Source organism: Gossypium hirsutum, chromosome A08 (genome assembly GCF_007990345.1).
Source record: "Gossypium hirsutum isolate 1008001.06 chromosome A08, Gossypium_hirsutum_v2.1, whole genome shotgun sequence".
Lineage (NCBI taxonomy): Eukaryota > Viridiplantae > Streptophyta > Magnoliopsida > Malvales > Malvaceae > Gossypium > Gossypium hirsutum.
This window is the reverse complement of record NC_053431.1, coordinates 104,313,837-104,385,925: the sequence shown is the minus strand read 5'-3', so window position 1 is coordinate 104,385,925 and position 72,089 is coordinate 104,313,837. Positions and strand designations below refer to the sequence as shown.

At 33.6% G+C, this 72,089-nt stretch overlaps 1 non-coding gene across 1 annotated transcript; it reads left to right on the top strand.

Annotated features, from left to right (window-relative positions):
• The first annotated feature begins 61,100 nt into the window (after positions 1-61,100).
• On the top strand, positions 61,101-61,207 carry LOC121205532 (small nucleolar RNA R71). The gene has a single exon (XR_005900608.1). It is a non-coding gene; the product is annotated as a small nucleolar RNA R71 (small nucleolar RNA).
• Positions 61,208-72,089: the final 10,882 nt, after the last annotated feature.

Here is a 72,089-nt window from a genome sequence, read left to right as displayed (position 1 = left end):
CTAATTGGTTAGTTCAATTTAGTTATTTTCTTGTAATTTTTATATTTTTGAGATCGTAGGAGCTTGACTTAGCTAGCCTATGTACCGATTTGCAAAACTGTTAAATTTTCTAAAAGTTTCCATTGATGAATGATTGAAGAAATTGATACTAAATTGTTAGATTTTAAGCTTAAAAGTGAAAAAGGACTAGTTTGTAAAGTTTAATTGGTAGTTTTTGAACATATGGACTAAAGTCTATCAATTTCAAAATTGATGTAATTTTAGATAGTATAAGGTTATAGAAGGATGTAATTGAGATCAATTTTTAAATCGAAGCTCAAATTTGAAAATTATGGCAGTTTCAACTTTAGGAACTAAATTGAATAAAATGCAAAACTTTAGGGGACACCCGAATAATGAAATTGAATTGGTACATGCATATAATGGGGTGATATAATATGTTTATAATTGGTAAATTGAATTGAATTATTATATAGATCAGGAATTGAACGAAATCGATGATAATTGGGGAAAAGGCAAACTTGTTTATTAGTCCTTAAAGATGCTATTGGTTGCTATTTCGTTAGGTAAGTTCATATTGTATAGTTGTATTTAATTTTTTTATTTAAATTATAAATATATGTTTGTTTAATTGAAAATTGGATTGTTTGCGATTTGGTAAAAAATGTGAGACTTGGAGTAAATTGTAAAGAAATGTATATGAACTTATATGTTGAAATTGCCCTGATGAACTTAGTAAAGGTCTTGTACATATGGATATGAATTGATTACTGAGATCTAGCATTTTTTGTGAACTCGAAGATACATGTGACATAGGTTTAGCTTAGACGAATAACTTGATGTCTTTTTAAAGGTTTAGCCCATACGGGTAACTTATCATGTAAATTTAAAGTTTGGCCAAGTAGTCGAATGTGTCACTAAAGGTTTAGCCCAGATAGGTAACCTAATAGGAATATATGTTCATTTCAGATGAGCATTTGGTATACCGAAGATATTTGAGACACATGTTTAGCTCGAGCGAGTAACCTAATGTCAACTTAAAGGTTTAACTCGGACGGGTAACCTAACACAATTATATATATTTTTAGCTTGAATGAGTAATTTTTGTACCGAAGATACATGTGACATAGGTTTAGCTCGGATGAGTAACCTAATGTCAATTTAAAGGTTTAGCCTGGATGAGTAACCTAAGCTGTATATATATTCAACTCGGATGAACAACTGCGGCATCAAGATACCTAAGTATGATAGGAGTTTGAAGTATAAATGATAAAATGTTGAATTGAACTTGAATATTGATATGGAGTAATGGCATGAATATATATATATATATATATATATATATATATATGAGATTTTTATATTTCATGATTGAAGGAGATTGAAAATATGGTATTCAAAATGACATGAATTTGTTTGATATATGATTGAAGTTGCTATATGATTTAAATTCATGATAAGCTCACCTTGTTGTTGTTGTTGTGATTTGCCATGTTTAGATAACTTATGTCAAGCTAGTAGCTTATTATGTTTGAATTGAAAGTAAGGTAAGATTTTGTTTAAATATTTATGAACTTACTAAGTGTTCGATATGCTTATCCTATTGTTTTCCCTTTTCCCTGTAAATTACCAACTTGCGAAATGTGTCTAGCGGATCGGAGAGAAGCTCACACTATCTTGTTATTGATTTGGTAGTCTATTAATCATTTTGATGCTTGATTTTGTGGCATGTATATAGGTGTTATGTTTTTGATAACATAGAAGTTGGTATAGTTGAACATTTTCTAATGTTTGAATATTTGGTAAGGTTAAAGACAAATTGTACATGTTAGTTTTGGTACATTTTGATCTATTTGTGTCGCGTGTGAATATGCTAAGCAAATTGTGCAAGTGTACACGTCAGATCCAGTAATAAAGTGATAAGTGAGATCGTCTCCACAGGGATCAGCCATGTATAAATTGGTCAAGTTATTATAAAGGAGTGTGTTTAATGTTATGACAAAAACAATAATAAGAATGCAAAGTTAATTAAGGAATATTGATGTGAGGAATATGTGAATTCTAACAAATAAATGAAAATGAGATGGCAAGACAAGAGTAAGTATGCAATGGAAACTAAGAGAATGACTACGTGAATAATATGTAAACAAGTAACAAATAAGGATGTGAAAATAGAGATGCTACAACAAAGGTTAAAGGATCTACGATGTTGAATCGTAAGGTTGGATTTACTGAGAATCTACCCTTATTAACCAATAATTCCTTGGCAAAATCAATTTTACTCTACTGCTCGGAGGAGATATAAAATGGCCTGCTTCTTTCGAGAGCAAGACCTCAAGTTACCTTGCCTAAAGCGATATATGTCTATAGGCCTTTAGCACGGTATCCAGAGCTATTTTGTTTTCTTTCCGTATGGAACACTGCTTTATGTCTAGAGATTGCAACAAGTATTCGGTCGAATACTTGCTCATATCATTCAATTTCGATCTAACTAACCTAACCTTGTCAGCATTAGATTAATTTCATAAATATGTTACACATTCATCCATGTCTAGAGGTTATACGCATGCGATACATAAATATCATTGAATGAAATAGTAAATTAAAACTAATCTAGGCTTTAGCTATTAAAGGAAATAAAGGTTTCATCAAGCAATCCCAAACCTATGAGATTAACTCATGGGTTGGTAAATAACATCCAAATTCAAAATAACATTCAACATCATTTTCATCAATTAAGATCACAAAGAAACAAATACAAAAGAAAATGAAGAAGTTAGGGAAGATAGCTTTTGCCTATCCAGCCCAAAACTCTGGTGATGCAATATCTTGTGATTGCCTTCTTCTTTTTCTTCCTTTTTGAATTTGCCTTGTTCACAATCATTATCCTCTACTTTTGTCTAAGGATTTTTTCAATTTTCTCTCTAACCGTCTCTCTCTCTCTCCTTCTCTCTACCATTTTTTCCTCTTTCTTGTTGGGTTTTATACTTCTTCCTTTAGAGTAAGTCCATCATCCCATGATCTCATGATCTTTTTCCTCCTTTTTAGGCTAATTTTTTTGGTACATGTACAACAAGGTTGATAACGTTTAAGTGTTGACTAGGTCACTTCCTAACATTGCCACGACATTCGTGTTGTTAAAATGTCAAACTTTTTGCCATGACAAACGTTCACTCCTTTACTTCTTTTCCTTATTCTGTACCTGTCACTTATCAAACAAATCCTTCCCACAAACAATTATAAGTAACATGTAATAACATTTAAGCATAGTCCAAGCCTTTTAATGTAATTTTCTAAAAACACTAATAGAAAATCCTAAAATGTAACTAAACTTACCTAAGTATAGGTAATTAACCAAGTTTAAAGGCATAAAATATAACTCCTTTCAAGAGTTATCACACCCCTAAACCTGAGTTATTGCTTTTCCTCAAGCAAGATATGCATGAATGCATCTATGCAAGACTTTGCCATCGTACATAACCACCTTGAATTGTTAGTCTACTCAAAGAACAATATATACATCAGTTCTTAGCAATATTCTTTCTCCAAAAATTTGTTCAAGTGTCAGAGGTTTGCTTAATAAAGGTAGTGTAGAAAATTTCATCTTAAAAAAAATATTTCCTAAGTGCTCATGTGTGCTTTCTAGCCATAGCAAGCATCTCATAATTCACTTAGTTCATTTGTTATCTAAACTCAAGTTGCTCTAAGCTTACTCAAAATGTATATGTATTATTCATATTTGGTAAAAAATAAATATGGGGGATTTAGCATGTCACAAAATTCTTTGACTCGATAATCACAATGGAGCAAACATTGAATTACCGAGTAATCAATCATGTCAAAATTTAAATCAAAGTCACTTTTGAAGCTAAGGCTTTTAACGTAGAAGATGGATGGAGCAAACAACTACCTCCTTAGCTACTCAGCCTATTACTTTAGTGGAGTGCCCCTTTTTTTTCATTACACACTCTTACTCAAACTCACCTTTCTAGTCAACAGCATGATGGAGCAAACAAAGTAATGCTGACCTACTTGGCAATTCAATGCCTTGGAGTGCCTACTATCCTTTATTTAGGTAATGCTCTGTAAATTTGACTGAGTTTGGCTTCAAAAGTCTCTAAGTTCATAAAAAGACACTCGCTATAGTCCAAAACTAACTGAGGTTAGGACATCTCATGTTTAGGAGTTAATTTTCAAGCAACTCTTGTAAGCTAAATTCACCTAATCCACTGTCACATGTTCTAGGGGTATTGAAGAATTTACGCTCACCATCGAACATCATAAGTAAAGATTGTACTCATCGTAGGCAGAACAAACTGTGACAATTATGTGTGCTATGTCAAAATAAATGACAGGTGAACCAAAAATTAAAACATGCTCAACTAACTATTTAATGCAATACTAAATGCTTAACACACCCCTTAACCTAGGGGACGAATTTTCCTCAATGCATGTACGGATATACAATAGAAAATGTCATGGAAAAATATATGAAATGCATGATATAAGGGAAAAGAACTTCCCTATCTTAGACAAGAGTGTAGTTACTTCACTCTATCCTGCGAGTGGATTTACGTGCACTGTGTTTATAGCATATTTTCTTTTTCAATGATTGGAGTGGCACGTCTTCTTATTCATCATTATATTTGGTGATTTCATCAATAATCTGATTAATCTCATGATATTGTTCAGCCGTATGTTCAATAAAGGGAGGTGGAACAGCTGTAGTGCTGTCCACTGGTGGTATAGGCGTGGGATTTGCTTCTTCTTCTTTCTCACCATCAGTTGCAATATTGATTGATTCTATTTCTCTGTTTCTTCCTTTGGTTATTTGGTTTCTTTCTTTGTAATGGCATGGTTTGTGGAAACAGGGTCTGTTCTACTACAGCTGCCCACAATTCCTTAGGGAAGTTAGGAAAAGCAGAAATTGGCTTGATCAAATTCTTTTGTAGGAACCTTTTCAGAGCAATGTCCCTTCTCTCCACATAGGCCTAATAGATAGCCAATTTGTCCTGAACCTTTTCCAAATCTACAGTAAGCTAAAGTTGCTGAGTTTTGAAAAGATTATTCTATTTCTACAACTTCTCTAATGAATTGAGCACTTGTTGCTCGAATAAACTGTTAGAAGTGGAGGCGGTTGCAGTGGCAAATGTTGGTGTAGAGGATGTTGAGGCTTAGCCAGGAGGTTGTTCCCGTGGCAAATCTTCCCAGAAATTTTTGCAATAATCAATCTTGTAATGGCCGTTTTGTTTGGGATGACATCTTTATTGGCTTGGACTGAGACATGAATACGCTAAAAAAGCGTAGTGATTAAAAAAGGAAATTTCAGACTCTCGGCATTCTGTTGTGCACATCGATCAAATTTTTGGAATATAATCTTACCCATATTAATCTTCCTACCTTGCATGATGGAACGGAGGAACAACATCCGCTCCTTATAAACTGTTAAGTTATAGGTAGAAGGCAGTAGGCGTGTCTTAAGGAAGTGAGACTAAACCCTGTACTTGTGCTTCAAAGATGCCCTTTCCACGGTGTAACAATCTTTCCTCGACATCGGCCATTTAGTTCCTGCCACACAAAGGTCTTGAAGAACCTGGTTCAATCCATCAGTAGTGATGGCTGCAGCAAATTGGGTTTGCTTGTCTTGGATATCAGAAAGACCATATTGAGCATTAACAGTGTGCTCATCAAATAAGACCGATACCCCTTGCACATATATAAAATCAACATTTGGGGAAGTAAGGTGAGGATAGAACAGACGAACAATCTTGGTCAAAACATCCTCTGGATGTAAACAAAAAATTTTCCATCCATGTTGTTCAACGATAGTAGAAAAGGAAGCGTCGTGTCCCATGAAAGGCTCGTCTTTAAAAAGAAAAACATTTTCCAAGAAAAAGGATGACTTGAAGATGTTATTCTAGTACCACTCTTTTGCCGCAACCTTAAAGGAAGTGCGAGGTGGCATAACAGATGATTGAGGGGTAGATCATCTAGCCATTGTGGAAAGTTTAAGGTAAAAGTCTGTGTAGAAAAGGAAAAAGAAAAATTGCAGTGTCTGAAGAAAGCACAAATAGTATGGAAAGAAAGAAAATTTAAGGTAACTGTAAAAGAATTAAAGGGGTTAGGATAAAAGAAAAAGACGACAAAGTAATGAGTAAATGGGTATGACGTGAGTGATGGGAGGTTGATAATTATGGCCTAACTTTGGTGTGATGGAAATTTGGAGGGAAAGTGAAAAGGTTATAGGCCCAAATATTTGGGACACAAATTCCTAATGGGCCAATACGTATCATACGGCCTAACCTCAAAATTGCCGTTATGAGATAGTGTTGATGGTTTAGAAAAATTAGATGTGCAAAATAAGTTTTGCAGCATGGAGGAGGGAAAAACAAATGGATTTTTGGGGGAAACTATGAAGTGACCTAGTCATAAAACAAGATTTTGGCTTTTCTACCATAGGCTACCCAAGTAACGTAATGGGCCCAACTGTCCAGAAATCTCTCCCTTGGACTTTTCTGTCTGGTCAACCCATATTACCTCGTACGTCAACATTCATTTCCCAGTTTTTCATGGCATAACTCTTTTTCGCAATGCTGTGGCAAACTCCTCTTCGTAGGACAACTGATAAGTTCGCACTTTTTATTCTGTCTCTAGAATCCATGAAAAAAAACTACTCAAATATAAAAACATAAATGGAAACAACATTAAATAATTAAAGATAACTAATAATAAAAATGAAATTAAAGTAAATCAATTAAATAAAAGAAAGATAGAAAGAATTGTTAGCTTAAACATCTCGAAGGTCAATGGATTATTTGTCTCGATCCGCATAAGCATTCCAGTAGTGCTTTAAATGTTGTAATTAAATTTAAATGTGACCCCCATTTTCATATCTTTAACATCAATAGCTTCATGAAGGTATACTCGAGCTACTTCAAAAAGACCTGACCAGTAAGATTTTAATTTACCAAGGAACAATTTTAGCCTAGAGTTGAACAACAACACCTGTTGTCTTGATTCAAATTGCCTTGATATAATGCTCTTATCATGCCACCGTTTGGTCTTCTCTTTGTACAGTTTAGCGTTCTCATATGCTTGTGCCCGAAATTCTTCCATTTGATTCAGTTTTAACAACCTGTTATGGCCAACAACTTTGTAGTCCATATTCAGCTTTTTAATATCCCAAAATGCTTTATGCTCTAACTCAACAAGTAAGTGACATGGCTTTCCGAAAACAAGCTTAAAAGGTGACATCCTTAACGGTGTTTTGAATGTCATATGATAAGCCCACAAAGCTTCATTGTCACACCCTAAAATAGGACCTAGAATTTTTAGGGGTATTTTAAGAATTTTGGCCTTTATGAGCTTGGAATTTTGTAAGGTTGGTACTCGAAAATGTTTTCAACAAAGGTTTTCATAAAGTTAAGTCAATTTTTGGAAACGAGTTTTGAATGTCTTTAATTTTAGAAAAGGGACTGATTTGTAAAAATATCAAAGTTGTGAGTCTTTATGAAACAATTAAACCAACTTTTCGAAATCAACCTAATAAACCCCCATTCCCAATTATTTTCACGAATTCTTCTTCCCATCTCTTTAGTGTTGTTGTCCCTCGCTCTTTTTCACTCTCTCAATTGAGTTTTGACTCCCAAACTATAATACTTTGAATTTCTATCTCCAAGCATTAGACCTCTCTAAATCCTCAAGAAATTACCCAAAAATCTCACCAATTTGATCATCTTCTTCACTTGTGGGTTTTTTCGGGTTTGCATCAAAAACTCATTATTCTTCTCATTAAAGGTAACCATTCGCATTCTCATTAGTTTTTAATATTATTGGGTCTTTGAAACTGAATTCTTAGTCATTAAATAGCATGTGTTGATTAAAAGTCGAAAATCAGGTCTTTAATGGTGAATTCTGAGTTTGTGGATAAAAACTTGGTTTTAAAGTGTTTTTCAATTAGTTTTAACCTAATTAGAAGCTTTCTACAGTAGTTTCATCGAGGATTTCTTGGGTTTTAATGAATTTTCATCGTTATAGCAAAAAAACTTGTTAAAATTTTTTGATACCTTAAAAACACATAGTTTTGTGTAGTTTAAAGTTTGAGAATTAGTCGTGCGGAAAGATTAAGTGTAGACCAAGTTATTTGAATTTTAAGGTTGTCATGCTAAAGGGTTTGTTATATGAGAATGTAATTTAGGCTTGTACTTTGACAGGTTTAAGTGAGTCATTGGTTGTTACTTGACTGTGTATATCGTGTGATTGTTGTGTGTGAAGCCTCAAATTCATTAGAGCCTACTACGAGTTGAAGGAAGAGCTAGTTCAAGCTCTTGATTTACGACGAAAGTTGATAATCAGTGAGTGTTTTAAAATCGTTGCTCATATTTGGGAATTTAGAGGTAGCCTAAACCCATACTCTAAATTCTGAGTGTAAGTGTTCTTCTACTTATGCTGAATATGAGATAAATATGTTTGTGAATTGTGATAAAAAGAATTATGATGTGATAAAATAGGAACATGTTGTGATGACTGTTGTGACGATAAATATAAGGGTATGTTATCCTTGCCATGTGACAGTGTGTATAATGTGCTAATGATATGATTATGCGGTGAATATGTGCGGATAATTGATAAGTAATATTTGATGACATTATGGATATTTTGGCCTTGTGACTTAATGAGAAAATTGAATATAGTTGGCATGCCATAGGATTGTGAGTACTCATATATATATGTGTTGTGATATATAGGGCATTGAGGCGTAGGGACAGTTTGGAAAGATAAGGGAATGTGAGCCAAGCTTATAACAACTTGGTTTAGACCCTGGTCAGAATAGTGGTTTCAGGACCACAAATTCGAGTCAGAAAAATATTTTAATATTATTTTCTGTGCTTATTATATGTGAATTAGTATGTATAAAAATTTCGTATGAAAATTTGATTGTTTGTGTGCTTAATTTGATAAAAGGACCTAATCGCGTAAAATGTAAAAGTGGCCTTCTATTTGTTAAAGTACTTAATTTCTATGTCTTATTAAAGGAGAGATCCTTGTGATGCAATTATACCATGGTTTTAATGAATGGACATATATAGATATGTGATAGTGGATTTTAAATGAATTTAACAAGGCTAAATAGGTCATTTGTGTAATAAAGATTAATTAAATCAAAACAAAAGCAAAAATTCATTCATTTTTCACATTGCTTTGTCGAAAATTAAAAAGAAAAAGAAAGAACAAGAGCTTTTGTAACGCCCCAATTTTCGGGAATTCTGTGAATGTTGGCATAGGTTTAATTATGTTAGTGGGCCTCTAGAAGGCCCAAGCTTAAGATAGAACCTGGCAATTTTAGTTAATTTTTGTTCCATAAGAAAAAGGGGGTGAAATTATGAAATAGAACCTATATGAAAATGTTTGAAAATGCTATAGGCTAAATTGAAGTGGCCAAATAAATAGGAGTGCAAAATAGGAGGATTTGCATGACAAACCTCCCATTTTACATGAAGTGGCCAGCCATCATGTTGTTGTAGACAATATAAGCACTTGATATCCATAATTCATGGTATAAATTGATAATGGGTTAGGTAAATGTTCCATGATAATGGATTAGGTAAATATTCCATGATAATGGGTTAGGTAAATGTTCCATGATAATGGTTTAGGTAAATGTTCCATGATGGGCATTTCATGTCTTTTGTATTAAAGAATTAAATGGATGAAATATGAAATTTTATTAAAAGAAAAAGGGGTGAAAAGAACAAAGTTTTGTCCATCTTTGTTCATCATAGCCGAAAGTTAGAGAAGAGAAAGGAGAGGAGAAAGCTCTTGAATGTTCGGTCACTTGGGGAAGAAAATTGAATGTAAGTTCATGGTAGTTTGCTTCTATCTTGATGTTCATGAGTTCTTCTTGATCCTACCTTAACTCTTGAAGCATATTTTGGTATTTAGTTGTGTTGTGAGCATTTAGTCATGAATTAAAATGAAGGAAATGGTTGTTGTTTCATGTTCTTTTGATGAAAAATGGAAGATAGGTGAAGTTGAGCCAAACAAATGAGCATGCATGTGCCTTAGATGCTAAGGGGAAAAATCGGCTAACATGTTGTGCTTTAAAATGATGAAATGGAGATTATACTTAAGTAAAATCATAGATATGTGATGATTGATTGGTGATATACATGTTTAAATAACAAGCATGCAAGTTAGGTGTGAAAGAGTGATTTGGTAATAAATCTGCTTGGGACAGCAGCAGTAACGTGACTTTGGAAAATCACCATAAATTGTGGGAGATGATTTAGAAGCTGCATAAATTATGTAATTAAAGATTAATGAGTCTAGTTTCAAATTTAATAAACGAAAACATATTTTGAATTCTGTACAATGAGGAATTTGATTCGTAATGAAGAGTGGTTAGATTAGTCAAACAGTGAAACATGGGAAACTTTAAGAAAAATCTGGTATTGATTGGCCATACCAAAAATTCTGAAAATTTTATGGATAGAAGATATATGAGTCTATTTTCAGGAAAAATTAACGACACTTGATTTGGAGTTTCGTAGCTCCAGTTATAAATAATTTAGTGATTGTTGCTCAGGAAGACAGCTTGCAGTGAAATTATGATTATGTGGTAAACATTGACAAAAATTTGTTAGTGAGTTGCTTATTGTTTTCTTATAAGCTTACTATGATCTGTAGGTGTGGTTGGCCGAATATTGTAAGGGGTTAATACGTAGTTTGTATTTGAATAGTTAGATTAACGTGTTAGTAATCCAATTGTAGGCGGTTCGTGTGTGGATCTCGTCAGCATATCGTCGCAAACAGGTGTGTAACTGACACCCTCTCATAGACTAGATTGGCAAAAGCCGAAAAGCCGAAATGCTGAAAAGTCGGTATTTTGGGAATTTACGAGTGTGCGAATGCTCGTAAGATAGTTGGCTTTGTATATTTGGTAATCTAAAGTAATAAACTGTAGTACGCGCGATTTCCTACATTTTTATAATTTGGGCTTAATGGGCCAAAGATCGGGTTCATGGGCCAACGGGCCCAATTCGGTAAGTATGCGCGGTAAGTGTTCTAATAGTACGTAAATAGTTAGGATATGCATGAAAACCCTAAAAGCAGCTAAATTACTATAATACCCCTATGTATGGAAAATTACTGTTATACCCCTAGGGTTAATTTTGACTGAAAAGCATGACAATCTGATTCTGTATGATGTATGCCATGATTATATATCTGTTGCATGGGGACATGGGTTATATTATGGAGGAAGCGTCCTGGTGGCTATGCCACAATTATCTGATCTGGTGGCTCTGCCACATATATCTGTCCTAGTGGCTATGCCACAATTATCTGATCTGGTGGCTCTGCCACATATATCTGTTCTGGTGGCTCTGCCACAATATCTGTATCTGGTGACTCCGTCACAATATCTGGCAACCTCGCTACGATTTCTGCGGTGTGTAGCGGTTGGGTGGGTCGAGTTGTTTCCCCACACGGTGTAAGGTTGGTACGGGGGTGTATACGGTTGGATATGGTTGGGTTTCTGCATAAACATGTAATATCTATTCTGTTCTATTCCGGGCCTATGGGCTTTATTCTGAATTCTGTTCTGGGCTAAGGCCAACTTATTCTATTTCTGTGGTTTGAGCTGATATAGGCTATGGTTGGGTTAATTTACACACTGAGCTTCCCCAAACTCACCCCTTTTATTTTCATCCACGCAGGTAATCCCCAACCATAGTGGGCTTGGAGCTGTGAGGGAATTCGGAGTGGCCACCCGTTCTGAAAGTTTGATTTTCTTTTGGTGAACTGGACATCCTTTTAATTACGTTTGAGGTTTTGGGCTTTTAAATGTAATAAGGCCGCTTATTTATTTTTGATGGTTTTTATATGTTTTATTAAGATAGGTAATATTTATATTTAATTGTTGAAATTGGATAGCTTTAGGGCGCATTTTCAAAAACAGTAATTGATTTCAAAATAACACGAAAACAAGCAAAGCTTCCGCAATGAAGATATTTTCCAAAATTAATCACTTTTCCTAAAAATGACTTAATCAAATCGGTTTCCTAGAAATATACATGACGTTAAGGTATGGCAATGGCGGTTTGCATGTCTAGGATTGGATCCGAAGGGAGTTTGGTACTTAAGCAGTCCGATGGACTCACCTCCTCTTTTCCGGTTTCTTACCTGGTGCACAGCTTCCATTCACTTTAACCTATAATGAAATCATCTTTTAAAACACTCAGTAAGTTTTCTTTCTGGATCGGAAATGTTTTGAATGCTTCGATGTGGCATGTCAGATCCGGCCATAACATCTGGGCTAGGTAAGGGGTGTTTCAGCTTTAGGGTTCGACTATTAATTTTGATGATTAAGGTATGTGTTTTGATCCATTTTTTTATAATTTCTACATTTTTGTGATCGTTGCTTTGTGTTTTACTAAGCCTATGTCTCAATTTCTGATTTTATTGATGATTTTGAGCTGAGCCATTGATGAAATTATGAGATTTATGAAGCTTGATGTTCGTAAATGAAAGATATGTATTTGGTTAATATATTTTGTCTTTGAATTTTTGATGAAATTGAGTAATTTGGGCTAAATTGTGAAAATGAAAAATTTATGAACTAAAATGTGAAATAAATGAAATATGTGGACTTATATGAATATTAGGAATATTCAGCTAAGCACATGCCTAAATAAATTTTGTGTATTTTGTGATTTTTGTGATTAGCGACTAAATTGTTAAAATATGAAAATGTGAGGGTTAATTTGTAAAATGCCCTAAATATGTATATATGGACTGATTTGAACCAATGTGAGTTTGAATAAATTAAATTTGAATTGATATAAATCAAGAACCAAAGAAAACGAAATTAGACCGAGGAAAGTCGAAAGTCGTTGAGTAGTCGACTCCGTCTGTTCGAATCCGTACGAGGTAAGTCGATATACAAATAAACGTGTTTTGAATTGAATTACTATTGTTTATATACTCTTGAACAATGATGAATGATTATGGAGTTGAGTATGAGATATCTAAGGAAGTATCGACAAAGTTTCGACATCAGAAAAGCCCCGTACGAACCATAGGAATAGTTAGGATACATATGTCATGAAATAGGATCCGATATGTGATTTCGTGTAAGACCACGTCTGGGACGTTGGCATCAACTTATGAGTGGAAGACCATGTCTGGACATCAGAATCGTATTTTATTTCGTGTAAGACCCTGTCTGGGACAATGACATCGATATTTGATTACATGTAAGACCACGTCTGAGACGTTGGCATTGTACGAGTTTTTCGAGCTATTCGAGTATCCTTATTGATTCCAAATGGTTCAACGGGAATTTTGAGAAAATGGATGATTATGTGAATTTATATTCAATCCAGGTACGTTTGAATTGTATACCATTTTTGAGAATGAAAAGTAAGTATATGTTCTTTGGTGAACATATGATATAAGTATGAGTTGCTATGAGAATGAGTTATGATATGTATATGTGAATCATGTTCAGATGAAATATAAGAGATATATGTTATGTGAATGTATTTTGCATTGAATTATATGAATGAATTGATCTAGATTGATGTTATTTGTTAAGTTTATTTGTATATGAATTACTAAGCTTTTGAAAGCTTACTTTGTGTGTGTTTCAATTATTTTATAGATATCTTAGCTATTGGGAGCTCGAAGATTGTTGAGGATCATCACCACACTATCGAACTCTATTTTGGTACATATTGAAGGTGTAAATATTGGAGTGTTTTTTTGAATATGTTCAGTGAAGTGTATATTTAGCCATGTGATATGGCTTAATTATGGTTGAATTTATGGTTTGATTTTGGTATATGATATGTGATGCAAATTATGCCTATGTGATGTGTTCATCAATGGCTAAGTGAATTGGTCAATTTGGTAGGTTTTGATGTGTGCTTATTTAAGGATTTGGTAAGATTTTGGTATAAGAATGAATGAATTTAAATGAGGTTATGAAACAAATGTTTAGATATGATTTTGTCTTATGATTTGGCATAATTTGGTATGGTTATTAAGCATGATATTGGTTGATTATGATATGGTATGACTGATGTGTGTTTTGATTCTGAATTGGTTGAGAATTTGGAATAAAATGCTTGGTTTTGGTGCTAGTAGGTTTGACCCTAAAAGGGTGGAAAAATTGGCCTTGTAAATGGTCTATTTTTGCCCACACGGGCAGGGACACGGGCATGTGTCTCAGCCATGTTGCTCAATGGCCATTTCGAAGTGAGTCTGGGCAGACCACAAGGTTGCACACACGGGTGTGTGCTAGTTCGTGTGGCCAAGTCAGTTTCGAGCATGGGCTAGACACACGGGTGTGTGACTGGCCGTGTGACCCAAGTCAGTGACCTCCCTAACTTTCACACGACCTGGCATATGGGCGTGTCATGTAGCCGTGTGGATAAGTCAGTATGTATGCCCTGTTTTGCCAAGGCCTAGACACACAAGCGTGTCTAATGCCGTGTGAGGCATACGGCCTGCTCACACGGACATGTGACCTTTATAACTTTGAAAAATGTTTAAGTTTCAAAAAATTCTCGTATGAGCTCGGTTTAGTCCCGACCCCTTTCTAAAGTATGTTTAAGGTCTCATAGACCTATATAAGGGACAATTGTGAATGATTATTATATGTTTTGATTATGTTATGCTTAAGTATATGTGAATGTTCCGATATGTCTGGTAATGCCTCGTAACCCTATTCCAACGACGGATACGAGTTAGGGGTGTTACAAAGCTCCATTCACTGGGATATGTATGTGTGGTGTGCTAGAGAGCGTTAGCTATATGCTTCTCTTATTGGATATGTCTATGATTCTATGTGTGGTATGTTGGAGATCCGTGTATCCGATGAGTGGTGTTAGAGTCCACTTTATGTTTTATAAACTCAAAAGCCAAATTATCAAGCCAAATTATCATACACTATGACTAAATGTGGTTGTATGTAATTATATGTGCTTATATGTGATTGATATGTATCAGAATATATATGTATGCCTAAACGTTCATATAATAAAGTGTAAAATGTGTGGAATATGACTAAATATGTGAATTGTGACATTTAGTTAATGACATTTTGAGAATATGTTGTATGTTGTTTGGTTGATGTATGACAACTTGTTTGCGTAGTGGTTGTCCTAGGCATTCACTGAGCTTGTTAAGCTCACCCACTCCATTTTATCCTTTGCAGAGTAGTTGCGTTCCTGGTGTAAGCGGTATGGCCGTCGAGAGATTGATCCAAGTTATTCTTTATTCAATATGGCCGTTGAGACATTTATATCGATTTTGCTAAGACGTATTTTGGATTTTTTGCATATTGTGTATGTTTGGAAGCTTTTGAACTTGGACATGGTGCTTATATTATTGTTTGGACATTTTGGTGCTCTTGTGACTAGGTGAATGAAGCTTGATGTGTAAGGACTAAGTTTGAATGATTTAAGTGCTCTTATGTGCTGAATTTTTTTAACCTGAAGCAGAGGTATTGATATTAAGGCTTTTAAAACGATACATTTGTATTTTCAAAAGTGCAGGGAGTCAGAATACCAATGTGGTATCGATACCTTGGCCCGAGTACCGATACTCAGGGTGTAATTATCAATACTGTGGAAAAGGTATCGATATTTTTTAGCTGTTTTAAAATTTGGCGAGAAACATAATTCTAGTTTTGTATCGATTTTCCAGGTGGAATCGATACCACTTAAAGGAAATATCGATACCATAGAGGCGGTATCGATACCTATGTAACTTTTTTTTTTGGAAAATTTGATAAATGGTCCTAATGCATGATTAATACCTATGTTATGTTATTTTAGGAATTCTTGGTGTGGTCTATCAACAAAAAGTGAACGTATGGTTTATAATTCATGATAATGTTATGTTATTATTGATTGAAAAAAAAGATGCAAGAGAAATAACATGTCGTGTTAGATGAACAAGTAGCAAGACGGTGGTGTGGCATCTCGATATTTAGCTTGGCATCCAGGTTGGGTATGGGGAGTTACATTCATCCAATCTGGGGGACCAATCTTTTCAAGTTGGGTTCACCACTTTTCTAGAGTTTATTTAATTTCTCTATTAGAAATCTCCGCTTGTCTATTTGTTTGGAGATGATATGCCATGGCAATCTTATCTTTCACCCCATACCTGTACAAAATATTAGCAACTAATTTGCAATCAAAATGAGAACCTTCATTACTGATAATTGCCCAAGGTGTACCAAATCTTGTGAAAACGTTCTTATGTAAAAACTTCCGCACTGACTTGGCATCATTCTTAGGGAGGGTACTACTTCAACCCACTTAGAGACATAGTCCACTATAAAGAGTATGTAGAGATTGCCAAATGATGGTGGAAATGGACCCACAAAGTCTATTCCCTAAACATCAAAAACTCAATCTCTAAAATATTTTACAGCGGCATTTCATGTCTCTTAGATAAATTACCTATCCTCTAACAATGATCGCATGACTTATAATATTCCTGGGCATTCTTGAACAAACTCGACCAATAAAAGCCATATTTTTGTACCTTGACAGCAGTTCTCGTTCCTCCAAAGTGTTCTCCATAAGGCGCTGAATGATAATGTTGCAGGAGTACTTCATCATTAGGGACACATTTCCTAATTATCTGATCATCACATTATTTGAATAAGAAGGGTTCATCCTAATAATAATGTTTGGCATACAGAGATTTTCATCTTTTTTGGCTATTGAGATCAGGTGGCATCAAACCACTTATTAAGAAGTTCACTATATTGGCATACCAAGGTAATGCCATGGCAAATAATAGTTCATCATCTGGAAAATCTTCTTTAATAAGTTGAATTTTTTCATCTTCATTTCCAGCTTCTAACCTTGACAGGTGATCAAGCACTTGATTTTTAGTCCCCTTTCGATCTTTAATTTCCAAGTCAAACTCCTACAATAAGAGGATCCACCTAATCAATCTTGGCTTGGCATCTTTCTTGCTCGCCAAATAATTAATAGAAAAATGATCCATGTAGACTGTGACTTTGGTGCCAATTAATTAATATCAAAATTTATCTAATGCGAACACTACAGCCAAAATCTCTTTTTTCGTGGTGGTGTAGTTCAATTATACATCCGTTAGGGTCCTACTCGTATAATAAATTGTATGAAATACCTTGTCTTTTCGCTGTCCCAACACTGCTCCCACAACATAATCGCTAACATCACACATGAGTTTGGAAGGCAGTATCCATTCTGGTACAATTAAAATCAGTGTCGCTACCAAAATTTTCTTCAATTCCTCGAAAGCAATCAAACAAGGTTCATCAAAATTGAAAGGTCTATTTGGTTCCAGGACAGTGCACAAAGGTTTAGATATCTTTGAGAAATCCTTAATGAATCTTCTATAAAATCCCGCATGACCTAGAAATCTCATAATACCCTTGACACTAGTCAGAGGTGGAAATTTTTCTATCACCCCAATTTTTGCTTTGTCAACTTCAATCCTTTGCTACGATATCTTATGCCCTAGCACAATACCTTCACAAACCATGTAGTGGCATTTCTTTGAATTTAAAACAAGATTTGTTTCTTTACAATGGCACAAAATCAATTCCAGATTTTTCAAGCAATCCTCAAAATCATTTCCAAACATAGAGAAATCATCCATGAATACTTCAAGAAACTTTTCCACCATGTCCAAGAATATGACCATCATACAACGCTGAAAGGTTGCTGGGGCATTGCATAACCCGAATGACATTTGTCTAATCGCAAAAGTACCATATGGACACACGAAAGTTGTCTTCTCTTGGTCATTTGGAGCTATGTCAATTTGATTATATCCTGAATAACCATCCAAAAAATAGTATAAATCTTTCCTAACTAATCTATCCAACATTTGGTCAATAAATGGCAAGGGAAAATGGTCCTTCTGAGTTGCCTTATGGAGCATTCGGTAATCCATGCATACTCTCCATCCCGTGACAGTATGATTTGGAATAAGCTTATTATTATCATTACTGCTTATTTTGAGACCTCTTTTCTTAGCCACACATTGTACAGGACTCACCCATGAGTTGTCAGAGATCGGGTACATAATTGCAGCATAGAGCCACATGATGATCTCTTTCCTAACAACTTCTTTCATGATTGGATACGACTTCTTTTTTTGTTAAATAGAGCTGCTATGGCAATCCTCCAGTAAAATTTTATGAATACAGATAGCAAGGCTAATTCCCTTGATGTCGGAAATTGTCTATCCCAATTCCTTCTTAGATCATCGGAGTACTTCCAACAACCTCACCTCTTGATTGGGTGTCAAATTGGCAGAAATAACTACAGGCAAAGTGTTGTTTTCTCCCAAATAAACATATTTTAAATGTTGAGGCAAAGGTTTCAGCTCCAGTGTAGTAGGTTCCTTTAAAGAAGGTTTAGGAGGCTTGAAAGAGCAATCTGATAAATCCAAGGATTCAAACTTCTTCCCTGATCTATCCACAAGTTGCCTGGTTTCCACAAGTTCACCAAGGTCCTAAAAAATTATTGCTTCACTCCGCTTAAGTGAGTCTTCATCACTATCAATTGTTATGGCAAAATCTTGTGAACTCTTCGTCTATTATTGTTTCTATCAGACCAATGGCATGAAATTCTTGATTCTTATTAGCATATTTCAAGGCATCGAATACATTGAATGTGATCTGCTGTTCATTTACCCTCATGGTTAGTTTACATTTTTGCACATCAATTAAAGTCCTGCTTGTAGTAAAAAAGGTCTTCCAAGAATAATTAGCACATCATGGTCAGCTTAACATTCTAAAATAAGAAAATCTATCGAAAAAATAAATTTATCTACTCTTACCAGCACGTCCTCAATTTTAGCTTCAAGATGTATGTAGGATCGATAAGCCAGTTGCAACGTAATCGTAGTAGGTCTTGCTATCCTAATTCCAGCTTCCTGAAAATAGACATAGGCATTAGATTTATACTTGCTCTTAAATCACATAATGGCTTGCCAACATACTGATTTCCAATTGAACATGGGATAGTGAAACTCCCTAGGTCCTTCAACTTTGGAGGTAATTTATTAGTCAACATCACTATGCACCCTTCAATGACAAAAACGGTCTCAAATTCTCTTAATCTACACTTCTTTGACAGTTTGTCATTCATAAACTTCACATAATTGGGCTTCTACTCCAAAGCTTCTACTAGCAGTATGTTGATGTGGAGTTGTTTAAGGACATCCAGAAATCTTTTGAACTGGGCCTCTTGTTTACAATTGTGAAATCATTGAGGAAATGGTGGAGGTGGCCGTCTTTCAGGTTGCTAACGTTGTTTTGCTATAGCATTTCCATTAGAAAGATGATTTGATTCTTTTGCAACATTATTTTGTTTAGCCTTTCCAGACAGAGTGTGATTTTCAAACGTTTCTGAAATCTCTCCATTGTTCCAATCTGATTTGGCCTCTTCTACCATGACATCTTTAATGATTTCATTCAGCTGAGTCCCACTTCTGAGAGTAATTTCCTTACAATGCTCCTTCTCTTGTGCTCTAAAATTCTTAGTATCACTTGGTAGAGCTCCTTGTGGTTTAAACTCAAAGCATTTACTATCTGCCCCATTTGATTCTTAAGAGCTCGAAGGGATGCAGCTTGACTCTGAATTACAACATCATTCTTGGCTATATACTCTTTCAAAAAGGCTTCAATAGATGATAATGATGAAGCTGATGTCTAATCTTGTTGGACATTTTGCCTCAGCATAGGTTGAGTATAACCAGTCGGTGCACTGATGTCATTCTATATTGCAGTATTGTTAAAATTCCCTGCACCTTGATTATTCCAACTAAAGTTTGGATGTTGCTTCCACCCTGGATAATGCATGTTGGAATAAGGGTTATTGTTCTGGTTAAAATTACCCATGTAGTAAATGGATGATGAATTTGATGGGCATTCGTTAAACACATGGTCTTGACCACAATAAACACACGCTGGTTCGACTACTTTCATCTCTTGAACTATAGTTGGTCTCTTTATTATTTTGATCATATTAGTTAAAGATGACACCTAGACAGTCAATGAAGTGATTGCATCAAGCTTCATGGCACCAGCAGCTCTCTTGCCAGTCCCAAATCGCGTGGTAGGATATTGATAATCATTATTGGAAATCCTTTCCAAAGTCTCTTATGCTTCATTGTAATATTTATCCAACAAGGTACCATTGGAAGAAGTATCAACAACCATTCTCGTATGTGTATTCAACCCATTATAAAACATCTCCATTTGTGTCCAATGCTAAAACTCATGCATTAGACATTTCCGAAGTAGTTCTTTAAATCTTTCCCATGATTCATACAGCATTTCATCCTCTGATTGCCAGAAAAACATAATGTCATTTCTAAGCTTAGCATTCATGCTTGGCAGATTACACCATAGCAAAAACTTTCGGAAAAGATCATTCCATGATGCCACTGTCCCCGATGGTAAAGCATTCAACCATGCTCTTGCTTGGTCTCTCAAGGAATATGGAAACAATTTAAGTTTCAGAGCGTCTTCAGGAATACACTGTTGTCTAAATGAGTCACAGACTTCTAGAAAAGGTCTTAAATACAATCGTTGATCTTCAGTAGGCAACCCATTGAATTGTCCCACCATTTGTAATATCTAAAACATCACCGGTTTCAATTCAAAATGCTGAGCTTAAATGTGTGGTCTAACTATCCTTGGATTCAGATCATCTAAAATTGGCACAACATGTTCATGAATTGGTTTGCCTCAGTCATCTATCACACGATGAATAGGAAGATCAATATCTTGACCATTTGGATTTAATAGATCATTCAGACCAAGATCATTCCTATCCCTAACCATGTTACGCACTTCTCTTCTCCTTCTTCACAAAGTTCTCTTGATCTCAGGGTCAAAAAGATACTCTTCTTTAATAGGGATGCCTCTACTCATGCATTGATAATAAACCTATAGAAATTAAAAACAACTAAGTTAAAAAAAACTAATGGAATTAGATAAGAAAACAACAAAACCAAATTTCACCAAATTGTCGATCCCTGGCAACGGCACCAAAAACTTGTCGCATGTGAATATGCTAAGCGAATTGTGCAAATGTACACATCAGATCAAGTAATAAAGTGATAAGCAAGATCATCTTCATAGGTATCAATTAGGTATAAATTGGTTAAGTTATCATAAAGGAGTGTGTTTAATGCTATGACAAAAACAATAATAAGAATGCAGAGTTAATTAAGGAATACTATTGTATGTAATATGTGAATTATAACAAATAAATGAAAATGCGATGGCAAGACAATAGTATATATGCAATGGAAAATACAAGAATGACTATGTGAAAAATATGTAAACAAGTAACAACTAAGGATGTGAAAATAGAGATGCTACAGCAAAGGTTAAATGATCTATGATGTTTAATCGTAAGGTTGAGATTACTGAGAATCTACCCTTATTAACCAATAATTCCTTGGCAAAATCAACCTTACTCTACTACTCATAAGAGATCTAAAATGGCTTGCTTCTTTCGAGAGCAAGACCTCAAGTTACCTTGCCTAAAGCAATATATGCCTATAGGCCTTTAGCATGGTACCCAGCACTGTTTTATTTTCTTTCTGTATAGAACATTGATCTATGTCTAGAGACTGTTATAGGTATTCGGTCGAATACTTGCTCATATCATTTAATTTCAATCTAACTAACCTAACCTTGTCAGTATTAGATTAATTTCATAAACATGTTGCACATTCATCTATGTCTAGAGATTATACACATGTGATACATAAATATCATTGAATGAAACAGAAAATTAAAACTAATCTAGGCTTTAGCTATTTAAAGAAATAACAGTTTCATCAAGCAATCTCAACCCTATGAGATTAACTCATGGGTTGGTAAATAACATCCAAATTCAAAATAACATTCAATATCATTTTCATCATTTAAGATCACAAAGAAACAAATAAAGAAGAAAATGAAGAGCTTAGGGAAGATAGCTTTTGCCTTTCTAGTCCATAACTCCGATAACGGAATATCTTTTGATTGCATAAAGCGATTGCCTTCTTTTTCTCCCTTTTTGAGTATACTTTGTTCTCAACTGTTATCATCTTTTCATCCAAGAATTTTTCCAATTGTCTCTCTAATCGTCTCTCTCTATTTTTTCCCTTTTTTCTTCTTTCTTGTTGGGTTTTATACTTCTTCCTTTAGAGTAGGTCCATCATCCTATGATCCCATGATCTTTTTCCTCTTTTCTAGGTTGATTTTTTGGTACATGTACAGTAAGGCTGATAACGGTTAAGTGTTGACTGGATCGCTTCTTGGCATTGCCACGACATTCGTGTTGGCAAACTATCCAACCTTTTACCACGACAAACCTTCACTTATTTACTTATTTTTCTTATTCTACACCTACCACTTAACAAACAAATCCTTCCCACAAACAATTAGAAGTAACATGTAATAAAATTTAAGCATAGTCTAAGCCTTTTAATGCAATTTCCTAAAAACACTAATGGAAAATCCTAAAATGCAACAAAACTTACCTAAGTGCAGGCAATTAATCAAGTCTAAAGGCATAAAATATAATTCTTTTCAAGAGTTATCAATATGTGTGGCACTTGATATGGCATATTTGAGTATGAATTACATGGCTAAATGATGGTATTTAATGGTTACAAGTATGTTTGAATAGGTTGAATATGTATAAGTTGACTCGATATGTTTGATTCCAAATTGTGAAAATGTCGGAATGGATGATTGCAATTTGTTATATGCTATATTTTGGCATGTTTTTGATATGTTTTTGTGTAGGAAAAAGTTGTGCAATATACACCAAATGGTAAGTTTTAAAGGTTGACATGAAATAGGTGCCAAATGACCTAATATGTGCTTAAAACAGAGTCCTTAACCCGACGACCATATTTCCTCGTTGCAACGTTGACTGACAGCAAGTCACATCGAAACGTCGTTTGGCCTGAGGTCACAATGTGACAATCTGTTTGGCAGCGTCACGACGTGGAGGAGGTGACATCACGACGTGAAGGAGGTGATGTCACAACGTCGACCCTAAAATTTTAAAACTTCACAATTTGGTCCTATTTCATACTTGAGACAACAAAAAAGCTTTCGTAAGCTTGATTAAGACTTGAGAAGGATTGAATATCTTGATATGAATGTATTTGTGATATGTTTGAATGTTTAAATGATTTATTCGCTAAATATTTGATGGTAGTTGTTCTGGCACGATTGTAGCATCTTGTAGCTCGGGCCTAGCCGTAAATCGAGTGAGGGGTGTTACAAATCTAATTATAAATGAGCAAACTAATTGAAAGATTAATATGTTGTCTGTCAAATCCAATTGGGGAGATGTTTTGTCTTAGGCATCGGTGCGGATGACTCATAAAAGATAGAGACATAAGTATGGTTGATTGGATTTCCAGTACATCAGACATGACCCAAGTAGAATAGATCTTAGATCTTTTTATGGATTAAACTTGTGACATTCATAGTGTGACATACCTTAATCCTAAGTGGATGATGGATTATGTATGTGTGACTCGTATACTTTGATATAAATAAAAGCCTGAGTTCAAATAGATATGGAATTGAAAGCTGGTATGTTGGATATATGACTTTTACAGTATGTAGCGTCATTCATAATAGTGGAATTCATAGCCCAACTAATGGGTAAATGATATCCTTTCATTAAAATTACATAATAGAAGAAAAGTAAACGTGACCACGGGTCATTTGTCTTTGTGATAAACGACTTGATTACTATTTAATAGTAATTGACTTTTTATGAAGGAAGATGTAATGGTTACCATGAGATAAAATAGGATCATATTAGCATAACAGATTTCCAAAATAGATTAAGGATATCCTTTGAGGGTAACACACTGATGACAAGTTCATTGGATGAACTGGTTAAGTAGCTTTCATAATAGTATGTAATTAGGGAGAGCTAAATCACGATACTATATAGAAATGACTTCGTGACTAAATAAGTTTATAATTAATAGGCAAAAAGCTAAAACTTAATTAAAAATTATTTGAGCCCTAATTACATATGTCCAATCAGTCCTTTTGCTAGCTCATTGAACCCATAAATGAATTTCATGTGGAACCAAATGAACAAAAATTGATGGAAATGATGAAATTAGAGAAATGGGTCACATTCACAAATGAATATGTTTTCTCATTGAGTGTAAAAATGACTTGAAAATTAATTTAAGTTTTTCAAATTTTTATTCAATTATTTAAATAATTTAAGTTTGAAAATAGAATTAAATTAATTAGTGAAAATAGAATTAAATTAATTAGTCATTGTGAATCCGTTGAATATGAAAATAAAATATGTTTCCCTAAAGATTTTTTTACGCTAAAGTTGTCATGAATTTAACAGAATTAGAATTGAGTTAAGAAAATTATTTAATTAAAAAATTAATTTATCTAATTAAATTAATTAATTAATATTTATTTTGAAAAATAGAAAACATGTATTGGGTTAGATTAAATTATAAAGTGCTAGGTTAAAAGTTCAAAAAGCACATATAATTGGACCCAATACAGGAGAGACCCAAATCCCCTCATCATAAGAAAGAAGGGCAACATCCCTAGTATTATTGGCAAGGGTGTGCCGCCCACCCTATTCTACTTAGAGTACAATATTGTTATCTATTAAATAAATATTTTTTGTGTTTTACTAATTTAACCAGGATTCTCTTATCTCTCCTTATAAATAGGTAGCATTGGTAGAGTTATATACAAGATTCATATAAGTTTCAAATATTGTTATTCTGCAAGAATGTAGTAAAAAATTATTTTCTCAGAATAAATTCTATTTTCTTGGAATTACAATTTTACCGGTTTCTATTGAGAGATGATAATTTCCTATGAAAAGTAATAAATTATTTTTGGTTTATGATTGTTCGAGCTTACATTTGAAGCAATTCGTGGTATAAGAAAAATGAAAAAGTTCGTTCAATTGAAAGTCGGGAATGTCAAGTATCTGTCTCGCACAAAACACAAGTACTTTTCAGGAAAAAAGTTTATTACTATAAATATCATAAACTGGCTTGGTTTTCAAAAATTTTAATTTTTCGCTATGAAAGAAAGCCATTTTCTAAATCAAAATTTTCCAACATTATGTTCTAGTCAGTCTAAAATAAATTATTATTTTTTAAAAGGATATTTGTTGTAACAGATATCGTTTTGAGACTATGATTAAGGGAAGATTAATTTTTATTTATTAAATCTATTAAATTTTGGTAAGAATTTTGTAGTGAAAAATTACGTCCTTTTCCTCTAGTCTGTACTATCAATATATTAGTATGGTTAAATCACATGCGATTGTAAACCAGAAGTTTACATTAGTAATGTTAAATCACGTGCATAGTAAACTAAAAGTTTACTAGTTCAAATATACTAATTAGCTGGCATCACTGGTTAGACCATCTCGATCAATAATGATGCGACAATATAAGAATTTAAAAGTATATTTATTAAAGAACCTGAAGAATTCTTCATTTATTAAATGTTGCTTGTTCTTAAAGAAAATTTATTATACCACATTAACAAAAGTTGAGATTGAATCTCTTACATTTTTTAAAGAAATATGGGCTCATTTATTCAAAAAGTGAAATATTTTGATTCGCAAGATAATCACATGTAACTTATCAAATCGTAACCTGTCGTTTGCAAGATTACTTGCTTAATGATTTGTTTAAGAACAAAAATTTCAGATTATGCAATCGAGACAATTTTTGTTAATGTTGGTGCATGAGTTTATTTCTTAAGCTTTCAATGATTATTATAAATTAGATTTTCTATACGAGTAACTATCACAATAGTACGGATAAATGGTTTGGCAAAATTAATCATTAAATGCCTCTAATTAATAGCTAAACCATATCTTTTGAGAATAAACCTTTTCTATATGTATAAGGATATGATATTTTTCATAAATCAACATTTGTATGCATCATGCCATATGTTATGATAAATTCTCTCCATTACAATTAGTTTTGGTTAAGAGCCACATACAACCCATTTAAGAATTTTTGAATGTGTAGTATATGTTGAAGTTGCTTCACCACAATGCACAAGATAAGTATTCAAAGAAAGTTGGGAAAATATATTAATTATGAATCTCCTTGTATTATTAGATGTTTTGAACAAATTGAAGATTTAATGATTATATGAGTTTAAAACTATTTTGATGTGACAATTTTCCCAACATTAGGAAAAGAAAAATGATAGTTGTATGAAATAATTACTTAGAATGAATTATCATTATCTAGATTCTCATAGAAAGGAATTTGAGCTAGAAGTTCAAAAAAGATAATTCACTTTATTGCAAGTTAGCTACCAAATGTATTTTCTGACCTAATGCAAATAACCAAGTATTATATACCAATTGATGTTTTAAAGTCCAGTAGGATAACTTGTTAGACCAAATGAAAGTAATGCTTTCCTGAAGCATGGTAGTTTGATTGGTTCCGAAGATAAAAATTACCATAAAAGAAAATAATTAATCAAGATCGTCATATAGTGGAAGTGGGTGCTCCTGAAGAGACCCAAGAAATAACTAATTATGAAAACTCTAGAAGAGATTCAAGTACCTAAATATGAAAATGATGAAAAATCTAGAAGGGATTCAAGTTGTTGACATTGATTTTTCATGCAATAGTGTTATAGAGATAATGAAAAAAGAGGATCTTAAATAAATTTTTTAAGAAAAATAGTCATGAAAAATATTTGCCAAAATGAAAAGACACAATTCTAGTAGAAATAAATTCGAGAAATTTTAAGGACTAGTCGTCAAAATATCTAAAGGTATAAAGCCAAAGAAGATACAAATGAAGTAGTTTTGGAAAACCAAATAAGAAATACGAAGTTTTTCACCAAGTTTTGGCATTGATTATGAAAGATATTCTTTTGTGGTGGATAAAATAAGGTTGAGATATATTATTTGTTTGGCAGTTCATGAAAGATTTGATATGCATCTAATGGTTGTTACAAAATTTTATATGAATTACTATATAGTGGAAGTTTATATTAAAATCTTTGAAGGATTTAGAACGCTAAAAGCATATAGAAATTTCTGGGGAATTGTTCAATACTTTTGCGTAAATGTTTATTGATTTGATTTGAACATATATCTTATTTTAGAAGGATCATGATCAAAATTTGCAATGATTATTATTGAAACTCATGAAGAAATCAAAATATATTTCCCAAAATTCTTCTTCACTCATAACATTCAGAAGAATGATGGTATAAATGTTTAACAAACTCATTTAAGTGATCATTTGAAAAGCTAGTATTCAATATTGAAATACATAGAATTTGAGATATCATGTGATGTTATCACGAGGGGGAGTAAATACATGTTGTACTCTTTTTCCCTTAACCGAGGTTATCCCATTGGGTTTTCCTGGTAAGGTTTTTAATGAGACAACATCTAACGCGTATTATAGATATGTGTACTGATAAGTGATAAAAGTAACATATTTTAATCCCATTATTAATGCGTTTTTGGATGATTAATTATGCAAATTGGGAATTTGATGCTCCTAATCCTTTGAATTTATGTTTCTATACTTAGGAGAGTATTTGGGAGGGAAATGAGCGAAAAAAGAGCCAAAATTGGGCAAATAGAGTTGTTTTCAAGAGCCTTTCCACATGGGCTGGACACACGCCCATGTGCTAGCCTGTGTCGATTTTGCAACTTGAATCCCAAATGCGCGGAAAAATGCAATTTTTAGGCTTTCTGAGCATTCTAAAGTCTATAAATACTAATTAGTAGAAGGGAAGAGTATCCATCAGAGGATATCAAGAAAACAACTCGAAGAATACCATTGGAGCCAACTCCGAAGTGGATTTCCATCAAGGTTGAAGATGTACTTTTAATTTTTGTTGAAGTTTTTATGAGTTTTTTTTATGTCTTATGGTTATTCTAACTTTGAGATGTTTTTATTCAGAATTATGAACTAATTCCCTATATACCTAGGGAGGATGAAACCTATGATGAATTCTATTATTTAATTTCTATTTCACATGATAAATACTTTATTCTTGTTCTCAATTTTATGTGCTTATTTCTTGTTTTAATATTTACGAGATATTAATTCATATTTAATGTGTTTAATTAGAGTCAAATATAATAAGGGAGTCCATAGATCAAGTTAATGCGACAATAGAAGTTTTAATTTGAAAGATATTTCAATTAATCAACCTAGAGTCAGTTGCTCTTACTCTCAAAAGAGATATTAGCATAATTTAGGGATTTCTACAGATCAAGATATCAAGTGAATAAATCGTTTAATTAGATTAATAATAATAAATGAAGTCTAGGTGAATTCTTTCCTAGGTATTGTTCTCTCATTGGTTATTATTCGTTTATTTTCCTGATACATTTTATGTTGACTTCTTAGTTAAAATTGGTTTAGTAAATCTTAGTTTAAAACAATCACTCCAATTTGTCGGCTTGATAATAGGAAAACGGTAATTACTAAGACTTTTAGTCCTTGTGGATACGATATCTCTACTTATCGTAGCTATACTATTATTCAATAGGTGCGCTTGCTTTAGTCGTGTTTTTAGTTAGTTCACGAAACACACATCATGTACTCTTTTTCCTCATTTAGGAATTTTTTTCCGAAGGGTTTTTATCTTTGTAGTGTTTTAGTTAGGCACATTGTCTACCAATAGACATATAAAGGGGAGTATTATGAATATTTTATTGTTAAGTGGATGTTCATCAAGACCATATTTTATTATTAAATGGATGTTCATCAAGACCAAGATAAATTTGATATACATTAGGACTCTAATATTCATCAAAAATAGAGTTTTATATTATTTTTACTTTTATGTCTATAAATATAAAGCTTGGAGAAACATTGTAAACATCTCTATTGATAAAAAAAATACGTAACTTTCTTTCTCTCTCCCACTATCTTTGTTGTTTACTCTTTTTTATATTTATTTCATAACAAAAAAATAAATATTTTTTTATAGAGACTAATTTTTCATCTTCCCTCAATTTTTAATTAGTGAAATTTTTAAATATTTCAATAATCTCACATAGAATTTTAAGCAGTTTATGCTTCTAATTTCAACTATAAATAGAGACAAGCCCACACCAATTATCTCAAACTTTTAAGAGTTGTTTCCATTGGAGAAACACTATGAAAGGACTTGTTTTATTATAAAAAAAAGTTTATTTATATATATTTAGGATAATTATTTCATACACTAGTAGAGTAGTTTTTAAATTTAGATATAGGACAAAAAAATATGATCGCTTTAATTTATATTTTAAAAATTTAAATTGTAAATATAAAAAATTAAAATTGAATAAATAAGATGCATGGAAATTCTTAAATCCTATATACAAGAAAAAAATAAGAAAAATAAAAAAATTATCGAAGCTTAACACCTATGTGAATCGAGATTTGAAGATGTATAAGTTAAACTTCTCTTTTCTTTTCCCTTTTATAATCTTGAGAGAGCTAAAAATAATTGAATTTGAATTTTACATAGACCTCGATACCCCTTTCCCAAAAAAACTTATTAGGAAAAATAAATTTTACTTCTATATTATGAGAAATATTACTTTTCTACATTTTTGTAATAAAAAGTACTGAAATGACTTAATTTGAACATAATTGTGAACCTAATATGAACAAGTCATAAGTTGTAGCATTAACAATGAACCTGCACAAATGAGTCAATCCATTATAATACAAAAAACTTGAATTTACATCCACATAGGAATTTCATTATGTGGACATTTTTGCATAAGATCTTTAAAATTTTTTCAAGCTTCATATAAACTCTCATTATCATATTCAACAAAAACCAATAATTTCATTTGTCATCCTAATAGTTTAGCCGGGTGAAAATATTTGGACAAAAACTTTTTCACTAGTTAGTCCCATGTTTCAGTCAACCTTGTTGGTAAAGATTTAAACCAAGACTTAGTTTTGTCCCTAAGTGAAAAAGGAAATGTGGTTAACCAAATGGTTTCATCAAACACTTAAGGTGACTTAAAGTTATTACAAACTTTCAAAAAGTTTGACAAATGTTAATTTGGGTCCTTAGTGGGTAAACCATTATACTAAACATTGGTTAAGATCACAAGTTTAATCTTAAACTATCGTTTTCGTTTATCATATCCTAATCATATTTTGGTTAACATTAACCCTTAGCATCATATAGTCTCTAAGACTCTTATAAATTGGGTGTTGTAGTGGATTAAGTAACTCTAAAGCCACATTGTTTTGTCAATTAACTACATTGCAAACGAGTTGTGATGGGTTCTCTATATCATGCAAATAGTCAAAACCAATAAAACCAGATATTGAACTAGATCACTCTCAATTTTGATCAGTTCTTTCAATCTCCAGATTAAAAGGAATTTGATATTTATTTTTCCTATGTATGCAAAATAAAAAATTAAATTAGTCGAGCAATAAGACATTAGATATATAACGACTCAACTTTTTTCGGTGATGAAAAATGTGGTTTCAGAACCCCATTTCTGTAAATTGAACCCTTAAATATTGTAATACCCCACCTGGCGTAGTCTTGTTGATGATTTGTTTGGGTTGAAAGCTAAGTTAAGATTTAAGTCAAGATAAGACTGATTTATGTTCTATTTGCCAGTGAGATATTTTTATTGATTGTGCGTCATATGTTTGTGGCAGACTGATTGATTTATAGGTAAGTAAGTTACGATTCACTTTTTGAACGACGTATAAGTGTAGTCTTTATGTTTTGGCATGGTAGTCTCGAGGAGCCCACCAATCAGTGTTTCTTTCAGTATATTTGTATGTTAAGTCCTTTCGTTTTTATACGCCAGTAAAGGATTATGGGATTTTGGATCTGAATGTTATTTGTTTGTGCACATATGATTTTAGTTTAGTTTTACTTGTGTTTTTATTGGGATCCAGTTAGAAATTTACTAAATTTTTATGATTATTTTTAATATATAATGAACTATAATGATTATGTTGGCCATGTTAGAAATTGAGTTAGCTTTTCATGTTAGCCATGTGTTAACTTTGAGTGAGAAAGCTAGAAGATGTATATTTCAGTGAAAACCCTTTGTAGTAGGGGTTCCTCTTCTCTTTTCTTTTGCTCTATTCTACTTTAAATCCTGCCAAGAGGAGTTCATTGCTAGAGAAGAAGCAACAAGTGATCGATTAGAAAGAAAAAATTGTGTATACAGTAGGGTTAGAATAGAAAACTTTATTGAGATCATCTGTGAGTATCTAGGCTTTGTGATTCTCCTATGTGTTGTGTTATGTTTTGTGTATAACATTATAGTGTGGTTGTCATAGTTAGAGTCCAGGTGAGAATAGGAACTTGGAACTTTGGAAGTCTATTATATGTAATTGTCTATGTGTGTGTCTGCATGATCGTGGTATGAAATAGATATGACTTCCTTAGGGGCATGAACTTGGTATCCAGATACATTGGGACACCGGTAGGATATTATAGTTGTTAACCAATTTGGCAACCACTGGTAGGGTATGTTAGTTACTAACCAGTTGGCGTGAGTGTTAGGTATGGTAGGGCATTTGCTAACCAGCCTAACGATATGGGTGCTACCTGCGGTAGGACATGTTAGTTGTTAACCATAGAAAAGAGTCATGAAATCACTGGAACATGTAGATGTTTGAAATGATATGATACGTAGGATCTGTTTTGATACGTGGAATCTGAATTTCAACCCAATGAAGGTTCTGAAAAGAGTAAGTTAATATGACTCTGTATGTGTTATATGATATTTAATGTATCAAAAGGAATAAGCTAATATGATGATGTAGGTATTGTGTGATACGTTTATCAGTAGATTGAAAAGAAAGACTAATTATTATGAAGTATTTTCTTATCTTGTTGATACGTTGAAAAGGTAATGTATTGTATTTGTTAAGAATTGAGGATTGGTACATTGAATTCACCCTAGTAAGTTTTGAAAGATGTATGAATTCTCCTGAAGAGAGGTTTGTGATACAAAGGTACTTAAGAGGAAAGATTGTGTTTAATGAAGAAGCATCAGTTCTGTTAAGGCTACAGTTATCTTTAGAGGAAAGGATTATGTGTACGTCCAATGTTATGAAAAATGGTATGCGCTAGATATGTGAGTTCGCCTGAAAAGTTATTCGTCGTGGTTAGGTGTTCACCAATGAGATAAGAGTATTCACTGTGTATTTTGACATGTGGAGTTCAATATGTTAGTCTGTATTATGAAATTATAATGTAATTTTTTCTTACTTAAGTGTGGAGTTTTCGATGATGCACTATATGTGTCAGTATAATTATTTCAGCTTGTCCGATGATGCACTTTGTGTACCAGTATATTTTTTTCGGTTTATTCCAATGATGCACTAAGCGTGCTAGTACAATTGTTTCGGCTTGTCCGATGATGAATTGTGTATGCCATTATATTTCCTTCAATTTATTTGATGATGCATTACAGTGCTAGATTGGGATACAAGTTGGTTAATTCGTATATCCATCTTGAAATTTGAGTAAAGTCAATAGGATTATATAAACATGATTTGGCTTGGTTATATAGTAGATTGAAATGAAATATGAATTGATTTAGTCATGAGGTAAGTATATGTTGTTTGTATATGAATTGATACAATGTTACACTGGGATGCAGGTTGGTTAATTAGTATATCCATCTTGAAATTCGAGTAAAGTCAATAGGATTATATAAACATGATTTGGCTAGGTTATATAGTAGATTGAAATGAAATATGAATTGATTTAGTATAATTGCTCATATATGATTGTGATATTTGATAGCATGTGAAAGACCATGGAATTGGCTAGAAACGAGGCCTGGGGTCTCACTGAGTATTTATGAGCCAACAGACACGAAAATGATTGAATCAATGAAATGTAATTGAAAATATGAATTGATGAATGTGTACACATATGAGTATATTTTATAAATGGTGATATGAAATCATCAAGTATTTTTAAGTGTAATATATGGAAAGTGGTTAGATAGGTGTTGGAAAGTAAGATATTGAAATAACCAAATGAATTGATCACTAAGTCTATGTTAAAATTTGGTGTATGAATTAGTTGAAAAATATATTTGAATTGATTATTTGTGTAACAGCCCGTTTTTAGTCAAATCAGAACAGTGGTTTTGGGACCACAAATTCTAGGTCAAAATATTTATTTTATTATTTTTATAAGGTTTATAGCATGATAGATTAATTACGTGAAAGTTTCATCAAGAAATTTTACTGTTGAATGCTTAATTCGAGAAAAAGGACTAAATCTCGTAAAGCGTAAAACTTGAGTTCTAATAGCTCAAGGTGTTTAATAGCTATAGAACCTTAAAGTTTAGGTCCTTATGTGATAAATAGCCCAATAGTGAGTTAGTGGATGATATTTGGTTTGGCATTATTGAAATATTGAATTAATAGTAAGGTTAATTTTGTAAATTAGTAAACAAAGATTAATTAAGTAAAAATAAAATGAATTTGTTTGTCCATCTTCATCATTTTAGCCGAATTTTGCTAGAAGAGAAGCCAAAGTTTTAGGTTTTTATTCGGCTAAGCAATTTTGGTCAATTAAGATCAAGAAAAGTGGAATACAGACTTGGATTGGGGAAAAGATAAAGTTATCGACTGATCGACTCAATTCGCTATTTTAGCATTCGAGGTAAGTTCGTATGTATTAAGCATTGTAATAATTATGTTTAGTGCTTTGATATTGCATAAATTGTAAATACGGGACTACATATATGTTCGACGACAAATCGGTTATTTGTAGCACTTAGTGTGCGATACGACATAGCTTCAGCTATACATGACACTTAGTGTGCGATACGACATAGCTTTGCTATATATGGGACTTAGTGTGCGATTTGAGATAGCTTCGGATATGTATGGCACTTAGTGTCATATCAAATATAACACTTAGTGTGCAAAGGATTGAGTATTCAATAGCATTCTGTGTATGTATGAACTTGTTATAGATGGTACAAGTACGTACATTAATGAATTGAGTATTGAAATTATGGAATAGAAGAGTTCCTTGGTAAGATATGTGAATGAACATTTGATATCTTTGAGATTTAATAGAATTGTTGTATATCATTTTCTATTATTTGAATGATGAATGAATGGTGATAGTTGTTTAATGTTCACATACGAGCTTACTAAGCTTTAAAGCTTACTTTGTTTAATTTTTGATGTTTTATAGTTTTACGAAGCTAGCTTAGATATGTGGATCGTCAAAGACTTTATCTCACTATCAAACATCTATTTTAGTACTTTTGAAGTGTGTATATATGGTATATGGCATGTATAGGCTTGTGTCATTTTGGTATGCTTGATAGATATGTATTTTGGCCATTTGAGTTGGCATATGATGATGAACTTGATGATGTATATATAAATGTGCAAATGGTTTTAATTTGAGTTTGGTAATTGACTTATAATGAGTAATTGAGGTTGAATGAGTAATGCATGTTTGGAATGGTTTAGTTAATTAAATGGTATATGTGAATTAGGTATGAAATTATATGGCAAATTGTGGTATATTCGTGAGTTGTATTGTTGGTAAAGAAATGTTATGAATTGAACATTAGTTGATGGTATTTTGATGCATATTAGTGTCTTGAAATGGTACCAATTGTTCTTGTATAGGTATGTGCAAAATGGGTGGCAAAATTTCTTGGTAAATGGCCTATTTTTGTCCATATGGGCAGAGACACGGGCGTGTGTCTCAACCTTTGTGACACACGGCCATGTTACATGGCCGTATGTCCCCTGGTGATGAAATTGAATTGAAGTTAGTATGCTCCACACAGTCTCACACACGGGCATGTGACTGCCCGTGTGGTACAAGTCAGTCTACCCCTAATTGGCACATGGCTTAGCAAACGGGCATGTCACTTGGCCGTGTGACTTGAGTCAATATACCCTACAGTTTTGGCACGACCTAGACACATGGGCGTGTGGTCGGCCATGTGACCCAAGTCAGTATGTATGCCTGATTTCCACACGACCTGTGACATGGGCGTGTCTGGAGCCGTGTAAGGCACACAACCTGTTCACACGGGCGTGTGCCCTTGTATGATTGAAATTTTTCTAAGTTTCCAAAATTTTCATATGTCATCGGTTTAGTCTCGAACCACTTCTAAAACATGTTTAAGGCCTCGTAGGCCCTTATAAGGGACAATGTGATTGTGTTGAATGATTTATGAGAATGAATGCTATCTATTTTGAATTAAACAGTAATACCTTGTAACCCTACTCCGACTTCGGATACGGGTTAGGGGTGTTACAATTTGCATTTGAATAACATTTACATTATATTGAATTATAGAAATACCACTGAGTTTTATCACTCAGTGTGCGTTTGTTTTTTCGTGCGTAGGTTAGGTCCCAAATGAGATCCCAAACATTGATTTCAGCATCCAATCAAGATCCTAGACTCGATAATGTTTGAAAGCATGTACCTAGGTTCAGTCAAATTTGGTATATAAAGTTAAGTGTTTATGCACTTATGGTATAATGGTTAATGTTAGAATTTAGTTAAATTTATATAGTTTGTAATGGAGTTAAAGGTAGTTTGAAATGGTATGAAATGTTGCAAATATATATACATATGAACTTGGTGAAATAGGTAAGTATGTAAATGATTTAAATGGCTTGCATTGAGTAAATGGCTCATAGGTGATAGGGTATTTTCCTAATGTTAGAAAAGGCATTGGTTTGGATAATTTGATGTTAATATGTTGCAAATGTAAGATGATTATAATGGTTATATGTTTAGGAATTGGTTTGGAAAATTAAAGGTTGTTAAACAAAGAGAAATTGCAGAGACAATATGTAATGCCATGACGTCGAACGTATATCGTCGTAATGAGAAATTATCTATAATGTCAAGGTGCTACGAGAGACTTCTTTGTCTCAACAAGGCTAAAATAGTATGTCACGTTGTCACGAGGAACTCCTTCACATTGCGGCATCAACCTTGTAATTTGAATTCTTTACAATTGAATCCTAAATGGATCTCGGGTTACTATTAAAGCTTTCGTAAGCTCATATAAGACCCGAGAATGATTATTTATCTTATCACTTGCTTATATTACTTGTATTTGCATTTCTAATGATATGAATTGTATTTAATTTGATCGTAGTTGCTCTAGCAACGAATGTGGCACATCGTAGCTCGGACCTGACGACTGGGTCGGGTACAAGGTGTTACAACTCGTTGAAATTCCACACCTAAGAAAAGGGTAACCCTCAAAGTCTTTTCCTTTTTGACAATGGGAAAAAAAGATAAGTATTAGCGCTAGCTCCATCCGAGGGTTTTATTGTAATACATCACTTGACTTAGTAAATCAACTTACACTCTCTACAAAATAATACCAATGTTACAAGGTCCAACTAACAACTCACAAGTCAAAACTAGAAACAGAACAAACTAACATTTCACAGCTTTATGGCCTCACTTGTTAGCAATTTCACTTTCATCGATCCTAGTGGGTAAAGCCTTTATTATAGATGTTGGCACATGTAACGATAAGTAAAATCCATAATTTCCTCTTTTCTACCCAACATTAGAATCACCAAGTAATCATCACTCTAGTACAACTATTAAAAGTGTGCCAATGATGAAACAACTAAGCTAACTTTGTTTACCATCTCATTCACCTAATCTGGAGAGAGAGCAACCCCATTTGGGGTTCGACGTCTAAAACCCTATCAACAAAATCTCCTCTTGACTAAAGTGATGATACTACAAGTACATAGAAGATTCCACCAATAGAGGAGCAACAAGTTTGGTAGGAGTTAGAATAGTCCAACGTAGAGAAAAAAAGTTCCTAACTTATTGCTTATCATAACGTACTTTTAGGGCAAAAAAAATATCTTGAAGAATTTATAAACACCCAAAATCTCCTCATGATGTCTTATTATTGTTACACCAAAAGACAAGGCAAATGAACCTAAAACTTTCTACAAAATAATATTAAGGTTGCAAGGGTTAACTAACAACTCATAAGTTAAAATCAGTGTCAAACACCCTCTATGAAAAGAAGCAACAAGGATCCAAAGGTTGTGACTGCAACCAATGCCTTACATGGAGGAAGCATAAAGGAATTAAGCCTAACTTAAAGGCATTTAGCCACCGGTGTGTAGAAGTTCCATATTGGAATGTTGATCCTTGAACAGTTATACTTCTCTAATGAAGCCTTTAGTCTTTACAACCACAAGAAAGCTAAAAGATGAGAGTAAAAAAATAATGTGACAAAAGAACTCATTTCACATGAAATTTTATGTTTTTTCACAAAGAAAATCAAAATCAATTTGAATTAAATTAAATTTCATATTTAACATTTAAGTTTGGTAAGAGATAAAAGTTAAATTGTTTGGATTTATTCAATTAAGTTTTATTTTCATGCTCAATCAAATTTATTTTTCTTCAATTCTTATAAATTTTAATATAAATTAGAAATAAAAAATGGATTATGTTTATAAAGTATCAAAATCAATGATTATAATGCATATATTTAACTAGTTTGATTGACATGTTGATCTATCGTATTTATATACGTAAAATTAAGCTATTTAAACCCTTAACGAGTTTATTCTTGAGTATTTTATACCTTATTTTATTAATTTTTTATGATTATTAGATTTTATGTTTAATTTTAGTTTTCATTGTGTTTTTATGCTTTTTGGAATAAAATGACAAGTTTATGCCATTTGGAACTTAATCTTTGAGTTAAGTGTGTTTCAAGCACTTGGTTTATATGAAAAATGAGGAGAAGAGCCTGAATTAGAGCTAAAGATGCGACACCAATGCCTTTGCCATCAATTGAGGAGTTGGACTTCACCAAATTGCATATATGAGTGGACTGTCTTAGAAGTCTCAACACCAAGGTGTTAGTGTTGCGACACCAGCTCCTAAGGTTATAAGACCAACCATAGCCCTTAAGGTAGCAGATGAAGAAGTCAATCTACTACTGATGACATGACACCAATATATGGGTGTCCCAACACTGACTTTAACAAGGCCAAAATTCTTAAGGGCATTTTGTAGTCCAACAAGGCTTAAGTTACATTTTATGTGAGGGCATAACTGTTTTTCTTAAGTTAAATATTATTAGACTATAAATACTACTTTATAAGCTATTAGGAGTAGATTTTTTTATGGTTGAACATTTCTCTTTACTTTCCATATTTTTTAGATTAGGTTTCTTTTCTTTTTCTTTTTTTTCTCTTATCATTTTTAGATTAGGTTTTCTCTTCTCTTATTCTTTCTAGAATAGACTTTAATTTTTGTTGTTTCCTGTTTTTTCTTCTTCTTTTTTTGTTGAAGACTATGCAAAAGAAAAAATGATTAAACTCATGGACTTCATTGGATTTCCATAAATTAAATGAGCATTTTCTTAAACCCTTTACTTTTATTTTATGTCTACCATGTGTTTGATAAAATGCTTGTTTGAAATTTAACCTTGATTATGTGCTAAATTAGTTGATGGTTGGTTGATTAGTTATTTCTTAGTTTAATTTAATGTTATTTATTGATTAATTGATTGTTAAATTATATTAAAATGCTTAATATGCTATAATTGATGTCTCTAGTGGAAAATCTAGATAAACGAGATCGAGAGCAGAGTTTATCCTTGATAGTTCATTATACTTGTATCGGGTAGTAAGACCAAGAGGAGAACTTAGTAATTCCAAATTAGGATGAAACTGAGAGGAGATTCCTAGTTAAGAGTGGAAAGTAATATAATCAAGATAGGTTATTAGTTTAACTAACAATCGGCTAATCAATTAACTGTCGTTATATCATTTGCATTGTCTAAAACAATTGGAAGAAAGTTTGGCTTAGTTTGTTTAATTTATAGTTTAAATTTAGTTTATAAACAATTTATATTTAAATTTGCACTAATAATTTTCAACTTGATTAGATTAGTAATTGTTAGCTTATAATTAATTTGACAAACACATTTACCAATTTGACAATCCCTTGGGTTCGATCCTTGAAATACTCGAAGTGTTTCATTGTAACACATAAATATTACAACTAACTTGTACAATTCTAGATAAGGCGCTTTAATTCTAAAAATTTTGTGTTGATTCTTTACCTCGATGCACACGTACCAAGACGTGGTCACATATTAATAAGGGCTTGATAGTGTTAGTAAATATTGAGGTTTAGTATTTTGAGGATTTAGCTTCAAGTTTCACATGCGTAAATTTCATTTGTGGGTTCTCTCCAAATTATTTTGGGTTTAAATCCTAAAATGTGCAAACTTTGTCTAGATTTTTCTAGTTTATATTCGAATACATTCCAATTTTAAGTCCATTTATTACTTATAATTTTGTTGTATTTGTAAACTAATTTCAAAAAAATAAAAGAGGCTTTCAATTAGGCTAGGAAAAAAAAACGAAAAATGAATTCAAATTGAGTTGTTTGAATAATTTATGAAATACAAGTTAAAGATTCTCGGTTAACTGAATCAAATTGAATCAAATTCCTTTTTATTTAATTTATAATTAATTTTAATTTTTATTATTTAAAAACAAACATTTTATTTTTTAAAAGGAAAACTAAAAAATAATTGTCACTTATGTATGATTTAAATTATGTTTTAGTCAGTGAACTTTAATTTTTTGCGAAATGATCACTAACGTTATCAATTTGTAAAATTTTGGCTTCTATTGGTACCTAACGTTAATGGTTTTACGAAAATCTCATGTGGATGGTATTGATTCGTTAAATGTTGATATGGCTTCCTTGTCATCGCCATATAATTTAAACACATTTGCTTTTAATTTTTAATCATTTTTCTCTTTCTTTGTTTTTCCTTCCTTTATTCCCCCTTATTTTTTCCCTTTTTTTATTTTATCACTTCTCTTTCTTTTTATTTTTCTTCACTCTCTTGTCCCTTAGCAAACCTTAGTTGCCGTCCATTCTGCTGCCATCACTAGGGACAAATTGGGCAAAAAATTTCCTCACTTTTCACTTTTTGTTTATAGTCATTTTCTTCTAAAAGAAATAGTAACCTTACCAATTCATGTAAATGTTTCATACCATACTTGCTAATACATACATAATCATTTCCATTTATTTCCAATCCTACTTATTCATTTCATCATATAGATACATAAATACATATATATATGTGTGTGTGTATATAGACATATACCAATTTGATGCTTGATTTCATTCTACTATCCTATTCACTCTCGAGCCTATTGGCTCGTTCTTATTCAAATCAGCCCTAGGTCTCGTTTTTAACATGTTCGCATGATCTTTCACACGTTATCACATATCGCATTTCATAAGTATACATAATGTACCATTTTCGTCATCATTTCATAACACCCATCATTTAGCAAATTCAAGTTTTATATCCCCTATTAACTAGACACAGACTCAGGAGGGATACATGGATCTATTACTTTGTCATCTCGAGTTGCCCAACAACGATGACTACTAGAACATGTAGATACTATCACCCTGGGTTGCTCGACAATGATGACTACTAGGATATGTACATTCTACCCCCCTGGGTTGTCTGATAACAATGGTTTCTAATCATTATAACTGACCCTATAGCATGCCAACTCTATTCGACTTTGCCTGGTTAGCTAATAGGTAACTAATGTTCAATGACATATCAGTAACCGATTTATATGTCATTTCATCAGCAATTCATATCACATATCACATGTCATTAGTAATTCATATCATACTCGTTTCTACAATGCTCAATCCAGTTCACAATCTCAGCATTTAATATCGTCACATAATTCAATTCAAGACAAATAATAATCTTACCTTAATAGTTAATATGCAAAAAAAACATGTATATGTATGTATATAAATGAAATGATCTAGAATTATAAAAGTACAAACCGAAATGTTTGTCACTCATCTATGACTCTTGTTTTTCTCTTCTCTCGCAATGACCCGACATCTTTTTTAGCTATGTTCAACAATTCAATAATAAAAACAACATCAATTTACATCCAATTAACATTCAAATACATAGCCAAACATATTTTGCATTTTATTTAATTTAGTTATTGTATCCGGGATACTCATATTTTTCAATATCTAACATCATATTAAAATTCAAGTTCACATTCTTTCATTAGGGACCTTATACTTCCTAACTATAACATAATTTCATAATAGTTTTAATTTATTCAATTTAGTCTGTAATGTTACAAAGTTATCTAGCAAGCTTAATTAGCTTTACAATTTAGTCTTTATCATGATCTAAGCATATTAACTATCAAATTCAAGTCTAATTCATCAATTTCTCTATAATGGTATCTTGATAAAAACTTAACAATTCAATAAATTGATACATGAGCTCGCTTGTAAAAGCCCATTTTTCAGTGAAATTAGAATTGTGGTTTCGGGACCACAAAACCAGTCTGGAAATAAGGTTTATTTTTATTTCATTATATGGTCCATATTATAATAGGCATGTCGTGTGAAAATGTTGATACGAAAATTTTATCAATTAAGTGTTTAATTACGAGAAGGACTAAATCGCGTAAAATGTGAAAGTTGAATTCTAATAGCTATAAGGATCAAATAGCTATGGAATTCAAAACTAGAAGTCCTTATATAGTAATTAGACCATTAAATAAGTATGTAGATTTTTTTTGATGACTCATCCATGGAAATATAGAAAAAGGGTAAGGACTAAATTGGATATTGAAAAATACTTAATTAATTAAAAGATGAAAAGAAAATATCATCTTATTTTTGTCATCTTCAACCTAAAATTCTATGAAAATCCTAAGAGAGAGAGGGGAAACTTTCAAGGCTTAATTGGGTAAGTTTTCTTGTCTTGTTTTTAGTTAAATATTTTTGAAATCAGAATAGCTTAATCTCTCTATTTGAGGGATTAATTTGAAAAGTTATCAAAGTATGGAAAATGGGTCATGGATGTATATGCTAAAAATTAGAAATTTATGGTAGAAAATGGAAGGTTGTTGATAGATAAACAACTTTTACAAAGTGATTTTTGATGAAAACATTATTTAGGGACAAAAATGTAAACTTATGAAATGTGAAGAAAAATTCTGAACTTTTATGAATACATGTGCTGTAAAGCTTGTAATGGGATTTTGGTTAGGCTTGGAATAAGGAGTAAATTGCACAAGTTTCCTTTTCCGAGCCTAGGGATGAAATAAAAATTTATGGAAAAGTTAGGATCAAAATGGTAATTTTTCCTAGGATGTAAATTGAGTCCATTTAAATATGAAATGTGTGAAATTGATGATTAAATTTATTTATATAGATCCAGACAACACTAATTCGAGGCTAGATCGAGGAAAAGAAAAGGTTTCAGATTAGTAGATTTCTAACGCGAACAAGTGTCGAGGTAAGTTCGTGTAACTTAATCCGGCATGTAAATATGCTTAATTCAATGTTTTGTTGTATGGAATGTGATTTATATTGATGTACACTACTTGAATGCTTTCATGAGAAATTCAATACATGCTTGAAATGGTGAAAAGGGGTTAAGTCTCGATTGAATATTGGATTCTGATGATTATATGTGCTTTCCCAAAACGAATAAGGTCCTGTATTTTTTACGGATGAGATTTAGCTCAGACGAGTAATCTTGTTGACCTTGTTATAGAAAGGATTTAGCCCGGACGGGTAATCCTGATATAATACCTCTCGAGTATACGTTACAATTAGGGTTTAGCGTGGACTGGTAATCCTAATTGAGCTTTTTTGAGCATACATTATATAAAGGATTTAGCCTGGACTGGTAATCCTGTTATACGATATGTGGCTTGAGAGTGTGTTCCTTGATTAAGTACCTTAAAGGGTATCATCGAATAAGAATTGGAAGATTATGGAATCGTACACCTCGAGTGTACTGCTTGAGCATCCATCGGAATTTCAATGATTCAACGGACATAAAAATCTTGACATGGCATGAGAATTATGGGATGAAATGATAATGTCTTGAAAGAGTAATGCATGATGAGCTCATCTATTCTTACTTGATTTATATGTAAACTTTGTGACTAACATGTTTGATTGGATGCATGTGTTTAGGCAATTTAGCCAAATGGATGGAAAACTTATTATTGTATGCTTAGATTTAATAAATGGGATTGGTATGTTTAGTTTCCGTTATATGAACTTACTAAGCATGGAATGCTTACTCCATTTATTTTTCCCCTGTTTTATAGTGCTCGAAAGCTCGCGAAGGTTGGAGATCACTGGAGCATCGTCACACTATCAACTAGTCATTTTGGGTATAATTAGTAAAATCATTTTGGTATAATGGCATGAATAGGAAAACTTGACCAATAGTGGCTTGAAAATGATGTTTTGTAACATAGCCATTGGAATGGTTAGTAATGGCTTATATTGGGTATGATTAAGTAGGTTATGATGATATATTCATATGTTATATGTTATGTATATGTGATCAAATGATGCTAATGCCTAAGTTAATCCAAGGTAAGTTTATAAACACACATACATGTAATGATATGCCTTGTTGAATGATGAAGTTTGTTTAATTTGAATGCTTGGAATGGTTGGTTTGGTTGTGTGTTTCAAGTGCAGGTCTTGGGTGAATTTTTGGGTGAGAATGAAGCTAGAAATGGCTTCATTCTGTCCACACAGAACCGTGTGTGACACACGACCTGGTAACATGGGTAGGTGGTTAGGTTGTGTGTCCTCTGCACCTTATTTTGAGGAATAGAATGCTAAGAATTGGGCACACTGGCAGAGACACGGGTGACACGGCCTTGGACACAAGCGTGTTACACGTGTAACAGCCCAATTTTAGCTAAATCAGAATAGTGGTTTCAGAATCACAAATCCGATATCAAAAAATTATTTTAATATTATTTTTGGGGTTCATAGCATGATAGCATGTATGTGTGAAAATTTTGTTAACTAATTTTATCGTTTAATTGCTCATTTTGAAGAAAAAGACTAAATCGCGTAAAGTGCAAAAGTAGTGTTCTTTTAGCTAAAGGTATTAAATAGCGATAGAACCTTAAATTTAAGGTCCTTATGTTGAAATTATACCATTAACATGATAGTGGATGTTAGTGGCTTGGTAAATTTGAAATTATTAATGTTCATTAAGGTTATTTTTGTAAATTGGTTAATAAAGGTTTAATAAATAAAAACAAATGTAATTTGTGTCCATCTTTCTTGATATCAACTTAAATTGGGGAAGAAGAAAGCCAAGAAATTAGGTTTTCCATTCGGCACAGTCCTAGCTTGATTAAGTTACGGTTTTAGCTCAGTTTTTGATGATTTCTACGTTTTGTAATTGTTGCTTCGTATTTTACCTAGCCCGTGCCTTAATTTTTGAATTTCTTATGATTTCATGAAGTTTTATTTTTTAATTCTTGAGCTTTTAAATCTTTGATAATGGAAAATGATTAATTGTTAATAGATTTAAATGTTTTGTAAAGTATTTTAGGTAAAAATGTAATTTAGGGATTAATTTGTGAAAGGTGTAAAATGTGTGGTTAAATGTGTGAAATAAATGAAAGTTTTGGGCTGATAGGGACTCATGTATAAATCGACAAAGCATGGTTTAAATTGAATTGTGTGAATTTTGTGTAATTGTAAAATAGGGACTAAATTGAATAAATGTGAAAGTTTAGGGGTTAATGTGTAAAAATGTCTAAATATGTGTTTGTGGACTGAATTGAATGAATTGATGAATAAATGAGTTAATTTTGAATGTATATAAATCAAGAAAGAAAGAAATTGAATTTAGATCAAGGAAAATCAAAGGTTATCGAATAGTCAATCCGGTCCGTCTATCCCAAATATGAGGTAAGTTCATATGCAAATAAATGTCTTTAAATTGAATTATTTATGTTTATTTGTCATTGAACTGCATTGAATATCGAATGATCAAATACGAGCAAGAATCAACAAGGTTATAATATCTGAAAGTCCCGTACGAACATCAGGAATAGTATAGGATACAAATGTCATGACATTAGGATTATAGTTAAAGGATTGCGTGTAAGACCATGTCTGGGACATTGGAATCGTTAATTGATTTCGTGTAAGACCATAGCTAGGCTATTGGCATCAATATGTGATAGCATGTAAGACCATATTCGGGATATGGCATTGTATGAGCTATATGTGATTTTCGAATATCCTTAACGATTCCAAAAGGTTCAACGGGCAATGTCAAGACGAGAAAGAATGTGTGATTGAATTAAGTGATACAAGTACGCATGAGATTCATACAAGTATTGAAAATAGAAGTATTTGTTGAATTTACATGTGTTTCTTGAATAGATATACAATGAGAAAGGTTTGTGAATTTATATATGCTTATTCATAATTTGTCTATATGATGGGAATGATGTTGTTTCACAAGTTAATTTATTTGTTTATGGCTGACTAAGCTTTTTAAGTTTACTTTCTGTGTTATTTCCCTATTTTATAGATAATCAAAGCTAGCTTAGACTCAGGGGTTATCAGGAAACATCATCACACTATCGATCAACTTGTTGGTACTTTTGATGCTTTGTAAATATGGTATATGGCATGTATAGGCTAGTGTTATGATGATATGTTTTGAGTTATGATATTAGCCATGAGAGTTGGCCTGTAAATGTTGGTGTGTATTTGGCCAATTAGGTTGGCTTAATTTATGAGTTTGGTAAGTTTTTGGTTATGAATTGGTTATTGAATGGATGGATTTTAAATGGCATGGAATGTATATGAAATAGCATATTTTGGATACCTATAAATGTATTGAAATGGTACAAAATGATGTGGTTTAGTATGCTTGAGAAAGGGTGAGAAATGTGGCTTAAACCAAGCCTAATTTAGCCAAACATTGTTGAGCACATGGGCATGTGACTTGATCGTGTGCCTGCTGTAACTTAGTTAAAACAAGTCAGTGAGTTACACGGATTAGACACACGGGCGTGTCTACTAGCCGTGTGTGGCACACGGGCTGGCACATGGGCGTGTGGCCAGTCGTGTAACCTAAATAAGTAATCCCTCATGATTTCACATGACCATGGCACACGGGCGTGTCTCCAACCATGTGATACAAGTCAGTATGTATGGCCTATGACACGAGGGTGTCCGTGGCCGTGTGAGGCCCACAGACTGTTCACATGGGCGTGTGATCCCCGTATGCATGAAAATTTTCTATGTTTTTCCAAAGTTTACAAATGTTATCACTTTAGTCCTAAACCTCTTCCAAGCATGTTTTAAGGTCTCGTAAAGCCTTATAAGGGACAATGTAATTATGTTTGAACGATGTTTATGTGATAATGGATTCATGTAAGAGAAATGTGTGTTGTGTGCTGTAAGTTGTTCAGTAATGCCTCATAACCTTATTCCAGTGATGGATACGGGTTAGGGGTGTTACAAAACGGTCGTGTGAAAACTGCACCTAAATTTTGAAAATTAAATTCGCCACACGGCCTAGCACATGGGCGTGTGACTTGGCCATGTGACAGCCCAAAATTGACCCTAATCGGGAAGTGGTTTCGGGACCGCTAAACCGAGTCACCGAAAGGTTTGAATGTGATGTTTATTGTCTAGAATATGTAATCATGAATGTGTGAAAATTTCAAGCTTCGATTTAGTCGATTGCATGTGAATTTAGTCAATAGGACTTATATGAGAAAATTTTAAAATGTGATAGGTCAATGCATGAGGACCTATTAGTGCATGTGGAAGAAAAAGGGGACTTGCATGTCAAATTCCCCCTCCCTAAATAGTAGTGGCCGGCCATGACAAAGTGGATAGGCAAATGGTGATGGGTAAAACATATTATAAAAAAGTTTATGACAACATGTTGTGTTAAGAACAATAAAATATGAGGGGAGTGGGAGGAGAAACCAAAGTTGTTTCATCCTTGCTCCCCCATTTTGCCGAAACTAGAAGAAAAAAAAAAGGCTTCATCCTCTTTGCTCTTCTTGACCGAAAAATCAAAGGAAGAAGAAAGAGTTCTCTTGCTTATGTTCGGTTTGGATGAGGATTAAGAAGAGGTAAGTACCTTGAAACCCTTGGAAAATTTTGTATAAAGAAGATGGTTAGTTCAAGTTCTAATCATTCCATGGCTTAAGTTTTGATTGTTAGGAGGTTTGATGTTTGGCCAAGTAGGTTGATTTGAGCTTTCGGTTGTGGTTGTCAAGGGAGGAAATGAGATTTTGTTTGTCTTCAACAATTGGTTGGTAAATAAGTGTTAAATGTGAGAAAATTTCGTTTGGGTAATTGAAATAAATAATTAGAGGCTTAATTATCAAAAGGTTTCGGTTTGATATCATTTTTATAAGCATAATTAGTTCAATTTGATAATAAGGTATGAGGTGATAAGTAAAATTTTCATGGTGGTTTAGGTTTAATGACATTCGGCTATGGATTAAAAGTGTTAGCTAATTCGGCATAAGGGTATAAATGTTAATCACTTTATATTTGAAGCCTTGAAGAATAGGTTGAGGAATATTAAAGTGTTGAAGGTTAAATCTTTAAGCTTGGTTAATTTGGACATTCGGCTATTCTTATGACATTAGATACAAGGGTATGAAAGGTTATATATATATATAAGTTTAATTTATTCATGGTAACTTGGCATGTGGATTGGATATATGTTAGTTAATACATGCATTTGGAGGTGATGTGTTTAATAATTAGGTATACGGTTTGGTTTCATTATTGAGTATAAGGGTTATGTGTTTTAAATTGCCTTTGATGTATACATGTTTATATTGAAATATTAAGGCTATGATAGCCAATTGAGGGTTTCGGCCAAAATATTCAAATAGATTGGTGTGAATGTTTGAGTGATGAATTTGACTCTTGTGTCGAGTTGGGATGATATGTGTATTTTTATAAATAACTAGCAAGGTAATTAAACTAGTTGATTTATTTATTTAAGCTCAAGAACCTAAAGGAGAGGCGTCCAACAAGGGGAAATCGAAGGTCATCGAGTAGCCGACTCGGAATTATTTTACCCAACATAAAGTAAGTCATTAAGCATGTAGTTGGTATTATTTCAAATGGTCATAATGTTTATGTATTGATGCTGAATGGAATGAATAAATATACATATATATATATGCATGTACGTATGTGATGATGAAATTGTTGAATGAAAAGAAAAGAGGTAAGATGTACTGAGTTGTTGATCTCGGCACTAAACGTGCGGGTATAACCATTTATGACCATGAGATTGGCGCTAAGTGCGCGGGATTAAATTGTACAGCACTAAGTGTGCGATTTGACTATGTTGCACTAAGTGTGCGAAATGAATATGATGCACTAAGTGTGCGAATTGACCATGCGGCACTAAGTGTGCGAGTTTGACTATGTAGCACTAAGTGTGCGATTTGATTACGTAGCACTAAGTGTGCGAGTTGATTATATAGCACTGAGTGTGCGGACTCAATATACATTCGTGAATCATTATGGACACTATGTGTGCGACACTATTGAGTCCATCGCGGACAGCGGATCGGGTAAGTGTCTTGAGTACATGGCTAATAGGTGCTATGCTTATACTTGGTGTTGAGCTCGGTAAGCTTGAACCTATGTGACAAATATACTTGAAGTCACGTACATAAAATTTATCGTAGGATGGGTGAAAGGCCGTTTAGTCGTTTGATTGTAACGAAAATAAATTGATTTATGAAAATGCTTCAATGTCCTATTGATGAGTATATGGAATGTGAATGCATGAATTGATATGAAACTGAATCGATAGGTTGGAGGAACTATGGTATGGTTCGGTATGGATGGAGTAAATTGTCTCGTTCCATTTTGTTTCCTCTTGTGATAATGTTATTGATGGATGGTAGTGCATTGCTTATGACTTACTGAGTTATAAACTCACTCGGTGTTTCCTTGTCACCCATTATAGGTTGCTTGGACTCATCTATTTTTGCGGGGTCAGGCCGTCATCGAAGTCATCACACCGGATAGCAAGTTTTGGTACTTTCTTCTTAGTTGGCTTAGAAGAACATTTTGGCATGTATAAGCTATTACGTTGTGTTTGAACTTTGGCATGTAAACTTTAAGCCATGCGAAAATGGCACGAATGTTCGATTGAGTTGGATCAAGGGTAGGCATGAAATGGACCTAGTTACTTTCGTAACAGATGCTGGCAGCAGCAGTGTCATGAGATTGAAAAATCACTAAAAATAGTAGGAGTGGAATTAATTGATGAATAAATTATGTAATCGAAGCTCGATGACTCTGTTTTCATGAGGAAGTAACGAAAAGATCATATGGGCAGTATATTAAGAGATAATCAGATTTTTGTGGGACAGGGCCAGAACGGTTTCTGGATTCCCTGCTCCGACTTTGGAAATTCATTATAAATTAACCAGAGATAATTAGGGGTCGTACCATATATGTACAGATTCCTCTCTGAGTCTAGTTTTCATAGAAACAAACGGTATCAGTATTGAAGCCCCGTGCAGGGAGATATCTAAGTCGTAATGGGCAAAGGTCAGTGTAGTCGACCCCTGCAACATGGGAGACTTTGACTAATAAACTGTACTAATTGGCCCGACCAAAAATTCTAGAAAAAAATACATAGATGGGCACATGAGTCTAGTTTCTGGGAAAAATCACGAAACTGATTTTCGAGTTACGAAACTCAAGATATGATTTTTAAAACGACTAGTACACAGATTGGGCAGTGTCTGGAAAATAAATTTTATAAGGGGTTAAAGTCAGTTAACACCTCGTGTTCGACTCCGGTGTCGGTTTCGGGTTCGGGGTGTTACAGGCCATGTGACTTCAATTTCTTCACGCCTTAAAAGTCAGAGATTTACATGGGTTAGGGACACGAGCATGTGTAGTACACGACCTGACCACACGGGCGTGTCCCTAGACCACACGGGCGTGTGAGCCCTGCAACTTTGGAAAATTTTTGAAATGTCGCGAAAAATTTTATGAGTTTTCGATTAAGTCCTGACTCGATTCTAATGCTCGTTTTGGGCCTCAAGGGTCCAATTAAGGGACATTTTGAATGATCTTGGTAAATAAATAGTAAATTTATAAGAATTATTTGTAAAATGTTCTGAATGTTTCGGTAATACTCTTAAAACCTGTTTCGATGACGGGTACGAGTTAGGGGTGTGATGATTGTTTTATGGTTCACTAAACTAGACTACGCTCATGACAAAGGCAAGTGCACCTATCGAATGGTAGTATGGCTATGATAAGTCCAGAATATCGTATCCACAAGGACTAAAAGTACTAGTATTAACTATATTTCTATTATTTAGCCTAGAATAAAAGGGATTTGTTTTAAATTTAAATTTAACTAAACTAATTAAATAATGAACGCAACAGAGAGTGAAGAAAATAATCGAATAAACCAATGAAAAAGACAATACCCAATGAAGAATCCACCTAAACTTCACTTATTATTCTCACTCTAAATCAAACGATTTATTCACTTGTCTTGATCCATAGAAATCCCTAAATTATGTTAATATCTCTTTGGAGACTAAGAACAACTGACTCTAGGTTGATTAATTGAAATCTCTTTCTAATTAAAAGCCCTATCGTCACATTAACTCAATCTATGAATTCACCTATTAGATTTGACTCTAATCCGACAAACTTATGTCGTCCTATTTCTAGGATTGCATGCAACTCCGCTTAATTATGCTAGATCTACTCTTAAACAGGGGCTTTTGCTCCATTGAATAAGCACATCAAACTTGGAATAATATCCTGAAAAATATTAAAAAAATGATTAAGAACACATAATTAAGAACAAGAGCAAGTATTTATCGTGTAATTCAGATAATTAAATAATAAAATCCATGTAGATTCCATCCTCCCTAGGTATTTAGGTAGTTTAGTTCATAATGTAAAAGGAAGACATCTCAAATTTAGAAAAACAACAAGACATAAAAGCCCCAAATAAACTTCGAGAGAAATTTGAATGGAGATCTTCAATCTTGAAGTGGATCTACTTCTGAGAAGATTCCAACAGCTTCCTTCAAGTAATTTCTGCTTTCTACTCTGTGTGGCTCACACGGGCGTGTGCTCAGCCCGTGAGGAATTAGTCTTGGCCGTGTGGATCTTTAAATTAGCTCGTTTCGTCCGTTTTTGGCCTGTTTTCTGCTCCTTTTGTTCCCCTATGCTCTCCTAAGTATAAAACATAAAATTAAAGGATTAGAAGCATCTAATTCACTAAATTATATGATAAATCATCCAAAAATATCCTATAATGGGATTAAAATGTGTTACTTTCATGGTTTATCAGGGTGTTACATTTAGTGGTATCAGAGCTACGGTTTAGCTGATCTCGGATTTGACGTAGCAAACACGAGTTTAGCTATACATGTCATTATATAAATTGTGATAGTGTGATAACTCCTGATCATTTTAAATGTGTTTTTCATATAGTCATGTCATCCAACTGAGCTAGAGCTGAATCTGAGGAAGCTGAGAGCAATGCTTCAGCTTCAGTTCAAAGAGTTCCGTCTGCGTCTAGTAGTGAAAGGCCCGTGTCTGAGGGCTGAAGTGAAGAGGCAAAACAAGCCTTCTTTCAAATGATAAATGAATGGTTTACCCAGTATTTGATAACAAACCCTACTGTACAACTGGTACCACAGGGTGCTTAACCTGTTACAACTGGTAAGCCTCCGATAGATAAAATCCGCAAACATAGGGCAGAGGAATTTAGAGCTACCAAAGACGATGATCCAAAAAGGGCTGAGTTTTGGCTAGAAAATACTATCTGGGTTTTTGATGAATTATCCTGTACGCCTGCCGAATGTCTGAAATATGTAGTATCCCTACTGATAGATACAACTTATAATTGGTGAAATACCATAACTGGCTGTACCGAGAAAGAACGTTACACGGGAATTCTTCCAAGCTGAATTCAGGAAGAAGTATGTGAGTCAGAGATTTATGGATCAGAAAAAGAAAGAATTTAGAACTCAAACAAGGAAACATGACTGTGTTTGAATATGAACGAGAATTTGTTCGACTGAGTAAGTATGCCAGAGAATGGGTTCTAACCGAGGTTGAGATGTGTAAAAGCTTTGAAGAGGGTTTAAATGAGGATATCAAGTTATTGATTGGAATTCTTGACATAAGGGAATTTGTGGTGTTAGCCGATCGAGCCCACAAAGCTAAGGAACTGAGTAAAGAAAAGAGACAAGATGAAAGACAGGCTCGGGTTTCTGGAAAAAGAACTGAGTAAGTCACAATCATTTGCTTCTAAGAAATTAAAGAAGTATTATGATCGTGTCACAACCTTTACGGGATATTCTAGAAAAGAGCAGGGCTCTCAGCATTCTAACTCGAGGTTTTCATCTCCTTCTGTGACCATTGTGGGTAGTGTTGGTAATCCCAAACCGAAATGTAAACATTCTAACAAATTTCATCATGGAGAATGTTGGTGTAGAAGTGGAGCTTGTTTTGGATGTGGTTCACTTGAGAATTTTCTCAGAGATTGTCCAGAAAATATTGAAAAGGAGTTAGAACCAGCTCCAAAGCCGAGTAATCTTGTCTCGAGGGGTGTAACACTGGGGTTTGTGCAAGTGTACACAGTAGTTATCAAGTAATAAGTAAGTATTGAGTTATCGTCTCTACAGGGATTGCATTTGTGCTAAGTCACTTAATTTGTAAAATTATATTAATAATTTGGCAAATAAAAACACAATTTAATTGAGAAGTGATTGTTAAAATATATTAGACTAAATGCAATGATCCCTAATGCAAATTAACCTAAGTATGAAAACTATATGAATGAAATAGATTTTAGCAAAATTAAACATAATTTGCAACAATTATAACATAAATAAACTAGGAAAATTACTTTAATTAAACTCAACTTATTATCAACATGCTTAATAACATTCGAAAAAACATTCCATGGCAACTCGATCTTTCATGAGTTTGGAAACCACATTAGGTCTTTTCGAAATCCTTTACTTAGTAAATACGCATTTTACTGATCCTTATTTACTAAGGGTTTCTTAGTATTCGTGTGAGGTAACAGGGACGTGTTAGGTTTGAAATAGTTTAATCACGCCAATCTAAAAACTATGCAGATAACAGAGCTTGGTTAGAGTTGTTATGCAACCTCCAATTTAATCGGGTTAGAATCTAAATTGAGCATACACATTTCAATTATGCGTCCACTAGCCGTCGTCTAGTTAGGATCGCTCAATTAATTCAGGTGCATTTCAATCACGTATGAACGAAATACATACTTGATTTTAATTGAAAACATGATCGTTTGAGGCACAAACATCATAAGCATTAATCAAATAAATATTATTTAATCAAAATAATCATCCTAGCTTAAATAAAATTAAGCTAACATTGTTGTAAACAAGAACAAAGAACACATAGCAAACATTTTCAGATTAAATTAAAGAAAGGAAAGATTAAACCTAGATCAAAGTGGCTGTCACCCAAGACTCTGACCGACAAGGCTCCTTTGCTTCCTTCACTTTGCTCCTTTGCTGATGGCTCTCCAAGGTGGCCGACCAATGGCTCTTTAAGAGGCTTAATAGCTAAAATCTCTATGAAGAGATGATGCTAGGCGTGGGGAATGGAAAAATCTAAGAGAATTTGGAGAGAAGAGAGAATGATGAATGACGAGGGATGAGGGATAAGGGATAAGGGATGAGTAGAAATTTGAGAATGAGGTCTTATTTATAGGTGAGGAGAGGGGGATAGTTTACTAAAAATAGGAGTTTTCATCTTTTAAAGTATCTTCCATGGGTGGCCGACCATAAATTGAGGAAGTTGAGCTGATTTTTGCTTGATTTTTGATCAATTTGAGTGCCACAACAACTCAGGACTGAGACTCAGTCAAGTGCAAATCTTCAGGTAAATCTCTAATTTATTCAACTCTTCAAGGACCTTGTGCAATTAAACAAAAAAATGGTTTATGGACAGCCATGTGCAGCCAAAGTTTAGGTTGACTTGGTCCCCAATTTGGACAGTTTTGTAATCCAGCAAAGCTATCAGACCTGTCTAGAATAAATCAACAAGTTAGAGGACCAAAGAATAAAATTTATCCAATTTAATTAATTAATTTAAAACCCAAATTATTAATGAAATATTTTAAATGAATTATTAAATATAATTTTATATTTTATTGTTAAATTTAATCATGCATGGGCCACTTTATGTCTTAAAAAATATAATATATTCAAATTAATATAAAATAAGCCATTTATTGCATGAAAACTATATAATAAAGCATAAAATCACATTTTAATAATTTCTATGTCCTAATTTCATATTTTTCACATATTTCATTAATTTATTGAACAATTACTTAATTTTAACAACAATTTTAAGTAAAAAGGTGATAAATTACATAGGAAAAATCCTATATATTTTTTAGTTTACACACCCCCAAACTTAAATCATTGCTCGTCCCGAGAAATGTTCATGCACAGCAAAAGGTCTTGCTAAGGCAAAATTGCTAATTGTGTAAGTAGTACCAATCTTTGTCTCATAATCATGCATTAATAACTTCATGCTCATCAATCGTCTTTATTAACAAGTAATTCATATGCAAACATTCCTTAAGATTATACTAAGCTTCAAAATATGCCAACATGAATCATTGTTTGCGTGTATGTCACAGTCATAGATAATAGTCTTCGTTCAACATAATTTCCTATCAATCAAGCAAACAATCACAAGGCTTATTTATGATCTTCATATGTTGAACTTAAGACTTCCTCTCCACTAATGTAGGTGACATAATCATCAAATCAATAGGTCTTTTATAAGGTTGTAATGGGGCTCGATTAAAGGTAGGGGTTTTAAGGGATGGGATATTTTGATTTTAAAAATCTTAACCTTTAACTTTGTCTTGGTTTTCTCGTCATACAACCTTTCTTTAAGTGAACTTTTGGAACACCCCTAAACTTATTTTGAACTCAAGCTCATAAATTTTCCTTTTTGGAGACTGAGCAAACTTCTTTTCGCTCTTTTTTTTAAAGCATGAGCACATACATCTTTGTGAAAACTTCCTCAAATGTTGCTTACCAAGACAACTTTAGTTAAGATAGGTGCACAAAATTAAGATAACTTTAAAAGATGGTAATGTGGCTTATAATGTAGGTTCATTGCAATAAACAGGCTTTTAAGCTCAAAATATCAGTTTTCTAGGTCAAATATCATAAGGTTGGCTTGAAAAGGCTCAAACGATCCAAAGAAATAGTGCCTATATCATTTTAGATTTTTATGTCCCTAGGATTTCACCTCAAGAAAGTTACTAAGTCAATTCTAAAGATATAAGCCTTTATGCATGTCTAATCTCAAAAGAAACTAAGTTTCCATGGCAGACATTACTAAGGCTAAGATCATACAACATTCCATTCTTCATGATAACATACTTTCACTCAGATAAAATCATCATTCATACTTGTATACAAACTATCTTATTAAAAAAAATATCTCCAAACATTCATTTATTAAAACATACTTATGAAAGAAATGATTGAAACATACTTGAAAAAATTTAAAAGTTTGAGCAATTTATTTGCCTTACCCCCCTTTAAAAAGAAGCAATGTTCTCATTGCAAGAACAAAGTAATGAATGAAAACTGAACACCTTGTAGGGTTGTAAAGAAAGAGAGGTGAGTCATTAAAACTACTTAAATACCAAGTCTTTCCTATAACCCAATCCTAGACATGTTCATTCTCATTACCACATCACTTAGTCTTTTTCTTTCTAAAGAAGTGTTAAGTTTATTAATGCTTGCTATGTTTTATTCTGCAGAAATTAAATCCTAATTACGAAAGAAATAAATTCCTAAGGACCTAAAAATAAATAAATAATAAGATAAGAGCCCTCCCTATTATTTTCTTGACTCATTCCCCGAAACTTAGTAGAATGGAGAGCGATTTATATAGGGAAAAATTAGGGCAACATGTAGCAAAAATTAGCTACATTAGGGTTACTTGGGTGGCAAGTATTGGGAATGGTGGCAAGGTATGGATTTTTCCCCCTTTTTTTTTGCTGTCTTGGGCCTCAAACTCAAACTGTCTTGTCTCAAGAAAAAAACTGATTAGTACTTGGGCCAAATTTAACCCCCTTTTAAAATTTAAACAAAACAAATGAAACTTAAAAATTTTAAATCTTAATTAGAAAATTTCTTCTTAACAAATTATATTAAATTAATTCCCAAGAAAGGTTGGAGGGGTCACAGCGATCCTGCTTAAGTTACAATCTCCTTAGACAGAATTAATTAACTGTAATAAGCTAAGAAAATAAGTTCTAATTATTTATTTATTTACAAAACGAGTTCATGAAAAATCAAGGGTCTGTTAATTTGAACGAGGATTCAACTCGCTCAACTTCACCACCCCAGTAATGTTTGAGACGTTGACCATTAACTTTAAACGTTCCTTCATGATTGTCATATAATTCAACAGCTCCATAAGGATACACTCGGTATATGGTATGGGGTCCTTTCCATCGGGATTTAAGCTTCCCAGGAAATAACTTCATCCTTGAATTAAACAACAAAACCTTCTGACCTTCTTTAAACTCGCAAGGTTGTAAATGACTATCATGCCATCTTTTTATCTTTCTTTACACATTTTGGCATTCTCATAGGAAAACAACCTCAACTCTTCAAACTCATCAAGTTGTAACATCCTTCTCTCACTGGCTTGCTTAAGATTAAAGTTCAACTGCTTCAAAGCCCAGTGAGCTCTATTCTCCAACTCTAATGGAAAATGACATGTCTTCCTAAAAACTAACCAATAAGGAGTCATCCCTAACGGTGTCTTAAATGTTGTTCGATAAGCCCATAATGCATTATCAAGCCTTCGAGACCAATCTTTACTGCTAAGGCATACTACCTATTCAAGGATACCTTTGATTTCACGGTTCACTCTCTCAACTTGCCCATTGGATTGGGGGTGATAGGCAGTAGCAATCTTGTGCTTCACATCATATTTTTCAAGCAACCACTTAAGCTAATTTTGTTCACAAAGTGAGAACCTTCATCACTAATAATAGCTCTTGGTGTTCCAAATCGTGTAAACACATGCTTATGTAGGAATCGCATGACTACCTTAGCATCATTTGTAGGGTATGCTTTAGCTTCAACCCACTTGGATACATAGTCCACAGCAATTAAAATGTATTTGTTCCCATATGAAGAAGGAACGGGCCTAATAAGTCAATACCCCATACGTCGAATAATTTAGTCTCCAAAATGTTTGTCAAGGGCATCTCATTCCTCCTTGATATATTTTCGGTCCTTTGGCATTTATCATAGTTCTTCACATAAGCATAAGCATCTTTAAATAGCGTAGGCCAAAAGAAACCTGCTTGCAAAATCTTTGCTGCAATATGTGAACTACCAGAGTGTCCCCCACTTAGAGATGAATGGCAATGATACAAGATCTCATCAATCTCACTTTCAACTATACACTTTTGGATTATATTACCTGCACATTGTTTAAACAAAAACGGATCCTCCCAAAAAATAATACCCACTATCATGAAGGAATTTTTTCCTTTTTTGGTCTGTCATTTCTTAAGGAATTATTCCACATGCAAGATAATTGGAAAAATTAGCAAACCAAGGTGTTTCATGAATTCGATTTACCTCAAATAAGTGCTTATCTGGGAAATTCTCGTTGATAGGCACACATGATCTAGTTAACTCATCTTGTTCCAACCTCGATAGATGATCAGCTATTTGATTTTCGACACCTTTTCTATCTTGGATCTCAATGTCAAATTCTTGAAGTAATAGTATCCAACGAATTAGCCTCAGTTTTGCATCTTTGGTACCTATAAGATATGAGTGAAATTTGTAAAAAGCAAAAACTATAGCAAAGAGCTCCTTTTCGGTTACCGTATAATTGAGTTGGGTTCCCGTTAAAGTTCTACTTGTATAGTAAATAAGGTGAAACACTTCGTTTCTTCTTTGACCCATCATAGCTCTAACAGCATAATCACTTCCATCATACAATAACTCAAAAGGTGAGTTCCAATCAGGTGTAACGATTATTGGAGCTGAGGTTAACAGTTTTTTCATATCTTCAAAAGCTTGCAAACATGCTTTGTTGAATTCAAACACTGTATCTTTCTCTAACAACAAACACAACGATTTAGAAATTTTCGAGAAATCTTTTATAAACCTTCAGTAAAATTGGCATGGACTAATAAACTTCTGACTCCTTTCACATTCATTGGGGTCGGTAATCTTTCAATTACATCCACATTTGCTTTATCAACTTCAATTCCTCTCTTTGAGATTTTATGTCCTAAGACAATCCCTTCCTTGACCATAAAATGGCATTTTTCCCAGTTAAGGACAAGATTCGTCTCTTCACATCTCTTCAGTACCTTTGCCAAATTACTCAAACAAATATCATAAGTGTTACCAAAAATAGAATAATCATCCATGAAAACCTCAACAAAATTTTCAACCATATCAGTGAATATTGTCATCATGTATCGTTGAAAGGTTGCAGGTGCATTGCATAAACCAAAAGGCATTCGCCTAAAAGAAAACGTATCGTATGGACGAGTAAAGGTTGTTTTATGTTGGTCTTCCGGGGCTACAACTATTTGGTTATATCCCGAATAGCCATCTAAAAAATAATAGAATTCATTACCTTCCAGTCGATCTAACATCTTATCCATAAAAGGCAACGGAAAATGGTTCTTCCGAGTGGCTTTGTTTAATTTTTTCTAATCAATACAGATTCTCCAACCAATAACAGTTCTCGTTGGAATTAACTCGTTACGCTCATTTTTTATAATAGTGATTCCACCTTTCTTCGGCACACACTGTACCGGACTTACCTACGAACTATCTGAAATAGGATAAATGATTCCTGCATCTAACCATTTGATCACTTCCTTTCTCACAACTTCTTTCATAATAGGATTGAGCCTCCTTTGCCTATCAATTCAAGCTCTTTCACCTTCTTCCAAAATGAATTTATGCATGCAAAAAGAAGAGCTTATACCTCGAATATCAGCTATGGTCCAACCAATTGCTTTCTTAAATTTCCTTGTAACAACAATTAATTGCTCCTCTTGATATTTCATCAGTTCGGCTAAAATAATCACTGGCAAAGTAGAACAGTCACCTAAATAAACTTATTTCAAATGGGAAGGAAGTACTTTTAGTTCGAGTTTAGGTGATTCTTCGATTGACAACTTGGGTTGCACAAATTCTCTGACTTTCAACTCCAACGGTTCAACCCGTGTGGATTGAAAAAAAATTCTCGAATTAGCTTTTATCAAAACCATGTTTTCTTCACCTTCTTCATCCTCCAAAAGGTCAAGATCTAAAGCTTTCTCCAATGGATCTCCTTCAAAATTGCTTGCCATAAAAGCCAAGGTTTCTATCTCTTCCATAACTGAACACTCTTCTGCCGGATCAGAAAATTTTATTGCTTTAATAATGTTAAAGGTTACCTAATCGTCTTAAACTCGCATGGTGAGTTCACCTTTCTGCACATTAATTAACGTTATTCCTGTGGCTAAGAAAGGTCTCCCAAGGATGATCAGCACTTCCTTATTTGCTTCAAAATCTAAGACAATGAAATCAGTAGGAAAAATAAATTTATCGACTCTTACCAAAACAACCTCGATCTTTCCCTCGGGATATGCTAAAGATCGACCCGCTAGCTGAAGCGTTACAGTTGTAGGTCTTACTTCACCTATCCCTAACATCTTAAAAATAAACTTAGGTATCAAGTTGATACTTGTTCCTAAATCACACAAACTTTACCACAGTAAGATTCACCAATGTTACAGGGTATAGTAAAGCTTCCTGGGTCTTTCAATTTCAATGGCAGTTTTTTCTGTAGGAATGAACTGCACTCCTTTGTCAAGGAAACAGTCTCATACTCACTCATTCGTTTCTTCTTGGATAGTATATCCTTCATAAACTTCACATAATTTGGCATTTGTTCTAAAGCCTCCACCAACGGAATATTGATGTGTAACTACTTCATAACATCCAGAAACTTCTTGAATTGCACTTTTTATTTCTGCTTGTGTTGTTGCAATATTTGCGGATATGGAGGTGATGGAACTTTCGGTTGAACAAGACAACTTTTCTGAGTAGGTAAATCTGCATCCAACGAAGATGTTAAAGTATCTAAATTCACTAAGTTAGGATTTACCTTGTCAGTCTTTACAGATTTTGATTCCTTTGGTATAGGAATTTCAACAGCTAGTTGATTCTTCTCAACGGGCTTATCTTCGACATCAATCAATCAGGTTTCCAGAATTTTACAACTTCACAATTCCACTACCTTGATATGTTCTTTACCCAAATTTCTTGGATTTTCAATACTACTCGGCAAGGTTCCTTACAGTCTATTATGAAGCTCTGTAGCTAACTGACCCATTTGGTTTTCCAAATTTTTCAATGTGGCTGCTTGGCTTTGGATCAATGCATCATTCTTTTCCAAGTACGCTTTGAACAAGTTCTCCAAACTATTTGATGCCTCAGCTTGAGGTGGTTTTAGAACTTGCTGATTAAACCCTTGAGATTGGTTAGGTCTATACTGTAATAAGTTGTGGTTCGGTCCATTTCCTTTGTTGCTCCAAGAAAAGTTAAGATGATTATGCTATGAAGGATTATAGAAGTTGGACTAGGGTCCTTGTCCACTCCTATTTTGATATTGGTTCCCCACATAGTACACTGACTGAGGATTTGATGGACAATTCTCAAAAGAATAACCTTCCCCACCATACACACAAGAAACTACTTCGTACGAACTTGGTGGCTGAGCTGCAAAATTATTAGTACTATTAGCGGTAAATTGTTTTAACATAGAGAAAATAGACGATACTAGAGCTAACAATGAAGTGAGGGCATCAACTTTATGAACTTAGGCTACACGTCTTCCTGGAGTTGTTCGATTTGTTGGCCATTGATAGTTATTACTCGCAATCCTCTCAATTATCTCATAAGCCTTATTATAAGACTTAGAAAAAATTTCACCATTCGTAGAAGCATCTACCATCAATCTTGTTTGTGCATTGAGACCATTATAGAATGTCTCCAACTGGATACAATAAGGAATCCTATGATGAGGACACTTAGGCAGTAACCCCTTGAATCGCTCCCAAGCCTCATAAAAAGACTCTTCATCCAATTGTTGGAAGGTTGTGATCTCGTTCCTCAACTTAGCATTTTTGCTAGGCAGGAAATACTTAACCAAAAATCTCTCTGCTAATTATTGCCATGTAGATATGAAACTTGGTGGCAATGAATTGAGCCATGCTCGTGCTCGATCTCGTAACGAGTATGGAAACAACTTCAACCTCAGTATGTCTTCAGTCACACCAGCTATCTTGAATGAATCACTCGCCTCCATAAGCAATCGAAGATGGAGATGTGGATCTTCTATGGGCATACCACTGAATTGGCCCATCATTTGGAGCATTTGAAACATCACTGGTTTCAATTCAAATTGGGTTGCCTCAATATCTGGCCTTCTAATTCCTAGTTGTAACTCACTGAAAAGTGGCACAGCATATTGTCTGATGCATCGATCCCTATCATCGACAATAAGGATGGGATTTCATACATGATCGGCTTCATTACCTTGGTCTTGATTCTGATTTCCAAGGTCCATCTCGACTTTTCTTTGAGCTGTTCATTCACATATTCTTTGTTTGAAAGTTTGCTCAATTTTAGGGCCTACAGGGAATAAATCGAGAATCGATCTATGCTTATAAGCACCTGAAAAGAAAATTAAAAAATTAAAAAGAATAAGTTAGTAATGTTAGAAATAAGTCAAATTGAAAATAAATAATTTCACGAAAGAAATGACTATGGCAACAGTTGACAATCCCAGACAACGGTGCCAAAAACTTGTAACGCTGGGGTTTGTGCAAGTGTACATAGTCGTTATCAAGTAATAAGTATTGAGTTATCGTCTCCATAGGGATTATATTTGTGCTAAGTCACTTAATTTGTAAAATTATATTAACAATTTGGCAAATAAAAACACAATTTAATTGGGAAGTGATGATTAAAATATATTAGACTAAATGCAATCATCCCTAATGCAAATTAACCAAAGTATGAAAACTATATGAATGAAATAGATTTTAGCAAAATTAAACACAATTTGTAACAATTATAACATAAATAAACTAGGACAATTACTTTAATTAAACTCAACTTATTATCAACATGCTTAATAACATTCGAAAAAACATTCCATGGCAACTCGATCTTTCATGAGTTTGGAAACCACATTAAATTTGAAATCCTTTACTTAGTAAATACGCATTTTACTGATCCTTATTTACTAAGGGTTTCTTAGTATTTGTGTGAGGTAACAAGGACGTGTTAGGTTTGAAACAGTTTAATCACACAAATCTAAAAACTATGCAGATAACAGAGCTTGGTCAGAGTTGTTATGCAACTTGCAATTTAATTGGGTTAGGATCTAAATTGAGCATGCACATTTCAATTATACGTCCACTAGCCGTTGTCTAGTTAGATCGCTCAGCTAATTCAGGTGCATTTCAATCACGTATGACCGAAATACAGATTTGATTTTAATTGAAAACATGATCGATTGAGGCACAAACATCATAAGCATGAATCAAATAAATATTATTTAATCAAAATAATCATCTTAGCTTAAATAAAATTAAGCTAACATTGTTGTGAACAAGAACAAATAACACATAGCAAACATTTTCAGATTAAATTAAAGAAAAGAAAGATTAAACTTAGATCAAAGTAGTTGTCACCCAAGACTGACCAATGAGGCTCCTTTGCTTCCTTCGCTTTGCTCCTTTGCTGATGGCTCTCCAAGGTGACCGACCAAGGGCTCTTTAAGAGGCTTAATAGCTAAAATCTCTATGAAGAGATGATGCTAGGCGTGGGGAATGGAAAAGGCTAACAGAATTTGGAGAGAAAAGAGAATGATGAAGGATGAAGGATGAGGGATGAGGGATGAGGGATGAGGGATGAGGGATGAGTAGAAATGTGAGAATGAGGTCTTATTTATAGGTGAGGAGAGGGGGATAGTTTACTAAAAATAGGATTTTTTATCTTTTGAAGCATCTTCCATGGGTGGCCGACCATAAATTGAGGAAGTTGAGCTGATTTTTGCTTGATTTTTGGTCAATTTGAGTGCCACAACAACTCAGGATTGAGACTCAGTCAAGTGCAAATCTTCAGGTAAATCTCTAATTTCTTCAACGCTTCAAGGACCTTGTGCAATTAAACCAAAAAATGGTTTATGGACAACCATGTGCAATCGAATTTTAGGTTGACTTGGTCCCCAATTTGGACGATTTTGTAATCCAGCAAAGCTATCAGACCTGTCTCGAATAAGTCAACAAGTTAGAGGACCAAAGAATAAAATTTATCCAGTTTAATTAATTAATTTAAAACCCCAATTATTAATGAATTATTAAATATAATTTTGTATTTTATTATTTAATTTAATCATGCATGGCCCACTTTATATCTTAAAAAATATAATATATTCAAAATATAAAAAAAACCATTTATTGCATGAAAACTATATAATAAAGCATAAAATAACATTTTAATGATTTCTATGTCCTAATTTCATATTTTCACATATTTCATTAATTTATTAAACAATTACTTAGTTTTAACAACAATTTTAAGTGAAAATGTGATAAATTACATAGGAAAAATCCTATATATTTTTCCGTTTACAAGAGGCAGACCACCCCACCATCCCGGCAATGTTGGTAGTAGTCGAGGTACTACCAAGGATACAACAGTTAGATCTGAGGCACGAGCACCTACAAGGACATATGCTATTCATGCTAGAGAAGATGCCACTACGCCAGACATCATTACTGGTACATTTTCTCTACTTGATACTTATATTACTGCATTGATTGATCCTGGTTCCACACATTCATACATATGCACGAACTTAGTGTCTGTTAAAAATTTACCTGTTGAATTCATTGAATTTGTGGTTAAAGTTTCAAACCCCTGGGCCAGTATGCTATGGTGGATAAAGTTTGTAAGAACTGCCTGTTTATGGTAAAAGGTTATTGCTTTTCGGCTGACTTGATGTTATTACGATTTGATGAATTTGATGCGATTTGGGAATGGATTGGTTAACCCAATATGATGTAGTGGTGAATTGCAAATAGAAATATATTGTATTGAAATGTCAGAATAGTGAATTGTTTCATGTTGAATCAGATAAACCAGATGGACTACCTAATGTGATTTCAGCAATATCAGCACATAAATATGTTAGAAAGGGATAAGATGTTTATCTTGCGTATGTATTGGATACTAAAGTATCTGAGTTAAAAATTTAGTCAGTGTCGGTAGTATGTGAATTTTCTGATGCATTCCCAAAAGAATTACCTCGTTTACCACCGAATAGAGAAGTTGAATTCTCTATAGATCTTAGAATGACTCCTACTGAATTGAAAGAGCTGAAAGTACAGTTACAAGAATTGATTGACAAAGGTTTTAATCGACCTAGTTTCTCACCTCGGGGTGCGTCGGTTTTGTTCGTAAAGAAGAAGGATGGATCATTAAGGTTGTGCATTGATTATAGACAGCTTAACAAAGTTACAATAAAGAACAAATATCCATTGCCTCGAACCGATGATTTGTTTGACCAGTTAAAATGTGCCACTGTATTTTCAAAGATTGATCTCCGTTCTGGTTACTATCAACTATGGGTAAAAGAATCGGATGTACCAAAGACAGCTTTTAGAACCAGGTATGGACACTATGAGTTTCTTGTGATGCCATTCGGTTTGACAAATGCACCTGCGGTGTTTATGGATTTGATGAACAAAATTTTTAGCCCGTATGTGGTGGTATTTATAGATGATATTTTGGTTTATTCTCGAGATGAAAATGAACATGCTGAGTACTTGAGAATAGTATTGCAAACTTTGCGAAAGAAATAACTGTATGCCAAATTCAATACATGTGAATTTTGGTTACGAGAAGTTAGTTTTCTTGGGCATGTAGTATCTGCTGAAGGTGTCAGAGTAGACCCGAATAAAATTTCAGTCATTGTTAATTGGAAGCGACCGAGGAATGTATTTGAAGTCCGAAGTTTTTTGGGACTAGCTGGTTACTATCAGAGATTTGTAAAAGGTTTCTCAATGATAGCTTCTCCGATAACTTGTTTACTACAGAAAGATGTAAGGTTTGAGTGGACAGATAACTGCCAGCAGAGTTTTGATAGATTAAAAGCTTTATTAACAGAAACACCAATGTTAGTTCAACCAGAATCGAGTAAGGAATTTATAGTTTACAGTGATGCGTCATTGAATGGTTTAGGCTGTGCGTTGATGTAAGATTGTAAAGTAGTAGCCTATGCTTCACGACAGCTAAAACTACATGTAAAGAACTACCCGACACACGATCTTGAATTGGCAACCATAGTGTTTGCATTGAAAATATGGCGGCATTAATGTCACAAATTCACTGATCATAAAAGTCTAAAATATTTGATGTCACAGAAAGATTTGAATTTGAGACAGCGCAGATGGCTTGAGTTATTGAAAGATTATAATCTTGTTATTGACTACCATCCGGGAAAAGTGAATATAGTGGTAGATGCTTTGAGCAAAAAATCCTTATATACTTTGCGAGAAATGAATACTCGATTATCATTGTCTAATGATGGTTCAATCATGGCTGAGTTAAAAGCTAGATCAACGTTTTTGCATTAGATCTCTGAAGCTCAGAAAATTTATAGTAAGTTGTAAGCAAAACGAATACAAAGTGAATCGACTTCTAACTCAAAATTTTAGATCAAGACTGATGATTGTTTGTTATTCAGAGGCAGAGTATGTGTACCGAAAGATTCAAAACTAGTATAGAAGATTTTGAATAAAGCTCACAATGGTAACATTTCTATTCATCCTGGTAGTAATAAAATGTATAATGATATGAAAAGGATGTATTGGTGGCCAGGAATGAAATGAGATATTTCTGAGTTCGTATCTAAGCGTTTAATATGTCAGCAAATAAAAGTTGAAGATCAGTTGCCTTCTAGACTATTACAGCCGGTTACGATACCGGAATGGAAATGTGAAAGAATTGCTATGGTCTTTGTAATGGGATTACCCCTGTCTCCAAAGAAGAAAGATGCCATTTAGGTAATTGTTGATTGGTTGATAAAGTCTGCACACTTGATTCTGGTACATATGGATTATTCCTTGGATAGATTGGCTGAATTATTTGTTTTTGAGATTGTTAGATTGCATGGAGTGCCTGTTTCCATTATTTCAGATAGAGATCCTCGGTTTATTTCTAGATTCTAGAGTGAATTGCAAGAAGCTCTGGGTACTCAATTACACTTTAGCACTGCATTTCATTCCCAAACAGATGGTCAATCTGAACGGGTAATAATGATCTTGGAAGATATACTTCGGTGTTGTATACTAAATTTTGAAGGTAACTGGGAAAAGTACTTGCCTTTGGTTGAATTTGTTTATAATAACAGTTATCAGTCTAGTATCAAAATGGCACCGTATGAAGCTTTGTATGGTCACAAATGTAGAACTCTATTGTATTGGACAGAACTCAGTGAGAAAAAGTTACATGGAATTGACTTGGTCTGAGAGACCGAAGAAAAAGTGAAAGTAATTTGGGACAGTTTGAAAGCAGCTTCTGATTGTTAAAAGTCTTATGTTGATCTAAAAAGAAAAGAAATAGAATTTCAAGTCGGTGACAAACTATTCTTGAAAGTGTAGCCTCAGAAGAAAGTTCTCCGATTTGGTCGTAAAGGAAAACTGAGTTCACGGTTCATTGGACCATATGAGATTATAGAAAGAATTGGACTGGTTGCATATCGGTTAGCTTTACCACTAGAGCTTGATCGGATTCATAATGTTTTTCATGTGTCTATGCTACGGCAGTATCGATCCGATCCTTCACATGTTATCTCTCCAACAGAGGTAGAGATTCAGCCTGATATAACATATTGTGAAGAACTAGTCAAAATCTTAGCTCGAAAAACAAAAGAGTTAAGAAATAAGAAGGTAGCGTTATTAAAAGTTCTTTGGAAACGACATGGCATAGAGGAAGCTACCTGGGAGCTAGAGGATACTATGAGGAAACAATACCCGAATCTTTTTACTGACAAGATTTTCGAGGATGAAAATCCTTAAGGGGGAGAGTTGTAACAATCCATTTTTCAGTGAAATCGGAACAATGGTTTCGGGACCAAAAAACCGATTCGAAAATAAGGTCTATATTATAATAGGCATGTCGTGTGAAAATGTTAATACTAAAATTTTATCGATTAAGTGTTTAATTACGAGAATGACTAAATCGCATAAAATGTGAAAGTTAAATTCTAGTAGCTATAAGGATCAAATAGCTATGGAATTCAAAACTAGAAGTCCTTATATGGTAATTAGACCATTAAAGAAGTATGTAGATTTTTTTTGATAACTCATCCATGGAAATATAGAAAAATGGCAAGGACTAAATTAGAAAATGCAAAATACTTAATTAATTAAAAGATGAAAAGAAAATAGCATCTTATTTTTTTCATCTTCAACCTAAAATTCTATGGAAAACCTAGGAGAGAGAGGGGATACTTTGGTTTAATTGGGTAAGTTTTCCTGTCTTGTTTTTAGTAATTTTGATATTTTTAAAATCGGAATAGCTTAATCTCTCTATTTGAGGGATTAATTTGAAAAGTTATCAAAGTATGGAAAATGGGTCATGGATGTATCTGCTGAAAATTAGAAATTTATGGTAGAAAATGAAAGGTTATTGATAGATAAACAACTTTTACAAAGTGATTTTTGATGAAAACATGAATTAGGGAAAAAAAATGTAAACTTATGAAATTTGAAGAAAAATTCTAAATTTTTATGAATACATGTGCTGTAAAATTCGTAATAGGATTTTGGTTAGGCTTGGAATAGGGAATAAATTGCACAAGTTTCATTTTCCGAGCCTAGGGACGAAATCAGAATTTATGGAAAAGTTAGGGGCAAAATGGTAATTTTTCCTAAGATGTAAATTAAGTCCATTTAAATATGAAATGTGTGAAATTGATGATTAAATTCATTTATATAGATTCGAACAACACTAATTCAAGGTTAGATCGAGGAAAAGAAAAGGTTTCGGATTAGTAGATTATATACGCGAACAAGTGTCGAGGTAAGTTCGTGTAACTTAATTCGGCATGTAAATATGTTTAATTGAATGTTGTGTTGTATGGAATGTGATTTATATTGATGTACATTACTTGAATACTTTCATGAGAAATTCAATACATGTTTGAAATGGTGAAAAAGGGTTAAGTCCAGATTGAATATTGGATTCCGATAATTATATGCGCTTTCCCGAAATGAATAAGGTCCTGAATTTGTTGCGGGTGGGATTTAGCTAGGACGAGTAATCCTATTGACCTTGTTATAGAAAGGATTTAGCCTGGACTGGTAATCCTATTATACAATATGTGGCTCGAGAGTGTGTTCCTTTATTAAGTACCCTAAAGGGTATCATTGAATAAGAATTGACGGATTATGGAATCGTACACCTCAAGTGTACAACTTGAGCATCCATTGGAATTTTAATGATTCAACGGACATAAAAATTTTGACATGGCATGAGAATTATGAGATGAAATGATAATGTCTTGAAAAAGTAATGCATGATGAGCTCATCTACTCTTACTTGATGTATATGTAAACTTTGTGACTAACATGTTTGATTGGATGCATGTGTTTAGGCAATTTAGCCAAATGAATGGAAAACTTGTTATTGTATACTTTGATTTAATAAATGAGATTGGTAAGTTTAGTTTCCGTTATACGAACTTACTAAGCATGTAATGCTTACTCCATTTATTTTTCCCCTATTTTATAGTTCTCAGAAGCTCACGAAGGTTGGAGATCATTGGAGCATCTTCACACTATCAACTAGTCATTTTGGGTATACTTAGTAAAATCATTTTGGTACAATGGCATGTATAGGACAACTTGACCAATAGTGGCTGGAAAATGATGTTTTGTAACCTAGCCATTGGAATGGCTAGTAATGGCTTATTTTGGGTATGATTAAGTAGGTTATGATGATATATTCATATGTGATATGTTATGTATATGTGATCAAATGATGCTAATGCCTAAGTTAATCCAAGGTAAGTTTATAAACACACATGCATGTAATGATATACCTTGTTGAATGATGAAGTTTGCTTAATTTGAATGCTTGGAATGGTTGGTATTGGTTGTGTGTTTCAAGTGCAGGTCTTGGGTGAAATTTTGTGTGAGAAATGAAGCTAGAAACGACTTCATTTTTTCCACACGGGCGGACACATGGGCGTGTGTCTAGACCATGTGTGACACACAGCTTGGTAACATGGGCATGAGGTTAGGTCGTGTGTCCCCGGCACCTTAATTTTGAGAAACAGAATGCTCAGAATTAGGCACATGGGCAGAGACACGAGCGTGTGTCTCAACCTTGTGGTTGACACGGCCTTGGACAAGGGAGTGTGAAAACTGCACCTAAATTTCAAAAATTAAATTTGCCACACGGCCTAACACATGGGCTTGTGACTTGGCCGTGTGACCTCAATTTCTTCATGCCTTAAAAGTTAAAGAGTTACACGGGTTAGGGACACGGGCGTGTGTAGTGCACGGCCTGACCACACAGGCATGTTCCTAAACACACGGGCGTGAGAACACTATAACTTTGGAAAATTTTTTAAATGTCACGAAAAATTTTATGAGTTTTCGATTAAGTCCCGACTCGATTCTAATGCTCGTATTAGGCCTCGAGGGTCCAATTAAGGGACATTTTGAATGATCTCCGTAAATGAATAATAAATTTATAACAATTATTTGTAAAATGTTCTGAATGTTCCGGTAATACTTTTAAACCTTGTTCCGATGACGGGTACAGGTTAGAGGTGTTACATCGCTAAATCAAGCTCTCATTATCATAAATCTATAAAAATTTTATGAATTTAGCTTTGTTACCTTTGTAATTTTTGTGGACAAATGCTTAAATGAAAGCTTGGTGTTTTTCTTTCTTATTAGACGGTTGGCTAAGAGAAAATATGACAATATGTTCATCTCCCACTAATGTTGATATTTATACCTAGTTTAAGGTTTAATTACCCTTAATTAATCAAGTTTAATTTTAGTTAATTATTTTTATATTCTATTAATCTTAATAATATAAATTAATGAAAATCATCATATTTCACTAACAATATGAAAAATAATGGTTTAATAAACATTTAGGCCCTTTGAATAATTACTATCTAGGTCCTCATGCATTTTTTAAATTAAAATTCAATAGCAATTGGATTTTTACAATTTAGTCTCTGAGTTTTAATTAACTATTTTCTCAGTTAAATTACTTAATCTGCAGCACCCCTAACCCGTATCCATCACCAAAATAGAGTTCTGGAGCATTACCGGAACTTTCAGAAAATTTAAAGATAAATAATGACAATCACTACTCATTTTCTGAGATTACTCAAAACGTCCTTTAAATGGACCCTCCAAAACGAGCATTAGAATCAAGTCAGGACTTAATCGAAAACTCTAAGAATTCTTCGTGACATTTCAAAAAAATTCTAAGTTACAGGGCACACACGCCACGTGGTCTAAGGGACACGCCCGTGTGGCCTTGGGACACGCTTGTGCTACAGGCCTTGTTCGACCTCGTGTAACTCTCTGACTTGTGCATACGGCCATGCCAAATGCCCGTGTGCTAGGCTGTTTGGTAAATTTTATTTTTCAAATTTAGGTGCAAGTTTCACACGACCAAGACACACACCAATGTTCTAGGCCATGTAGCACACACGGCTGAGACACACGCCCGTGTCTCTGCCCGTGTGCTCAATTCTGAGCATTCTGTTTCTCAAATTTAAGGTGCAGGGGATACACGGCCTAAACACACGCCCATGTACCAGGCCGTGTGTCACACACAGTCTAGACATATGCTTGTATATCTGCCCGTGTGGACAAAATAAAGCCATTCCTAGCTTCATTTCTCACCCAAAACCACACCAATGACCTGCATTTAAGCTCACACCCAAATGCCAACCAATTCAAGCATTCAAATTAAGTAACTCTATTATTCAACATGGCATATCATTACATGCATACATGTTTATACTCTTACGTTGGTATATTACATATGATAGGCATAATTTGAGAAACCATTTAACATGTATATAACTACCATAGTATGACATTACAAGTATATCAAAAACAACCATTACTAGTCATTCCAATGGCTAAATTCCAAACTACATACTTAAGCCATCTATGGCCAACTTAGCCTATACATGCCATCATACCAAAATGATTATATATACCCAAAATAAGCTAATGGATAGTGTGATGATGCTTCAATGATCTCCAACCTTCGTGAGCTTTTGAGCACGATAAAACAGGGAAAAATAAAATAGAGTAAGCATTACGTGCTTAGTAAGTTCGTCAAACGAAAACTAAACTTACCAATCCCATTTATTAAATCTAAGCATATAAAGCCATGTTTTCCATCAACTTGGAAAATTGCCTAAACACATGCATTTAATCAAACATGTTAGTCACAAAAATTTCAAATACACCAAGTAAACATAGATGAGCTCATCATACAATTTTCCTTCAAGACATTATTCATTTTGTCCCATAATTCTCTTATCATGCCAAGTGTTTTTTCTGTTAAATCATTGAAATTTCGATGGATACTCGAGTAGTACACTCAAGGTGGACAATTCAATAACTAGTCAATTCTTATTCGAAGGTACCCATTAGGGCACTTAATCAAATAATACACTCTTGAGCCACATATCGTATTACAGGATTACCAGTCCAGGCTAAATCCTTTATGTAATGTATGTTCAAAATACCTCAATTAGGATTACTATTCCAGGCTAAACCCTAATTGTAACATATGCTCGAGAGGGATTATATCAGGATTACCTGTCCGGGCTAAATCCCTTCTATAATGAGATCAATAGGATTACTTGTCTGAGCTAAATCTCGTCAGCAACAAATGAAACACCTCATTCATTTCGGGAAAGCACATATATTCAT